This window comes from Staurois parvus, unplaced genomic scaffold (genome assembly GCF_062004578.1).
Source record: "Staurois parvus isolate SC_StPar_1 unplaced genomic scaffold, SC_StPar_1.0 ptg001144l, whole genome shotgun sequence".
In the NCBI taxonomy this organism is placed as follows: Eukaryota; Metazoa; Chordata; class Amphibia; order Anura; family Ranidae; genus Staurois; species Staurois parvus.
This window is the reverse complement of record NW_028318940.1, coordinates 680,809-752,897: the sequence shown is the minus strand read 5'-3', so window position 1 is coordinate 752,897 and position 72,089 is coordinate 680,809.

Here is a 72,089-nt window from a genome sequence, read left to right as displayed (position 1 = left end):
TATTAGCCAAGTGATGAGCCCTTGGGATCTGCACCTGATTAGCCGAGGGATGAGCCTCAGCTTGTGATCTACATCCAGTTAGCTGAGGGATGAGCGTAAGCTTGGGATCTACACCCAAATAGTTGAAAGACAAGCCCCAGCCTGGGATCTGTACCTGATTAGCTGCAGGATGAGCCCTAGCTTGGATCTGCACTCAATAAGCCGAGGGAAGAGACTCAGCTTGGGACTTGCACCTGATTAGTTGAAGGACACGTTCTTTGGATCTCCACCTGATTAGCCAAAATACGAGCCCCAGCTTGGGATCTGAACCCGATTTTCCAAAATACCAGCCCCAGCTTGGGATCTGAACCCGATTAGCCAAAATACCAGCCCCAGCTTGGGATCTGCACCTGATTAGCTGAGAGACAAGCTCTAGCTTGGGATATGCACCTGATTAGCCAAGAGACGAGCCCTAGGTTGTGATCTGCATTAGACTGGCCTAGAGACGAGCCCTAGGTTGTGATCTGCATTAGAATGGCTTAGAGACGAGCCCTAGCTTTGTATCTGAACCCAATTAGCCGAGGGATGAGCCGTAGCTTGGGATCTGCAGCCGATTAGCTGAGAGACAAACCCCAACTTGTGATCTCTATCCAATTAGGCAAGAGATAAGCCCCAGCCTAGTATCTGCACCCCATTAGCCAGGGGATGAGCCCCAGCTTGGGATCTGTACCTGATCAGCCAAGGGAGCCATCCACTGTATAGAACTTAAGAGTAACTTACAACCTTGCAAGTAAAGGTTTCCCGATAGTGTAGCACCCTCCCAGATAGGTGCTAGAAATAGATAGATTTAGTTCTCTGGCTCAGAGAAGAATACACAAAATTTGATTTTTAAAATTTTTTTATTGGACATGTTTAATGGCAAAAAGTAAAAAATATTGTTTTTTTTTTTTTCAAAATTGTCGGACTTTTTTTATTTATAGTGCAAAAAATTAAAACCACGGAGGTGAACAAATACCACCAAAAGAAAGTTATATTTGTGGGAAAAAAATTACATAAATTTAATTTATGTACAGAGCTGCATGACCGCACAACTGTCAATAGACAGTTAAAATAGCTCATTGCCTTATCGCAAAAAATAGGGGGTAAATCCTCTGGAGGGCAAGCGGTTAAGGCATGTTGATGCATGTTGTGAGGCGTGTTGACATTTAATACAAACATTAAAATTGCAAGCCAATGCACGTTAAGTTAGACACGTTGACATGCGTTTTGATGTTTTTCCACATATCAGGGGCAGAAATGCATAGTTTTGTATGTAGCACCCTGCTAGCTTGCTAGAAGGAGCTAGATGATTATTTTTTAGTTAGAAGGCTACGTAGCAGCCAGGGAGAAATAATCTGAAGGCCAAATCTGGGTCAGGGCTGAGAGGCTCTACAGATCAGCTCACTGATACCTCCCCTTGATCTAGAGTCTTAGAGAAGTCTCTAGAACTCAATGGGTTTGGGCGAGGAAGAGCTGGTCTGCGCTCTTAATGGATTCTGACCAATCTCTGAGCAGGAGGCTTGGCAATGGTGTTAGGACAGCTCTTAAGTGTGACTGAGCCTGCTGAGCAGCAGGCTCAGATCCCAATACGGGTGGAAGATGGAGTGAGAAGTTTAAAGTGTGGAGCCTGGGAGGGAGTCCAGAAGAGGGGCCTACCTACAGGTGGAGGAGCTGGAAGGGAGGATCTCTCAGCCTCATAGTCCCCTGAGAGAGGATAGCCTGGGAAGCAGGGAAGGAGCCAGCCCAGCATAAGGCCTGAAGGCAACCACCAATCCTTATGCTTACAGGAGAGGACGGAGTGAGTAATCCCACACCCCCTGGGCCAGATAAGGGGTCGGAAACCTGACTAGCCCCAATCTGGGACTGCTGATTTTAAAGTGGCAGATTTTGTGTACCTTTGCCTAGGGATTCCCTCAGGCAGCTGGGTGAAGAGGAGATATTATCTGGGGTCTGAAGAGGTACGCCAGGAGTGCCTGGATAGCTTTCCAAAGAAGAGAAACCCTTCTGGGCACTTGTACATAGTTACAGGAAGTTGTCCTCAGTTCCTTGGGCACCCCACACGTCATCCACATCCAAATTAAAATTTTCTAATAAAATCCTAAAAAACAATTTGAAGGACTGTTTACTATCGCTGGAGTGCAAGGCTGGAAGGAAATGTGTGCAAGTGGGTCGTGCTACATGTATTTGGTTGTTTCTTTGTACTTATATTTTTTGTGTATTTGATGGCAGTTTGTGTACTGTTGTATGTGTTTATTTATTAACTTTTTATAAATGGGTTAATGAGGGGATTTTTTTTCTGCCACAAGAACAGGTTCAGAATAATTGAAAGGAGCTTCCTTAAAGCCAGTTGTACACCGGTAGACTTTCTTATGCACATTTGAATGAAAACTCTCGTCAGTACATTCCATTATGCCATCAAATTCTTGACAAGTGTTCTTTGAGTGTACTTCAGAATTTCGTTTGCTTTTACCTTTCAATTTTGGAATGAATGGAATTTCCCGAACAAAAACCACATGCACTGTAAGAATTGCATTTGTTCAAGAAACACTTTCCATTTGCTTCTATCAGAAAGTGGACAGAATTTTTTTTTCAAGCTAAATTCTACCTGTGTGTTGCCAGCCTCATGCTCTGGAACCATTTAAAGTCCACTGCACCCATAAAAAACACCTTCATTTTGCCTTCCTAATTGATTCCATTCCATTACCCTCATTCAACTATCCTAGACCCGGTCTTCTGACAAAAAAAACAACCTTCAATATTTTAAGTTTTTATCGCAGAAAAAGAAAATATTAAAAAAAGTAAAGGGACAGTTTACAAATAACAGTCAAATACACCACAAAAAGGGGAAAATCACACATATACAAAGAACTCTCAATTAAAGTACCCAAAATACATCCCCCCCACACAAAATAATACAAATGGTAAAGCATAGAGTATGTCTACAGAAATGTTTTGCTTGTTCAGACAAAAGAGCATCTGTAAGGTCAAATATTGAAGTTGGACAAGACGACTTGGCTCTCCATGGTATTCCAAGTCATCCCAATGATGTTTAGTAGGGTTGAGGTCAGAGCTTTGTGCAGAACACTCAAGCTCTTCCACACCACATTCATCAAGCCTTGTCTTTATGGAACTGCCTTTGTCCACAGGGGCACAGTCATGCTGGAACAGAAAAGGGTCTTCTCTAAACTGTTAACACAAGGTCAAGTTCCTCCACACCAGACTGGTGAAATCATGTCTTTATGGAACTATCTTTGTACTTAGGGGCTCGGTCATGCTGATACAGAAAATGGTATTCTTCAAATTGTTACCACAAGGCCAAGTTCTTGCACACCAAACCAGGGGCGGACTGACAACTCATGGGGCCCCCGGGCAATAGGGGATCATGGGACCCCTGTGTCCTTGCCCAAACTCAAAAAAGCCTATGAAAAAGGTACCAGGGGCATCTCATGGGGCCCCCTACTGACCCAGGGCCCTCGGGCAGTGCCCGAGTTTCCAAATGGTCAGTCCGCCCCTGCACCAAACTGGTCTGAGTATGTGATTGAAAAAATGACAAGTGATTGATCAACGGCATATTTCACCACATCCCCAATACAATTGTACAAAAGAAAGTAGTTATGGGATGTTAGAGGTGCGTAACAATGTACCAACTAATTTTTTTTTAAGTTTTTTACCAATTTATTGCAATAGAGTTACATTAAATACAGGTAGGTACATCAAACTTGACAAACACAGCATTCTTGACTGTTTTCTGCGGTGCATAGATGGTGCTTCCCTACATGCTTCGCCCAACCTTGACTTCCTCAGGGGAAGAGACAGGCTATCCACAGTACAGTCTACAAATATATCAAATACACTAATCAATCCAGCATAAATTACCATATACATCAAATTGGAACATAAAATTACACATTTCAAAAGAGAAGAGAAACTTAATTGTCCAGAGAATTATGAGCCCCCGCTTACCCTTGGAACTGTATTGTCAATATCAAACATTAAAACAGGGGCAGACAAATCCTGAAACAAAGGCACACCAGACGTCCGCACCGGACTAAAGACGTCACACGTTGGCTGGGTGGAAAGTATATAAGGGCTGATTAGATTGGGGATGGTCTCTTGGCCACATAAAATCCGATAACTACGTTCTTTTGTATTTGTCTGACTATGTGTTTATGTAGCCGGCTTTTTCCACAGGGGCACAGTCATGCTGGAACAGAAAAGGGTCTTCTCTAAAATGTTACCACAAGGTAAGGTTCCTCCACACCAAACTTGTCAAACCATTTCTTTATGGAGCTGAGCTGGCTTTTTCCACGGGGCACAGGCTTGCTGGAACAGAAAATGGTCTTCCCCAAACTGCTGCAATAAGGTCAGGTTCCTTCATGCCAAACTGGTCAAACCCTATCTTCATGGAACTATCATGGTACACAAGGCTCAGTCATACTAGAACAGAAAAGGGTATTCTCTAATCTGTTACCACAAGGTCAAGTTCCTCCACAATTATCTGGTCAAACCATGTCTTTATTGAACTATGTTTGTACACAACACCAAATTGATCCTTATGGAGCTGGCTTTGTACACAGTCATACTGGAACAGAAAAGGGTCTTCTCCAAATTGTTATGACAAGGTAAATTTCCTCCACAATTATCTGGTCAAACCATGCCTTTATTGAACTATCTTTTTACACAAGGGCTCAGTCATGCCTGAAAGGAAGAGTCTTCTCCAAACTGTTAAGTTCCTCCATACATATCTGGTCAAACCATGTATTTATGGAACTATCTTCATACACAAGGGCGTAGCCATGCTGATACAGAAAAGTGTCTTCTCCAAACCGTTACTGCAAAGTCAAGTTCCTCCACACTTACTCATCAAACCATGTCTTTATGGAACTGTCTTTTTACACAGGGGATTGGTCATACTGGAACAGAAAAGGGTCTTCTCCAAACTGTTACCACAAGGTCAAGTTCCTTCGCATCAAACTGGTCTAACCATGTCTTTATGCAGCTGGCTATATCCACAGGGCACAGTGAAGCTGGAACAGAAAAGGGTCTTCTCCAAATTGTTAACACAAGATCAAGTTCCTCCACACTGAAATGGTCAAACCATGTTGTGACGGACCACTTGGGTGCTTCTGTCAGAGAACTGCTTCCTTGCTGCTGGGACACAGGACCAAGGTATTATAGCTGGGCATCGCACCCAAGAACTAGACAACACTAGCTTAGGTAAATACTAGAATTCCTTAATACAGGTTTTTATACACAAAAATGGGGCAGTCCCCACATGAACATTAAAACATCTATTACACATTGGGATAAATTCCACCCTGATTAAGTAACAAGGTAAAGTTGATACAAGACTAACCCCAGCATGTAGGAACCTTCGGGAGGACTAGCCAACAGACAGAAACAATAGGTGACTCAATAAACTCAATTAACAATGGGACAAATAAACAATGGTAAACACATCACATATTAATAAACAGATTACATCAAGTTGTTTTGAGCTGATCATATTAACATCTGCTTAAAGTCTCTGAGTCTAGGAGGGGGGGTCGAAGCAGTCAATGCTGGTTTGGGCACAGAGACCCCAAATCTGTTTCCAGAAAAGCCCAAAGCAAAAAAAAAAATTGGTGAAGGGAGTATATAACAAAGTGAACAGAGGAGGCTAGGAGATATAGGGATATAGGGTTAACATCTGGGGGATGGGTTCAAATTTAGCTAGGTTACTCTCCGTGATTGGTGTGATTGTATCCCAGGAGGGGCTGCAAAAGGGGGCGGGGTGTACAGGTTGGAGAGGAGTTTGCGCAGTTGGAAGACAAGGGATGAAGAAGAGACTTCTCTCCCTCCTCCCCAGCACTATTTGGCTTGGTACTCTTAACAGGCTGTAGTGGCCAGGCGGTTATGATATTTGGAGACGGTCTAAATGATCAGTGATGTCACATACTAGGAACCCATCCAAAGTATGGTGTCTTCTGGAGAAGTTACAGTTAATGGTTGGTTAAAATGGAAGTTGGGTCATGGAGGTATCTGTGGAGAGTTGGAATTGTCCCCAAGCTGGTGTCTTGCAGCTGTGGACCTTTAGGTGGTCCCGCAGATACAAAACGAAGATTAGTCTTTTGGTGCCTTCAAAGATCGGCAACTGTGGTTATTATCGCTATTGTCAGTATGTTTCTGTTTAAAGGAATGTTATATTGGTTATTTGGTAATAAATATCTGCTATGGACAGTTTTTACCACAATGTGATGTTTGTTTGATTTATTTTGGGTATATTAGTTTAGTGGGTATTTAACCTCTTCATGCTGGCCACACAGAAATGTGCGGCCTCCCGGCGTCTCGGCCTTGACGCCAAGTGGTCGCACATTTGCATGCAATTAACAAAAACATATGTGCTGAGAGTGTACCCTGCGAGCTCCCAGCACACGTCCGGTACTCACGGAAAGGTCCCGATCTCCTCTTTCGATCGGGACCTTTCCCGATCATAAGACCGCCGCGATTTGCCGTGATGACCTTAAAATCCCGCCCCACCTCCCGGCTTCTGAAACCCTTAAAGGGCTGGGAGGCGCCGGCGCCAAAGGGTTAAGGCAAAGAGGTTTTGAAGCTAAGTGAAGGGTGACATCTGTTTTACCCTAGTCATACTCCAGTTCTCAGAGTCTACACCAAAAGGTTCCCCAGGCACACATCTCCCAAAAGAATAAAGCCCCCTCAAATGCCAGGGCCCATAGTCAGTTGGCAAGAGGCTAGCCTGCAGTCTCCTCCAAAAGACCCTATCCCGGTTGGGTCTGTCACACATGCCTTTATGGAACTGGCTTTGTACACAGGACCTTCCCCAAATTGTTGCCACAAGGAGGAAAGAGTGCAATTGTCTAAAATGTCTTTGTCTAGGCATGAGAGTACCTTACAGTGGTAGAAGTTCCTACACAATTATCTGGTCAACCCATGTCCAGAGTCCATCCCCACCATCAGGGGCCCTGGTGAAGGGCAGCCTGGGACTTAGACTCCGCGCCCTGAGGGACTCCGGTCTGTGGGTGGTGGTTGTCGTCAGTCGGTGCGTGACCCTGCCATTAGGCCTGCCTGTCCGTTCCACAGCTCCTGCCCTGACACAAATTGATCCTTATGGAGCTGGCTTTGTACACAGGGGAACAGTCATACTGGAACAGAAAAAGGGCTTCTCCAAATTGTTATGACAAGGTAAATTTCCTCCACAATTATCTGGTCAAACCATGTCTTTATTGAACTATCTTTGTACACAAGGCCTCAGTCATGCCTGAACAGAAAAGAGTCTTCTCCAAACTATTAAGTTCCTCCACACTTATCTGGTCAAACCATGTATTTATGTAACTATCTTCGTACACAAGGCTTAGCCATGCTGATACAGAAAAAGAGTCTTCTCCAAACTATTAAGTTCCTCCACACTTATCTGATCAAACCATGTATTTATGGAACTATCTTCGTACACAAGGGCTTAGCCATGCTGATACAGAAAAGTGTCTTCTCCAAACTGTTACTGCAAGGTCAAGTTCCTCCACACTTACTCATCAAACCATGCCTTTATGGAACTGGCTTTGTACACAGGACCTTCCCCAAATTGTTGCCAGAAGGAGGGAAGAGTGCAATTGTCTAAAATGTCTTTGTGTGCCTAGGCATGAGAGTACCTTACACTGGGAGCAGTTCCTACACAATTATCTGGTCAAACCATGTCTTTATTGAACTATCTTTGTACACAAGGGCTCAGTCATGCCTGAACAAAAAAGAGTCTTCTCCAAACTATTAAGTTCCTCCACACTTATCTGATCAAACCATGTATTTATGGAACTATCTTCGTACACAAGGGCTTAGCCATGCTGCTACAGAAAAGTGTCTTCTCCAAACTGTTACTGCAAGGTCAAGTTCCTCCACACTTACTCATCAAACCATGCCTTTATGGAACTGGCTTTGTACACAGGACCTTCCCCAAATTGTTGCCAGAAGGAGGGAAGAGTGCAATTGTCTAAAATGTCTTTGTGTGCCTAGGCATGAGAGTACCTTACACTGGGAGCAGTTCCTACACAATTATCTGGTCAAACCATGTCTTTATTGAACTATCTTTGTACACAAGGGCTCAGTCATGCCTGAACAAAAAAGAGTCTTCTCCAAACTATTAAGTTCCTCCACACTTATCTGATCAAACCATGTATTTATGGAACTATCTTCGTACACAAGGGCTTAGCCATGCTGCTACAGAAAAGTGTCTTCTTCAAACTGTTACTGCAAGGTCAAGTTCCTCCACACTTACTCATCAAACCATGTCTTTATGGAACTGGCTTTGTATACAGGACCTTCCCCAAATTGTTGCCACAAGGAGGGAAGAGTGCAATTGTCTAAAATGTCTTTGTATGCCTAGGCATGAGAGTACCTTACACTGGGAGCACCACAAATCGATCATTTGGAGTGATGTTCGTTAGTGTATTAGAATGACTAAGCAAGAGAAAACTGGTGAGGGGACTTTTCCATTGGAGTTTCCTAGTTATTCAAGAACCTCAGCAGTGACTTGCCCTATTAGCCTCCTTTTACAATATAAACATTTCAAATAGACCGACCTTCCAAATCACCAAAACCCACCGTATCAATTTAGTCGTTTTTTTTGTCTAGCTGTAAATAACTTAATCCGGCATCTTTCCAGTTTGATACTGCTAACTAAACTTTAATGTGCGCTTTTGTGTAGAAATCCGTTCCTCTGATTTATACATCATATCTGAAGGAAATGTCCACTTTATAGAGTTTTTATTTTTATTGTGCCGTAAATCATTCTTTCATTTCGAGGCGGATAACTCAGCTTATTTTGGGCTTCTCCTTTCTCATCATCGTAACCGTATATCTGCCCACATTACACAAGTGATGGATTTATGGAGGAGAGTATTAAAGGAAAATCGCAGCAGTCTTTCGCTAGGTATAAAATGTGAGGAATTTGGGGATCATTTTTGTAGTTTTGTGTGATGTGTTCCATGGGTCCTATGCAGCCTGCTTTTATTTTATGCGGTTTTATCATCGCTGGTTATTATGCCGGGACAGAAGTAGAAGGATTTATGTATGATGTCAAAGGTTCCCGCTAAGCATTGCTTGTATCTCAACCGTCCCTCTGACCCAAATCCTTTGTAATAAACCCTCTCCATTAAAGTGTAGATCCAGACAATTATCTTTTTATAGCTTTGGGTCTTGTTCACACTAAGTGTCGGGACAAGGTCACCTTGTGCCCAGGGCGAAGATGCCAACCGGCGCCCCCCCCCCCTACAATATGTATAGGCGTTATGTGCCAGCAAAAATTCCTTCCCTCCCCATTGTCGGGTCAAGGTCACCTTGTGCCCCGGGGCGAAGATGCCAACCGGCGCCCCCCCTACAATATGTATAGGCGTTATGTGCCAGCAAAAATTCCTTCCCTCCCCATTGTCGGGTCAAGGTCACCTTGTGCCCCGGGGCGAAGATGCCAATATGCGCCCCCCCCTACAATATGTATAGGTGTTATGTGCCAGCAAAAATTCCTTCCCTTCCCATTGTCGGGACAAGGTCACCTTGTGCCCTGGGGCAAACATGCCAATCGGAGCCCCCCTCCAAAATGTAGAAGCGTTATGTGCCAGCAAAAATTCCTTCCCTCCCCATTGTCGGGACAAGGTCACCTTGTGCCCAAGGGCGAAGATGCCAATCGGCGCCCCCCCCGGGGTGAAGATGCCAATCGGCGCCCCCCCCCCTACAAAATGTATAAGCGTTATGTGCCAGCAAAAATTCCTTCCCTCCCCAGTGTCGGGACAAGGTCACCTTGTGCCCAGGGTGGAGATTCCAATCGGCGCACCCCCCCTCCAAAATGTGTAAGTGTTATGTGCCAGCAAAAATTCCTTCCCTCCCCATTGTCGGGACAAAGTCACCTTGTGCCCCGGGCGAAGATGCCAATCGGCGCCCGCCCCCCCACCCCCTACAAAATGTATAAGCATTATGTGCCAGCAAAAATTCCTTCCCTCCCCAGTGTCGGGACAAGGTCACCTTGTGCCCAGGTTGGAAGATGCCAATCGGCGCCCCCCCCCCCCCTTTAAAATGTATAAGCGTTATGTGCCGGCAAAAATTCCTTCCCTCCCCATTGTTGGGACAAGGTCACCTTGTGCCCCGGGGCGAAGATGCCAATTGGCGCCCCCCCCCTCCAAAATGTATAAGTGTTATGTGCCAGCAAACACCCCTTCCCTCCCGTCCAAAAAAATCGAGCACTCATCTTCACACTTACCCCTAAGCATACATGCCAATTGCAAGCCAAAAACAATTCTCCCCAAAAACAAATTCACCCTCTTCCAGTATAAGTCCCCCCCAGCTAAAATCCTTTCCCTCCACAAATTGCCGCTCCTAGCACAAATCATCTACCTTTTAAGTTTTCCCTCTGAAGTCCTCTCTCTGAAATCCTCTACTTCCTTCCAAATTCCCTTCTCTCAGCACAACGTCCCCCTCCCCCCAGTGGTGTATTTAGGTTTTGTGCTGCCCTAGGTAACACAAAAATTGGAAGCCCCCATCACCGGTGTAGAGAGCCTGCCACCGACCAACTCCAGACCCCCCCCCCTTCCCTTTGAGAGAGCCTTCACAGCTCTGGCCATCCCCAGGAATGACAGTTGGGCTCTGCATACACCATCAAGCAGCCCACAGCCTCTCTCGGAACCCAACTGGTCCCAATGTCCTTTCTTACGAGGGCCAGTGCTGCCCTTCTAATAAAATGCCGTCCTAGGCAAATGCCTTGTTTGCCTTGAGGTAAATACGTCTCTGCCCCTCCCCCCCCCCCAAATCCCTTCTCCTAGCACTAATATCCCCCCCTAATTTTCCACTCCTAGCAAACATCCTCCAATCATCCCTACTAGCACAAATCCCCCCAAAATTCCCCTTCCTAACAAAATCCATCTCCCTAGTACCAACTCCCCCCCCTCCAAATTACCCCTTCTAGAATAATCCCCCAAATTCCCACTGCGCCCAGGGCAGCTGCCCCTCCTGCCCACCCCTTGTACCAGCCCTGAGTGCGGGAACGTGTGTCAAATTGTGCATTTACCAGCACCGCACAAAAACATGCTTCCTTTTACAGGATGCCAATCATTCTTAAAGCCACCAGCACGTGTCTGCAATGGAATCCGCAGCCATCTGCAAAAGGCAGTGCATTTAAATCAAAGTTACCGGTCACACCGCTGCCATTTAAAATTGCGCAATTTTGTACAATTTCAGCGCGATTTCACGTGCAATTTCTTTATTGCTTCTTTTGAAGATTGTCAACAATTTCTTCAAATTTGCAGTGCGATTTCCATGATATTCTATGTATGTGAAATCGCAACTGCAGAAAAAGTAACGTAACAACTACTTCACTTTTATGTCCTTTTCCATCTTTATAAAGTTCCATTACCTTGTTACGCAGGACTTTTGACAGTTCTTTTCTGATCCCCATGGCTCAGTATCTAGCCTAGTCAGTGCTTCCACGAAAGAGCTAACAGACTCATTGACTATTTATACACTAATTGCAATTTAAAAAGCCACAGATGTGGGACATTAACCTCTAATTGGCATTTTAACCCGTGTGTGTCACCTTGTGTGTCTGTAACATTCCAGGGGGCGGAGACTTCTGATCCGGGGGCGGAGACTTCTGATCCGGGGCGGAGACTTCTGATCTGGGGCGGAGACTTCTGATCCGGGCCATTTGGGTGATTTCTGTTATCATTATGATTTAAAAAGGAGACAAACAACTATTTGATAATAAATGGCTTCATATGATCATCATCCTTCAATAAAAGAGCGTTTTTTGGCAGATCAGTCATATTTTCAATATCAATGCCAACATTTCACAATTTCTGCCAGGGGGTGCAAACTTTTGAGCACAGCTGTATGTAAGTGATTTTGCATTTCCGGGTAGGGTGCGCATGCGCTGCCCTACCTGCATGGCCTTTGGTGGCTATAGCTGTCGATCGCTGGGTCCGGCCAGAGATTCCCCTGTTGGCACCTGGTAATCACCGAGGAACAGTGACAGGGGGGAGGTCTGTATGTAAACAATACAGATCTCTCCCCTGTCAGCTCCAGCATGCTGTTTTGTTTTGTTCTGCATAGCTGAGAAATACAAAGCAGCATGCTTACATATTAAAACACAGCACACAGTTAACCCTTTGATCGCCCCAGATGTTAACCCCTTCCTGCCCAGTGCCAGTAGTACAGTTTCAGTGCTTTTTATTAGCACTGATCACTCTATTGGTGTCACTGGTGATGTCAGTGGCAGTTAGTCACTTCCCACCCAGTGTCAGAATGCCCACCACAGTCCCGCTGATCGCTGCCATTACTAGTACAAAAAAAAATTAAAATTCCAGTATATATACCGCCATTTGTAAACGCTATAACTTTCATGCAAACCAATTAATTTACATGTATTGGGGATTTTTTTTAGCGAAGACACGGAGCAAAATACATTTTGGCCTAAATTTATGATGAAATTTGATTTTTAAAATTTACTGGACATGTTTAATAGCAAAAAGTCAAAAAAATTTTTTTTTCAAAATTGTTGGTCTTTTTTTGTTTATAATGCAAAAAATAAAAAACACACAGGCAATCAAACACAGCAAGATAGCTCAATTTGTGTGGAAGAAAAGGACGTAAATTTAATTTGGGTTCAGCATTTCACGACCGCACAATTGTCAGTCAAAATAACGCAGCGCCGTAACGCAAAAAAATGGCCTGGTCAGGAACGCGGGAGAAATCCTCTGGTGGGTAAAATAACTACTAAGAGGTATCTAGTACATGTCTATTATTATTATTATTATTATTATTATTATTATTATTATTATACAGGATTTATATAGCGCCAATGGTTTGCTCAGCACTTTACATTGTAGTGGGAGACAGTACAGCAACAATACAGTTCAATACAAGAGGGATTTCAGGGCCCTGATCCTTGGAGCTTACAATCTAGGAGGAAGGGGTAAGTGGTACAGTAGGTAGTCACTGTGGGGGATTTATATAGCGCCAATGGTTTGCTCAGCACTTTACATTGTAGTGGGAGACAGTACAGCAACAATACAGTTCAATACAAGAGGGAGTTGAGGGCCCTGATCCTTGGAGCTTACAATCTAGGAGGAAGGGGCTAGTGGTACAGTAGGTAGCCTCTGTGGGGGATGGAGTGGTTGGAAGCGTAGAGGATTCCAGTATTAGCAGAGGGCGGGATAGGCTTCCCTGAAGAGATAGGTTTTCAATGATCGCCTAAAGGTAAGTAGAGTAGGTGATAGTCTGATAGATTGGGGTATTTAGTTCCAGAGGATTTGTGACACCCTGGAGAAGTCTTGGAGATGAGCATGGGAGGAGGAGATAAGGGAGCTAGAGAGTAGGAGGTCTTGCGAGGAGCGGAGAGTATGGTTTGGGTGATATTTAGAGATAAGATTGGATATGTAAATTGGGGCAGAGTTGTGGATGGCTTTATATGTCATTGTTAGTGTTTTGAATGTCTACATAGATGAGCTGAAAAAAAAAAAAGAAATACAATTCAGAAGGCTTTAAAATATACACAATTTTTATTTTAGCTTTATAGCTCTAGTTTTCAAATCTCAATGGGGTCAGCTGAAAACAACTGTCACTTATCCTGGTGTGTTAGCTTCAAGAACCGACCTTCTTGCATCCTCAGAGCCTTAAATCCACTGCTGATTTAAAGGAGGTTAAATCAAACCCTTATACAGTGTAGACCAATTTTGCTTCAATAGCTAAAAAAACAGTCCTTCCTGATCCCCAAAGACAGTCGGATACTAATCTGTGACAAGGGTTGGGTCAATGGTTAAGGTCTTCTAAGTGCTACCTAGTTGGCTCCTACAAGGGTATGAGTTATCAACATTCGAGAAGCTTTCTTTGGACTTCTCCTACCAAAGACAGTCGGATACTAATCTGTCACAAGGGTTGGGTCAATGGTTAAGGTCTTCTAAGTGCTCCCTAGTTGGCTCCTACAAGGGTATGAGTTATCAACATTCGAGAAGCTTTCTTTGGACTTCTCCTACCAAAGACAGTCGGATACTAATCTGTCACAAGGGTTGGGTCAATGGTTAAGGTCTTCTAAGTGCTCCCTAGTTGGCTCCTACAAGGGTATGAGTTATCAACATTCGAGAAGCTTTCTTTGGACTTCTCCTACCAAAGACAGTCGGATACTAATCTGTCACAAGGGTTGGGTCAATGGTTAAGGTCTTCTAAGTGCTCCCTAGTTGGCTCCTACAAGGGTATGAGTTATCAACATTCGAGAAGCTTTCTTTGGACTTCTCCTACCAAAGACAGTCGGATACTAATCTGTGACAAGGGTTGGGTCAATGGTTAAGGTCTTCTAAGTGCTCCCTAGTTGGCTCCTACAAGGGTATGAGTTTTCCACATTCGAGAAGCTTTCTTTGGACTTCTCCTACCAAAGACAGTCGGATACTAATCTGTGACAAGGGTTGGGTCAATAGTTAAGGTCTTCTAAGTGCTCCCTAGTTGGCTCCTACAAGGGTATGAGTTTTCAACATTCGAGAAGCTTTCTTTGGACTTCTCCTACCAAAGACAGTCGGATACTAATCTGTGACAAGGGTTGGGTCAATGGTTAAGGTCTTCTAAGTGCTCCCTAGTTGACTCCTACAAGGGTATGAGTTTTCCACATTCGAGAAGCTTTCTTTGGACTTCTCCTACCAAAGACAGTCGGATACTAATCTGTGACAAGGGTTGGGTCAATGGTTAAGGTCTTCTAAGTGCTCCCTAGTTGGCTCCTACAAGGGTATGAGTTTTCAACATTCGAGAAGCTTTCTTTGGACTTCTCCTACCAAAGACAGTCGGATACTAATCTGTGACAAGGGTTGGGTCAATGGTTAAGGTCTTCTAAGTGCTCCCTAGTTGGTTCCTACAAGGGTATGAGTTTTCAACATTCGAGAAGCTTTCTTTGGACTTCTCCTACCAAAGACAGTCGGATACTAATCTGTGACAAGGGTTGGGTCAATGGTTAAGGTCTTCTAAGTGCTCCCTAGTTGGCTCCTACAAGGGTATGAGTTTTCAACATTCGAGAAGCTTTCTTTGGACTTCTCCTACCAAAGACAGTCGGATACTAATCTGTGACAAGGGTTGGGTCAATGGTTAAGGTCTTCTAAGTGCTCCCTAGTTGGCTCCTACAAGGGTATGAGTTTTCAACATTTGAGAAGCTTTCTTTGGACTTCTCCTACCAAAGACAGTCGGATACTAATCTGTGACAAGGGTTGGGTCAATGGTTAAGGTCTTCTAAGTGCTCCCTAGTTGGTTCCTACAAGGGTATGAGTTTTCAACATTCGAGAAGCTTTCTTTGGACTTCTCCTACCAAAGACAGTCGGATACTAATCTGTGACAAGGGTTGGGTCAATGGTTAAGGTCTTCTAAGTGCTCCCTAGTTGGCTCCTACAAGGGTATGAGTTTTCAACATTCGAGAAGCTTTCTTTGGACTTCTCCTACCGGATTGCTGTGAACGGCTCCTAAAGAAGATCTGGAAACACGGCAACTTCTCATATTAAAATTCCATTCAGCCTTTTAATCAGATGAGAATTGTTCGTTAAGGATGTTTCTATGGCTGGGTGAGAGTGAAGCAGACTCCATTATTGCTTCTAGTCTTTCCTATACAGTGCAAAATTTCTGTAATAGTAATTAGACCTCTGTGTATAATTTTGCCGTGAATACGGCATTAAGTTCCTCGCGAGCATATGTTTCCCTGTGAAATGGTTTTGGCATGTGGCACTTTGCGGAAAATCTGTGCCATCTTGGTTTATGAGTTTTTGCAAGTTACATTAGGGTAATTCATTTTCTCCAAATGAGGATCAATGCGGCTCATTATAGGAACCGGCTTCTTCCGAGACGAGAAAATTTGCATCAGCCGCGATAATCTATTTCATAAGTGGCTGGAGCCAGAAGCTTGAACTGTACAGTCCTGATTATTTTTTTTGGATTAGTAGCCGGATATGTCATTGTAACAAGTTGGATGAATTAACGGCACTTGCTTTAGAAGCCTTTCACATTTTAGTTTTTTGGTTGGCCAAGAAAAGCGGAGGTCTGCTACTTTTGTAACCCAAAGGAAAAAGAAAACATATAGGGAGATGACTCAAGACCCAAAGAATAGTGACAAGTTTTGGTCCCAATGGTGTCTAACACAAAATCAAAACCTAAAACGAACAATCTGATTTATGGACCCAACCACCTAATCAGTCAAATCTGAAATGTATATAGACAAAATATGAACCTCGATCTTCAAATATTTATAATTTATTTATTTCAGGTACTTATATAGCGCCATCAATTTACGCAGCGCTTTACATATATATTGTACATTCCCATCAGTCCCTAATTCTTAATCTAAGGTCCCTAACTAACATTCATACATACACATACTAGGATGGAGCCTATTAACCTACTAGCATGTTTTTGGAGTGTGGGAGGAAACAGGAGTACCCGGAGGAAACCCATGCAGCCACAGGGAGAACATGCAAACTCCAGGCAGGTGGTGCTGTGGGTAGGTTGCTAGTAAGGTTGAGGCTAATTTATTTTTTAGCTCCTCTGTAGTCAGTGGAGCAGCGTGTGAATAATTTTGGCTCTTCTAGGTCTTGCTGGTTGCAGGCTGAACTACTTTTCCCTGCCTTCTAGTGGTTTCTAGACTGTAGAGGCCTTGAAGAGGCAGATCCTGAACTTGAATATTAATAGAGCATCAGCCAAACTCTGGGGGGGGGGGAATGACCAGTAGTGGGCTGAGGGGTGTATAAATAGTCCAGGGCCTGGAACAGCAGGATCCTTATCCTGGAGGACAAGACCCAGCCTGAAGGGCTACTGCTCTTCTGGGCAGATTAGTTGAACTCTGCAGGAATTCATAGAGGGCGAGCTGGGGGGCCTACTTTCTGAAAGGTGCATCGAGGTCCCAGCTCAGAAAGAGCTGGGGGGCCTGCTTTGAGAGTTGCCAAGTCAGAGGGAGTTCACCGAAGAACTGCTCTGGAGTCTCACTGGTGAAGTATCTGTTTGGAAATAGGCATCCAAGTACACAGGGACCTTGTGAGTAAAGGGCTGAGGGAGAAATCCTGGTGTCTGTTGCTGCTTAACCCTTTAAATTCTTGCTCCAGAGTTAGATAGCAATAGGCAATGACAGGTACTCTTCTCTGAGAAATCTTGGGTCTATTAGACTCTAGATCTCTCCTATGCCCTTAATGCATCTGATCACACCAAGATTAGTGTGATCAGATACTTTCCCAAATTAAAAATGGCGCTGTTTATATCCAGCGAAACATAAATGATGAAATGCTCTTAGCTTTCCGGTTTCTTAGACCATAGAGATGATTGGATCTATTCTAGTCTCTGATCAGCTCTATGGTCAACTAGAGGAACTGTCGGCTGCATTCTCAGATTCCCCTGCGGGACAGGAGAGCCTGAAAAAGCCATGGAAGTAACGGGGTGGGGGGAACATTCCTTCCCACTGCTTTAAAAAAATGATCCAGCAGCTAATTAGCCACTAGGATTGCTGTAACATAAAGCCGACCGCCAGCTGAAAAAAACAATACTAGAATGATGCCTATAGCTGCAGGCATCATCCCAGTATAACCACTCAAAGTCCAGTGACGTACCAGTACATTGCTGGTCTATGATGGGCATATATGTAACAGCAGAGAACACGGGCATATGATGAACTGATATGGCTGCAATTCATTCCTTTTTGGACATGGACACAGCTGATCACGTGATGAGGTAAAAGGCCAATCACGGCGGCCTTTTACCAGCTGTCACAGAGCAGATCAGCACTGATGATCAGTGCCCTGATGATCAGTGCCCTGCAGTGCCGCCCACCAGTATCCAACAATGCCACCCACCAGTGCCCAGCAGTGCTGCCCATCAATGCCCAGCAGTGCCGCCCAGCAGCTGTGCCCATCAGTGCTGCCAGTCAGTGCCATCAGTCAGTGCTGCCAGTTAGTGCTGTCAGTCAGTGCCTTCAGTCAGTGTCACTCATCAGTGTCGCCCATCAGTGCCACCTATCAGTGCCCATCAGTGCTGCCTATCAGTGCCCATCAGTGCTGCCTATCAGTGACCATCGTTTCTGCATATCAGTGCAGCATCACCAGTGCCTCCTCATCAGTGCCCACCAGTGCCGTCAGTCAGTGTCGCCCATCAGTGCCACTTATCAGTGCCCATCAGTGCTGCCTATCAGTGACCATCAGTGCCACCTATCAGTGACCATCATTGCTGTCTATCAGTGCAGCCTCATCAACACACATCGGTGAAGGAGAAAAATTACCTGTTTGCTAAATTTTATAATAGAAACAAAGAAAAACTTTTTTTTCCCAAATTTTTTGCTCTTTTTTTGTTTATAGTGCAAAAAAATAAAACCCTGCCAGTGGTGATTAAATACCACCAAAAGAAATCTGTGTGTGTGTGAAAAAAATGATAAACATTTCATATGGGTACAGTGTTGCATGACCGCGCAATTGTCATTCAAAGTGTGACAGCGCTGAAAGCTGAAAATTGGCCTGGACTGGAAGGGGGTATAAGTGCCCAGTAGGCAAGGGGTTAATACAAATATTCCATGAAAAACAGCGGAGGGGCTAAAGGCTAGTGGTGGCAGCGAACGGGTCTGATCCTGCTAACAGTTGCAAATCTCATCTCTTGCCAAAAATTTGTCAACATTTTCAAATCTCTATGAAAGACAAACACCCATACCCCAATATGTAAGGGGGATTGTGAATGGCTGGGTGTTGGCACCAAAGGGTATAAGTCCCTTTTTGGTAGAACAACCCTCCTGCTTGAGGCTGTAACCCTCCGCCAACTTCTGTCCATCTCTATTCCGGAGGCCTTCTCATGGCCATTAACCTTTATATCGCTAGGAAGGAATGTCCATGCAAAAAACATATATTTGCTGCCCTTTATTGAAGTTACTTTAAGAAGGCATTTCCATTTCCATCATGCAGACTACCCAAGGGCCACTTGACACCATTTTGTCAATCACATATGGTGGATGATCCGCAGCAGTAAGACATGAAAGCAGCGCACAGCACATTTTAGTAAGCTATCTTCCCTGACTCAGTCTCTCTATTTTCTGAGGTCATTAGTACTCACCCTGACTTTTCTTAGGCTGTTGGCATCCATCTCAATGCTCCTTGCGGATACTTTCCTAGGAAAGGATCACTGTAATCAGGCCTTGAAATTTCCACTTGCCTGCTCGCCAATGGCAAGTGGAAATTATGGTGGGGGCGAGTGTGTACCCCAGGGCCGTCTTGCTGAGCAGGCTCGGAGCTCAGGCCGGATCTGTCATTGGCACTGGGAGCCGTCAGACTGCTCAATAGCTGAGCGCAGTGAAAGCAAAGGAAGGAGTGTGTGCTGTGCTCTCTGCCTCCCCCTAGAGTGCAGTACCTGGCTCTGTGAGTGAACAACAAAGTACTGCAGCTTTTTATAGGGCTGTGTGTGTGTGTGTCTACCTAATTTCAGCTCACTCTGGTCACATGATCCTCTATGTCAGCTAGTGGTGGCTTCAGGGGAGAGGAGAGAACACGGGATCTCTAGTGGTCCACAGAATGGGATTCCCCAGGACGCGGAGTCTAAGTCCCAGTCTGCCTTTTCACCAGAGCCCCTGATGGTGGGGATGGACTTGGTGCAAGACTGGAACCAGGTCGCGACCCCTGGGTGCACCCAACTATGGTAGAGGGGTCCCGCTGAGGGTATGTGCCCGGGATAAGCCTGCTGTGAAGGGGCTGACAGGTCCAGGTCCGAGCGGGATGGATGGATGACCGCCAGGAGCTAGCATGGTCAGACTAGCCGGGTCGGTAACAGTGGGGACAGGTGCGTACCAAGCAGCAGATGAAAAGTAGTCAGGTCACACGCCGGGTTCAGTAACAGAGGGTCCAAATAATAGTAACGACAGGCAGAGGAATGGTCAGGGACGAGCCGGGGGTCAGAGCAGGAGAAGGTCAGCATAGATCAGAACAGGCAAGGTCGGTAACAAGGAACGCACTTACAGGAACACAGGAACAGGAACAAGACCTTGACAATGAGGACATTGCCTGGCCAGTTTAAATAGCGCACCCTGCACCGTCATTGGTGCCAGGCGCGCGCCCGCGTGCGCGAGTGCGCATGTGCGGCCGCAATTGCCGCCGCGGGCGCCCAGGTCCTAATGCCCGCATGTTGATGTGCCTGGGCGATCCGCGCATGCGCAGATTCGCACGCCGCGGCGAAGACCGGGATCCCTGACAGCACTTAACAGCGTGCGTGCGTGTACATGTGTGTGTCTGTGTATGCATGCACATGTGTCTGTCTGTATGTGCATGTGTGTATCTGTACATGTGTCTGCGTGTATGTACATGTATGTGTGTGTGCATGTACGTTTGTGTGTATGCACGTACATGTGTCTGTGTGTACATGCGTCTGTGTATGTATGTACATGTGTCTGTGTGTATGTACATGTGTCTGTATGTATGTACATGTGTCTGTGTGTATGTACATGTGTCTGTATGTATGTACATGTGTCTGTGTGTATGTACATGTGTCTGTGCATGTGTATTTCTGTGTATGTACATGTATCAGTGTGTATGCGTGTCTATACGTGCCTGTGTTTGTATACATGTGTTTGTGTGTGTACATGTGTCTCTTTGCGTGTGTGTACATGTTTCTGTGTGTGTGTATGTACATGTCTGTGTATGTGTACAGGTGTCTGTGTTTGTGCCCCGACTACACTAAGGCTCCTACCAACCTGGCCTTTATGTGGGCAAGGACGCACCAATGACATCACTGCAGGAGGACTCCAGCTAAAAGGGACCTAGCACCTGATTACACCATTCCCTGTTACCAGGTTCTATTCTGGAACAGTGCCATCTAGTGGCAAATTAGCTAACTGCACCTGCTTACTAATTTGCAGTTATTTTGAAGAAAAACCATAGACAGGAGAACACATTCAAGTGCCAATTTATATATTTAGCCATCAGGAAGTGGTATGTAACACAACAGCCAGTAACTTTTTTTGCAGTGGACTTTAGTTTTTTTTTTTTTTTGTTAACCTAATAAATGGGTCATGTTACCATTTTACATAACCGTACATCCCGGCATCCTTTGAAGATCTTCGGACACCGCACTGCATGATGCTTTTCAGTGATTTTTTTTTTTTTCTTTTTTTTTTTACTTCATTTTGTACATTAACAATAAAATAATTGTAAGTTCTGAAAACTCTTTTCCCTTTCAAACTGGTGGAAAAAAAAAAGAGCTGGCATGGAGCAAGTTTAATTGCCTGGCATACTGTACGGCTAAGTTTCCTTCTTCTCCACAAGTTAGATCGACTTTAAAGCAGCAAAGCAGTAATCAAAAGAAAAAATCAGGATCAAAATGACCCACGGGTTATTCACCTTGGTAGCAGCGAATTTAATATCCTAATCAAAAGCGATCTGGTGTGGAAAATATTCGGGAGACGGCTACAGACGTGTGCAACCCCCGTGACCTTACGGAGTGTGGCTTATCTCCCACCACGAGCAGAACACACTCATCAGGACAGAAGAAGGAGAAAAAAAAAATCATCTGAATGCCAACCAGCCAAGACTATCAATATTTCAAATAAATAGTGCTCACACCACACCGGATAGAAGACCAATAATCTGACATTTGGTTGTTTCTTGACATCTCTGTGAAGTAATAAAACAATAATCAAAAGACAGAGAGGCATCGAGGCGACCTCAAAGTCAGCGGCAGCTCCAGCCGCTGGAAGAAAAGCATTTGTAAAGCAACAGGAGGCCCCGGATACTCTCTGTTCCTATAAAATTGGATCTGTGAAGCCCAGAATCCCACTTAAAGGGAAAACTAATCTTTTTTTAAATTTTTAAGACCTTGAATTTAAAAGGATGAGCTTAACGGGAATGCGAAGACGATAATGTATTAAAACTTTTTTTTTTAAAGAGAAATAAGGACCAGGTTGATGTAGGCTGTACATAATATGGATAAGTTATATATACAAGGGTTGGACAACATCATGGAAATACCAGGTACAGTTGTGTTCAAAATAATAGCAGTCAGACATCACTAACCGGATCATTCACTGATTTTGGTAGAAATGATATTTCTACATGGCAAATAATTTCCTAGCAGGTGTAGTAGAGTCATAGAAATCCAACAGACCCAACAGTCATGACATGCATGCTGCCGATTCTGTGTCATTGAATCACTCATTGAAAGGGGCGTGTTCAAAATACTAGCAGTCAGACATCACTAACCGGATCAATCACTGTTTTTGGTAGAATTGATATTTCTACACGGCAAATAATTTCCTAGCAGGTGTAGTAGAGTCATAGAAATCCAACAGACCCAACAGTCATGACATGCATGCTGCTGATTCCGTGTCATTGAATCACTCATTGAAAGGGGCGTGTTCACAATATTAGCAGTCAGACATCACTAACCGGATCAATCACTGTTTTTGGTAGAAATGATATTTCTACATGGCAAATAATTTCCTAGCAGGTGTAGTAGAGTAATAGAAATCCAACAGACCCAACAGTCATGACATGCATGCTGCTGATTCTGTGTCATTGAATCACTCATTGAAAGGGGCGTGTTCAAAATAATAGCCGTGTGGAGTTCTATTAGTGAGGTCATTCATTCTTTGAAAAACAGGTGGCAATTATTGCCCTTATTTAAGGAAGGAAGGCAGCAAATGTTGGACATGCTGGTTACAGTGCATTTCTCTCTGAAATTCTGAGGAAAATGGGTCGTTCCAGACATTGTTCAGAAGAACAGCGTACCTTGATTAAAAAGTTGATTGGAGAGGGGAAAACATATAAAGAAGTGCAGAAAATGATCGGCTGCTCAGCTAAAATGATCGCAAATGCTTTAAATTGGCAACCAAAACCTGAAAGACGTGGAAGAAAGCGAAAAACTACCATTGGAATGGATAGAAGAATAGCCAAAATGGGGCGGACTCAGCCAACAATCAGCTCCAGGAAGATGAAAGAAGGTGTGACGTTCCCTGTGAGGACTGTTACAATTAGAAGACTCCTATGTGAAGCCAAGCTATCTGCAAGAAGTCCCCGCAAAGTCCCACTGTTGGAAAAAAGACGTGTGCTGAAGAGGTTACAATCTGCCAAAGAGCACATTGACCGGCCTAAAGAGAAATGGCGCAACATTTTGTGGACTGATGAAAGTAAGATTGTTCTTTTTGGGTCTAGTGGGCGGAGACAGTTTGTCAGACGACCCCCAAACACTGAATTCAAGCCACAGTACACTGTGAAGACCGTGAAGCATGGTGGTGCAAGCATCATGATATGGGGATGTTTCTCATACTACGGTGTTGGGCCTATTTATCGCATACCAGGGATCATGGATCAGTTTGAAGACATCAGAATACTTGAAGAGGTCATGCTGCCTTATGCTGAAGAGGAAATGCCCTTGAAATGGGTGTTCCAACAAGACAATGACCCCAAACACACCAGTAAACGTGCAACATCTTGGTTCCAGACCAACAAGATGGACGTTATGGAGTGGCCAGCCCAATCCCCGGATCTTCATCCAATAGAAAACTTGTGGGGTGACATCAAAAATGCCGTTTCTGAGGCAAAACCAAGAAATAGAGAAGAACTGTGGAATGTGGCCCAATCATCCTGGGCTGGAATACCTGATCACAGGGGCCAGAAGTTGGGGGACTCCATGCAACACAGATGTACAGCAGTTCTCAGAAACAGTGCGACTACAACCAAATATTCATGAAGTCATTCAAAGGAAAGCAAAATCTTCAAACATTTTTCAGTTTATATAGTGAATGTTTGAGTTTGTAAAGAAGAATACAAACACTGATATTTTTTTGAACCGTCTAATATTCACTTTTCTTCCATTTTTTTAGAGGAACAACACAAATTTGATGTATTTTTCTTCATGTTGTGATTTGGAATAGAATGTGTCGTGTTCCCAATGCATTTGTGTGGATGGAAATAAAAGCTATTAGAAGGATTTTCAGCTTTATTCACTTTTTTCAACACAATGCTATTATTTTGAACACAACTGTATAAGAACGAGATCGTTACCCAATATGGTGTTGGCAGGGGCGGACTGACAACTCATGGGGCCCCCGGGCAATAGGGGATCATGGGGCCCCTGTGTCCTCACCCACACTCAAATCACACCCAAAAAAGCCTATGAAAGGTACCAGGGACATCTCACGGGGCCCCTTGCTGACGCCGGGCCCTCGGGCAGTGCCCGAGTTCCCCAATGGTCAGTCCGCCCCTGAGTGTTGGACCGCCTTTGGCAGCCAAGACGGCTTGTATTCTCCTGGGAATTGACACATATAAGTCTTGGAGGGTGGATAATGGAATCTGATACCACTCTTCGTGCAAAAATCATTCCAGTACTTGCAGAGATGCCAGAGGCCGAAAACCATCCCAAGCCCTGTTCTCCAAAATTGACCATAGTGGCTCTATGATAATGAGTGTAACGGAACTGGACCCCGACTGCACTTGGGTATTTCCCTGTCCGAACACCATCCATGAACCCCACCTCTGGCCATCCGAGACTAGACGCGACCAGTCTTGAAATAAATCAAGAAATAGACTGCTTTATTTTACCACAGTGTTATGATCCGCCAGGTGGTACCTCTGGCAGCCCACCTGACGGGATTTCCCAGAGCGTGGAGTCTAAGTCCCGGTCTGCGTATTCACCAGGGCCCCTGATGGTGGGGATGGACTTGAAGCAGACCAGGACCAGGTCACGACCTCTGAGCACTCCCACCCGTGGCAGAGGGGACCACAGGGGATGGATACAGGAGGAGAGCCTGATGTGAAGAGACTGGCAGGCCCAGGCAGGATGGATGGATGGATGGATCGTAGTCAGACAGGCCAGTCGTTACCGTGGGAGCAGCGAGGTACAGAATCGGCAGGCAAAGGATAGTCGGGTCACACGCAGGGTCAATACCAGGATATTAAGTCCGCAGAGAGGTCAGATAAGCCAGGGGTCAGGATAGGAGAAGGCAGCGTAGTCAGGGCAATCCGGGTCAGTATCAGCAACAGAATTCAGAGTACAGGAAGGCAGGAACACAGGAAAGACCTTACGGCAATTTGTGACAGCGCAGGGCATCTTTAAATACCGCGCCCTGCGCTGTCATTGGTTGCCCAGTGTGTACTCGCGGCGCCTAATGCGCATGCGCGAGTCTCCTTCAGCCGCGGCCGGCCGGGACCTAGTGCCTGTATCCCGGCGTGAGTCGCCGAGACTGCGCATGCGCCGGGACACACGTCGCGGCGGACCCTGACACACAGACACGAGATATATACATTCAAGGGAACAATTCTCCCCTCCCTGCATAATGGCACAGGGCGGGGCAAACCACATTTAGCAACAAGAAACACTTCAGCAGACGCCCCCCACCAAGCCAATACACATAAACACATACATCCCATAATAGTTTGCTCCCAAGCAAGACACACAATAGAACAATGGGATGCAATCACATAACACCAAACAATCCACAACCCCCCACCTATCTCTTATATATGTCTACACAATATTAGGACATTTCGCCCTGCACCCCTAACAGGCACAGGGTGACTTACACATAAGAGGGATATGGGGAGCTGAGACAGGGGTCTCCCCACCCCTCCAAAGTGAGCTGTGTTCCATGGGCCCCCCCACCCAAAGTTACTCCTGTCACAATGAGGTCGGCACCCAGGGAAGGTGTGAGTCTGCATGCTCGTCAAACCACGATTTGACAACACCAGCTGTGTGTGTGGGAGCATTATCATCTGGGTAAATGGAGCTGTCTTCGGAAAACAATGTCTGCACCATGGGGGGGCACATGGTTGGCTCAAATTTGTACATAGTCACTGGCAGTGACTCTACGTTTCAAGGTGATGATGGGGCCTTACTTCCTAAGATACGTTTAAGAAAAGTATTTTTTAATTATGTATCTTATATTATTCTATTTTTTTTATTATTTATATACTTTTTTAATATTGTTTTATTTTTGTATAGAGGGGGACCCCTTTTGTCAGGGTGCCCAGGGCAGTTGCTCCATTTGCCCCGTTATAAATCTGGTCCTGGAATGACTACAGCCGGCCCTTCTGGGTGCAGGTCTACCTCTCCCTGTCCTCCGACCCAGTCTAGGGCCTCCACTTAGCTGACTACATCTGCACACTACTAGGGTCTCTGGCTCCTATGCCCCGACTGCACTAAGGCTCCTCCCAACCTGGCCTTTATATGGACAGGGACACACCGATGACATCACTACAGGAGGGATCTAGCAGGAGTCGCTGGCAGTGACTCTACCTCTCAAGGTGATGATGGGGCCAGCAGAAAACCAAGATATGGCTTCCCAAGCCAGACTGCACAGTGCAGTCAGGAAAGTACCGTTCTCCTGGAAACCACCAAACCCAGACAAGTCTATTAGATTGCCAGACAGAGAAGCGTGATTGGTCACTCCAGAGAACACGTCTCCACTGCTCTAGAGTCCAGTGGCGGCGTGCTTTACACCACGGAATCCGGCTCTTTACATTGCAGTTGGTGATGGAAGGCTTGGATGCAGCTGCTCAGCCATGGAAACCCATTCCATGAAGCTCTCTACGCACTGTTGTTGGGCTCATCTGAAGGCTACACCAAGTTTGGAGGTCTTTATCTATTGACTCTGCAGACAGTTGGTGACTTCTGCGCACTGTGCGCTTCAGCATGCGCTGACCCCGCTCTGTCATGTGACGTGGCCTACCACTTGGTGGCTGAGTGGCTGTTGTTCCCAGTTGCTTCCACTTTGTTATAATCCCACTAACAGTTGAGCGTGGAATATTTAGTAGCCAGGAAATGTCACGGATGGACTTATTGCCCAGGAGGCCACCTATCACGGGACCACGCTTGGAGTCACTGAGCTCCTGAGAGCGACCCATTCTTTCACCAATGTTTGTAGAAGCCGTCTGCATGCCTAGGTGATGATTTTATACACCTGTGGCCATGGAGGGGATTGGAACAGCCAAGTCCAATGATTTGGATTGTGATGCTATCCACTTTGGCTTTCCTTCCTCTGTTTTACACCAGAGTCTGCAACAATCCCTGTTACTTCACTGTCTGCAGAGTTCCCCTTTACATCAGGGTCTGTAGAGTTCCCCTTTACATCAGGGTCTGTAGCGTTCCGCTTTACATCAGTGTCCATAGAGTTCCCCTTTACATCAGGTTCTATAGAGTTTCCCTTTACATCACTGTTTGTAGAGTTCCATTTTACATCAGGGTCTGTAGAGTTCCGTTTTACATCAGTGTCCATAGAGTTCCCCTTTACATCAGGGTCTGTAGCATTTCCCTTTACATCACTGTCCGTAGAGTTCCATTTTACATCAGGAACTGCAGAGTTCCATTTTACATTAGTATCCTTAGAGTTCCCCTTTACATCAGTGTCCATAGAGTTCCCCTTTACATCAGAGTCTGTAGAGTTCCCCTTTACATCAGGTTCTATAGAGTTTCCCTTTACATCAGTGTCTGTAGAGTTTCCCTTTACATCAGGGTCTGTAGAGTTCCCCTTTACATCAGGAACTGGAGCATTTCCCTTTACATCACTGTCCATGGAGTTCCATTTTACATTAGGGTCCGTAGAATTCCATTTTACATCAGTGTCCATGGAGTTCCCCTTTACATCAGTGTCTGTGGACTTTCCCTTTACATCAGGTTTCATAGAGTTCCGCTATACATCAGTGTCCGTAGAGTTCCCCTTTACATCAGAGTCTTCAGAGTTCCCCTTTACATCAGAGTCTTCAGAGTTCCCCTTTACATCAGGTTCTATAGAGTTCCCATTTACATCAGTGTCTGTAGAGTTTCCCTTACATCAGGGTCCATAGAGTTCCTCTTTACATCAGTATCTGTAGAGTTTCCCTTACATCAGGGTCCATAGAGTTCCCTTTTACATCAGTGTCTGTAGAGTTCACTTTTACAGTTGTGTCCAAAATTATTCAACCCCCACTGAAATTGAGTGTTTTGGCCAGTTTGACATTGCTTTTGATCATTCAGTCATCTTGCTTACATTTACATTAAAGAGGCACTTGTAGGTCAGACAAATATAACATAACAGTTATAATGAAATAACCACAAATGTCTTTTCTGTGCTCACAGCATTATCAGTTTTATTCAACCCCCAAGTGACATTCAATCTTAGTACTTAGTACAGCATCCTTTTACAGTTATAACAGCTTTTAAACGTGAAGCATAGCTTGACACAAGTGTCTTGCAGCGATCTACGGGTATCTTCGCCCATTCTTCATGGGCAAAGGCCTCCAGTTCAGTCACATTCTTAGGCTTGCGCACTGCAACTGCTTTCTTTAAGTCCCACCAGAGGTTCTCAATCGGATTTAAGTCTGGTGACTGCGATGGCCACTCCAAAATGTTCCAGCCTTTCCTCTGCAACCATGCTCTAGTGGACTTGGAGGTATGCTTGGGATCATTGTCCTGTTGAAAGGTCCAACGTCTCCCAAGCCTCAGGTGTGTGACGGACTGCATCACGTTTCCATCCAATATCTCCTGGTACTGAAGAGAATTCATGGTACCTTGCACACGCTGAAGCTTCCCTGTACCTGCAGAAGCAAAACAGCCCCAAAGCATGATTGACCCTCCACCATGCTTCACAGTAGGCAAGGTGTTCTTTTCATCATAGGCCTTGTTCTTCCTCCTCCAAACATAGCGTTGATCCATGGGCCCAAACAGTTCTAATTTTGTTTCATCAGTCCACAGAACACTATCCCACAACTTTTGTGGTTTGTCCACATGGCTTTTGGCATACTGCAGTCGACTCTTCTTATTCTTTGGAGACAGCAAGGGGGTACGCCTGGGAGTTCTGGCACGGAGGCCTTCATTACGCAGTGTGCGTCTTATTGTCTGGGCTGAAACTTCTGTACCCACATCTGACAAATCTTTTCTCAGTTCCTCAGCAGTCACACGGGGACTTCTCTCCACTCTACGCTTCAGGTAGCGCACAGCAGTCGAAGTCAGCATCTTCTTTCTGCCACGACCAGGTAGCGTTTCAACAGTGCCCTTTGCCTTGAATTTGCGAATGATGCTTCCTAAGGTGTCTCTTGGTATGTTTAACATCTTTGCAATCTTCTTATAGCCATTGCCCTTCCTGTGAAGAGAAATCACCTCTTCTCTTGTCTTCCTGGACCATTCTCTTGCCTTCACCATGTTTGTAACCACACCAGTAAATGTCTAGAAGGAGCTGAGTATCACAGTCATTTTAAAGCTGCCTAATTGGTGCTTATTATGCTTGATTGCTGCTCGGTGACATCCACAGGTGTTTTCAATACCTGATGGAAAGCACCTGTATGAACCTCTGTTCTTCAGAGTGGTAGTCTTTAAGGGGTTGAATAATTGTGGCAATGAAGAAACCACATAAGAACCATTTACTACTGTATTACATAAACAATTGATGTCATTTTAGTTGCATTTGGGTAGTTACAACGTCCTTGTAGGATTTGATTCTGAATACAATTCCAAATGTACACTATAGTCCCTAAACCCCTTTACAGCATTGGGGGTTGAATAATTTTGGACACAACTGTACATCTGGGACCGTAGAGTCCCCCTTTTTTCATCTGGGTCCACAGAGTTTCCCTTTACATCAGGGTCCATAGAGTTCCCTTTTACATCAAGGTCCGTAGCATTCCCTTTTACATCAGGGTCTGCAGAGTTCCCCTTTACATCAGGGTCCGTAGAGTCCCCCTTTTCATCAGGGTCCATAGAGTTTCCCTTTACATCAGGGTCCGTAGAGTACCCTTTTACATCAGGGTCCACAGAGTTCCCTTTTACATCAAGGTCCGTAAAGTTCCCTTTTACATCAGGATCTGCAGAGTTCCCCTTTACATCTGGGTCCGCAGAGTTCCCTTTTACATTAGGGTCCATAGAGTTTCCCTTTACATCAGTGTTCATAGAGTTTCCCTTTACATCAGGGTCCATAGAGTTTCCCTTTACATCAGAGTCTGTAGAGTTCCCTTTTAGATCAGGGTCTGTAGAGTTCCCCTTTACATCAGTGTCCATAGAGTTCCCTTTACATCAGTGCCCATAGAGTTCCCCTTTACATTAGGGTCCTCAGAGTCCCCACTTGCACTGAAAGACAACCCCTGCAGACTCTGATGTACTATAAAGGGGAACCCTGATATAAAGGGGGCTCTGGGAAGGGGACCTGCTGCAGAACATGTGAAAGGATCCCGCTGCAGGACCGTAATAAAGATCCCCTGCGATGGGGGTACAGGACTCCGGGCTTGGAGGGAAGGGCAGGGGGGCTTTTCATGGTTTTTTTTCCACTGGGGCCCTGAACATTTTAGTTATGCCTCTGCACATGTGTAAACGTGCCCTGAGAGATAAACTAAGAATGAACAGGATGCATGCAACCTGATCCAATACTGACACTTCCAACAGACTGCATTGTCTTCCTGCAGCCTCTGTCTCTGGGGTCTCCAAACTCTTGAAACAAAAGACCAGTTTATTGTCGTTTAGACTTTAGGAGGGCCAGACTTTGGCCAGTGGGAGTACAAAAAATGACATAGTGCCTGTGATCACTAGGAAAAGGAATAGTCATTGGTGTCAGTGGGAGGAATAGTGCCCCATCATTGGTATCAGTGGGAGGAATAGTGCCCCATCATTGGTATCAGTGGGAGGAATAGTGCCCCATCATTGGTATCAGTGGGAGGAATAGTGCCCCATCATTGGTGTCAGTGGGAGGAATAGTGCCCCATCATTGGTATCAGTGGGAGGAATAGTGCCCCATCATTGGTATCAGTGGGAGGAATAGTGCCCCATCATTGGTGTCAGTGGGAGGAATAGTGCGCCATTATTGGTGTTAGTGGGAGGAATTGTACCCCATCATTGGTATCAGTGGGAGGAATAGTGCCCCATCATTGGTGTCAGTGGGAGGAATAGTGCCCCATCATTGGTATCAGTGGGAGGAATAGTGCCCCATCCTTGGTGTCAGTGGGAGGAATAGTGCCCCATCATTGGTATCAGTGGGAGGAATAGTGCCCCATCCTTGGTGTCAGTGGGAGGAATAGTGTCCCATCATTGGTATCAGTGGGAGGAATAGTGCTCCATCATTGGTATCAGGGGGAGGAATAGTGCCCCATCATTGGTATCAGGGGGAGGAATAGTGCCCCATCATTGGTGTCAGTGGGAGGAATAGTGCCCCATCATTAGTGTCAGTGGGAGGAATAGTGTCCCATCATTGGTATCAGGGGGAGGAATAGTGCCCCATCATTGGTGTCAGTGGGAGGAATAGTGCCCCATCATTGGTATCAGTGGGAGGAATAGTGCCCCATCATTGGTGTCAGTAAGAGGAATAGTGCCCCATCATTGGTGTCAGTGGGAGGAATAGTGTCCCATCATTGGTATCAGGGGGAGGAATAGTGCCCCATCATTGGTGTCAGTAAGAGGAATAGTGCCCCATCATTGGTATCAGTGGGAGGAATAATGCCTCATCATTGGTGTCAGTGGGAGGAATAGTGCCCCATCATTGGTATCAGTGGGAGGAATAGTGCCCCATCATTGGTGTCAGTGGGAGGAATAGTGTCCCATCATTGGTATCAGTGGGAGGAATAGTATCCCATCATTGGTGTCAGTGGAGGAATAGTGCCCCATCATTGGTATCAGTGGGAGGAATAGTGTCCCATCATTGGTGTCAGTAAGAGGAATAGTGTCCCATCATTGGTGTCAGTAAGAGGAATAGTGCCCCATCATTGGTGTCAATGGGAGGAATAGTGTCCCATCATTGGTGTCAGTAAGAGGAATAGTGTCCCATCATTGGTATCAGTGGGAGGAATAGTGCCCCATCATTGGTATCAGTGGGAGGAATAGTGCCCCATCATTGGTATCAGTGGGAGGAATAGTGCCCCATCATTGGTGTCAGTGGAGGAATAGTGCCCCATCATTGGTATCAGTGGAGGAATAGTGCCCCATCATTGGTATCAGTGGGAGGAATAGTGTCCCATCATTGGTGTCAGTGGGAAGAGTAGTTCCACATCATTGGTATCAGTGGGAGGAATGGTGCCCCATCATTGGTGTCAGTGGGAGGAATAGTGCCCCATCATTGGTGTCAGTGGGAGGAATAGTGCCCCAATGTTGGTATTAGAGGGAGAAATTATTGGTGTTAGTGGGAGGAATAGGGCCCCATTGTTGGTATTAGTAGGAGGAATAGTTCCCCATCACTGGTGTCAGTGGAACTAATTATTGGAATCAGTGGAAAGAATAGTGCCCCATTGTTGATAATAGTGGGAGGAATAGTGTCTCATCGTTGTCAATGGAAGGAACTTTTGGTGTCAGTGAAAAAAGTAGTGTCTCATCATTGATGTTAGAAGAAGGAATTATTGTCATCAGTGGAAGGAATAGTGCCCCTTCATCGGTGTCAGTGGAAGGAATTACTGGTGTCAGTAGAAGAAAGAGTGGGAGAAGGAGGGATACTGCCTCACTGTTGTTAATAGTGGGAGGAATAGTGCCTCATCATCAGTGGCAGTAGAAGGAACTTTTGGTGTCAGTGAAAAAAATAGTGCCCTATCATTTGTGTTAGAAGAAGGACTTATTGGCATCAGTGGCAGAAATAGTGCCCCATCATTGGTGTCAGTGGAAGGAAATATTAGTGTCAGTGAAAGGAATAGTGCCCCATCATTGGTGTCAGTGGAAGGAATAGTGCCACATCATTGGTGTCAGTGGAAGAAATAGAGCCCTATCATTGGTGTCAGTGGAAGGAATAATTGGTGTCAGTGGAAGAAATAGTGCCTCATCATTGGTGTCAGTGAAAGGAACTATTGGTGTCAATGTAAGAAACAGTGTCAATGGAAGGATTAGTGCCCTATCATTGGTGTCAGTGAAAGGAATTTTTAGTGTCAGTGGAAGGAATTATTGGCATCAGTGGAAGGAATAGTGTCCCATCATTGGTGTCAGTGGAAGGAATTATTGGTGTCAGTGGAAGAAATAGTGCCTCATCATTGGTGTCAGTGAAAGAAACAGTGTCAGTGGGAGGAATAGTGCCCCAAGGGCCAGATAAAGGCAAGTAAAGGGAATCATCCAGCCCTCGGCCGCAATTTGCAGACCACTGCGTTACAGCAGCAAGGCTTCTAGCAGAAGATCTCTTTGGCGGTTGCGGAGAGCCATATGAGCTGCTCAAAAATGAACCATTCATTCTGTTCATACTTTTTGTTACATTGTATCCGTCTAGTATGAGTCTTAAAATATCATCACATAAAGATTCTCTGTCTCAAGGCTGTCAGAGATTGAAGAGAGAATGTCTTACAACCGTCTCAAGGCTCTGGAAGAATTTCGCAGGTCTCCATTTTTTAAAAAGTTGATTTCTGTATTTTTTTTTTCAAAGTTTCATCAATGCAGAAGAAAAAGAATTGTGTGTGAATTGCGGACGTCTCTCCCGCGTTCCCATTGTTTAATTGTCTCTAGGTTTGTGTTGGGTCGGAGGTATTTTTCACGGTTTGGTACGTCTGCGCCTGCGGTGGTTTTCAGTCCCAGCTAATAATGGCCTCGCTCTTTTCATTAATTCCAACAGCAACGAGTGCAAAGCGGAAGATCTGTCTCAAGGAAAGCGAATGTCGCCGATAAGCTGGGCAGAGCGCGAGACGTGACACCGCGGAGAACGTCTGCTGAAGGGAAACTGCTGAATTCTGGGTGGTCATTATTAAAAGATTGCAATGTATTAAGGCGGGCTTCCACCTAAAAAAAAAAGAAGAAATCTTTGATATCCAGAAGTTTGATGTTATGGCAACATTGCCAACATAGGAGTCAGCATCCAGATTACCTGAAGTTTTTTAACCACTTCCTGTCCGGACACTTTCCCCCCCTTCCAGTCCGGACACTTTCACCCCCTTCCAGACTGGACACTTTCACCCCCTTCCAGTCCGGACACTTTCCCCCCCTTCCAGTCCGGACACTTTCACCCCCTTCCAGTCCGGACACTTTCACCCCCTTCCAGTCCGGACACTTTCACCCCCTTCCAGTCCGGACACTTTCCCCCCCTTCCAGTCCGGACACTTTCACCCCCTTCCAGTCCGGACACTTTCACCCCCTTCCAGTCCGGACACTTTCACCCCCTTCCAGTCTGGACACTTTCACCCCCTTCCAGTCCGGACACTTTCCCCCCTTCCAGTCCAGACACTTTCACCCCCTTCCAGTCCGGACACTTTTATCCCCTTCCTGTCCAGGGCAATTTTCAGCTTTCAGCGCTATCACACTTTGAATGACAATTGCGCGGTCATGCAACACTGTACCCATATGAATTTTTTACCATTTTTTTGAGACAGATAAAGCTTTATTTTGGTGGTATTTATTTACCGCTGGGATTTTTATTTTTTTTACTATGTAAATGAAAAAGTCCAAAAATTTTGAAAAAAAGTGTTTTTTTTAAATAAAATTTTGCAAATAATAATATTTCATCATAAATCTTGGCCAAAATTTATTCCGTTATTTTTTTAGTAAAAAAAAAAAAATCCAGATTAGTTTATAACCAAAAATTATAATTTTTAAACATTTGTTTTTACATTTTTATTTTATTTTTTTTATATTATTATTTTTTATTTTTTTTTACATACTGTCACCCTAGCAGTACAGTGTCACCATGGTGACACTGTACTACTTGTAGGGGGGGTGATGAAGATTTTTTTTTTTTTTTTTACACTGATTGCTTTTACACTCATATAGGATGTAAAATCAATCATTTCTCTTTCTCTCTGTCTGCATTCTTGCAGTCATTGAGAAATACTGAGTGAGCTGTGACTGGTCACAGCTTGTCACATGGTACAAGGCTGTTGTGAATAGCCCTGTACCATGTGACCTCTGTGATCATTCACAGATTTCACACGTAGAAAGCAATGATGTCACAAGTGACATCTTGCTTATTACTTTGCATGTGATCACTGATCGGCCAATCAGTGATCACATGATCGGGACCTCGTACAGAGGTCCCGTCCGACGATCGGTGTTTCACTGTGTCCTGGGGACACAGCGGGCACCAGATCGCGGTGGTGCGCGCTCCCAGGGAGCGCGCACAGCTAGAAAAGGCGGGTGCCGTTTAGGAACGGCAACCCGCCCCTGGACTGCCACCGCCCTGCCGTTTATAAACAGCAGGCGGACGGCAGGAGGTTAAGTCAATACATTTTTAACCCTTTTGTGACCAGAAGTCATTGACACCTGGATGCCCAGGCCAAATTTAGCAATGTCAGCATACTTCTCTCAGCTTGACAATTACAAATAATTTGATATTATATATATACATACTGCTCAAAAAATGAAAGGAAGACTTTGAAAACCCATCAGATCTCAATGGGGAAAAATCTTTGTGCTGGATCTCTATACTGACATGGACGGGGTAATGTGTTAGGAACATAAGGATGCCCCATTGTTTGGTGGAAATTAAAATGATCGACCTACAGGCTTAAATAAGTTCCACTCCTTCCACATCTCATACCAGAGACCTCACAGCCTGGTTTTAAGAAGGGATGACAGGATACAGCTCCAAAGATGGCCTGTCAGGAATGGACTCAGCACTGGTGGTAGGACTCACCTGCCGTGTGGGCTGTAGTACCAGGTCTGACCAGCGGGTGCTCTCAGCAGCCAGAAGCTCCCTCCTGTAGTCAGCCAACACCTGGGGCTGATTGCAGGAGGTGTATTTAAGGAATGACCAGGCCTGTGATCAGGGCCTTGGTGTATGTTTCCCATGAGCCCCTGTACCTGGTATCCTGTGTTCCTGCCTCGTTGCTGACCCTGCTTGATCCCAACCTCTGCTGATCGTCTCCTGTTGAACCCCTGGCTTGCCTGACCATTCTCTGCTTGCTCCTCCTGTACCACGCTGCCCGCACGATACCGACCCGGCCTGTCTGACTACGCTTACTTCCAACGATCCATCCATCCCGCATGGATCACCTCTAGTAAGTCTGTCTGCCTCTTCCCATCAGACTCCGTTCCTGCACTCCCCTGCCAATACTCTCTACCACAGCCGGACGCACTCAGGGGTCGCGACCTGGTTCCAGTCTGCACCAAGTCCATCCCCACCATCAGGGGCCCTGGTGAATAGCAGGCTGGGACTTAGACCCCCCGCCATGAGAAAATCCGTGCTGTGGGCTCGGCCTGCCTGACCGCTCCACCTCTCCAGCCCTGACTGCACTGGTACCTATTTGTTTAAGGTTTATTGCACCTGGTTGTACATATTTATGTAAGTGTTGAGTTTGATTGTTTGCACTGCGTTTATGTTTGTGTTGTCTTTAATAAATTATATTGTGTTACACGCTATACCTGAAGTCTGTGTTTCCCTGTGTCGGTCCACACACCTCTGGTCATACCTGGAGCCCTGACATGGCCGCTTGGAATGCATCGCTCGGCGTGCATTCCACTCACTGGAAGTGACGCAGGACGTCAGGACGGCAGACTGGAAGTGCGACGACGCGTTTCACCCCACCCGCAGGGCGTTCTCAAGACACACACCTCCAGTCTCAGGCCGCTTAAATAGCAATAAAAGGTCCCTCCCCTTCTCTCCCACAGGTCAATAGAGGCAAATAGGTAAACTACTAGCTGTCATCCCTTGCTCATACCCCGTGAGATTCCTTCACATAGATGACAAATTGGTCCAGGGGCGGACTGACCATTTTGAAACTCGGGCACTGCCCGAGGGCCTGGGGTCAGTAGGGGGCCCCATGAGATGCCCCTGGTACCTATTTCATAGGCTTTTTTGAGTTTGGGCAACGACACAGGGGCCCCATGATCCCCTATTGCCCGGGGGCCCCATGAGTTGTCAGTCCGCCCCTGCTCAGGTCTCTATTTAATCGTTGGTCCACCCCCATAACTTTATTAAAATTTGAACCAACCATGCCCAAACTCATACATACTCCTTGCGCATACTCATACTCGTACATTCCGAGTCACAGCTGTCACCATAGAAATTGGCTAAAGTCTATTCCTAAAAGCCAGTTTATTAGACTAAAACGCAATTGTGATGATGAAAATATATTCCTAGGTCAGTCGGATATGTTATCACAAAGATTTAGAGAAAAGGGATATGGAGAGGAAGTTCTAGCCCCCTCATTAGAACAGGTTAAAAACATCAAAAGAGATGACTTGCTGAAGAAAAAGGAGAGAAACAGAAAGATGGGGGATTTGGCCTTTATTGCAGGTTATTTGAGCCAATATAAATTGATTGCGAGAATTATTAAGAAATACTGGCCAATCTTGAAAAGGGGTGAAGTCCTTAGTAAATTGTTACCCGGAAAACCCTTGTTCATTTACAGGAAACCACCAACATTAAGAACTAGGTTAGTGAAAAATGTCCCTGATACACCAAGGAAGGTGGTGACTAGAGATGAGCGAAGTATTCAAAAATTCGATTCGACTGATTCGGCGAATTCGTGGACAATATTCGATTCGAGTCGAATATATTCGCTGTGAATTTAACTTAAAAAAGGGTGTTTCTAGGCTTCAGAGAGACTTAATATTAGTGCAGAACACTGTACCTTTAATTTAAATGCCCTTGGAGTCTGCTGGGGAAGAGAAATAATACTGTCAGTCAGTATGACATGCAGATGAGTGCCGTCGATCTTAGAATCACCGCACACTTCACTCATTTGGCCAGTCACGGGGCCAAAACCAGTGTTTGGAGCCACAGTGTGGCGGTGGAGGCAGCAGCAATGGGAGGCCATACAGCACCCTATGACAAAATGGAAACCAGCAGGAGTGTGAGGAGACCTCAAAGTGGCACATGGCAGAGTGGGAGCAATGGGAGGCGGTACAGGGACCCATGTCACACTGTGGACCCAGCAGCAGCATGACGAGGCGGTACGGGGGCCCATGGCAGATTTGGGGCCTGGCAGCACCTATGGGAGGCCTGTAATCTGCCAGCAACCTATGACAAAAAATGGAACACACCAGCAGTGTGTGAGGAGACCTGAAAGTGGCACATGGCAGAGTGTGGCGATGGAGACAGCAGCAATGGGAGGCCGTACAGGGACCCATGAGAGACTCTGGACTTGGCAGCAGCATGAGGAGGCGGTATATAGGGGCCCATGGCAGATTAGGGGCCTGGCAGCAGCTATGGGAGGCCCGTAATCTGCCAGCACCCTATGTCAAAAAATTCAACACACCAGCAGTGTGTGAGGAGACCTGAAAGTGGCACATGGCAGAGTGTGGCGATGGAGACAGCAGCAATGGGAGGCCGTACAGGGACCCATGACAGACTCTGGACTTGGCAGCAGCATGAGGAGGCGGTATATAGGGGCCCATGGCAGATTAGGGGCCTGGCAGCAGCTATGGGAGGCCCGTAATCTGCCAGCACCCTATGTCAAAAAATTCAACACACCAGCAGTGTGTGAGGAGACCTGAAAGTGGCACATGGCAGAGTGTGGCGATGGAGACAGCAGCAATGGGAGGCCGTACAGGGACCCATGAGAGACTCTGGACTTGGCAGCAGCATGAGGAGGCGGTATATAGGGGCCCATGGCAGATTAGGGGCCTGGCAACAGCTATAGGAGGCCCGTAATCTGCCAGCACCCTATGTCAAAAAATTCAACACACCAGCAGTGTGAGGAGACCTGAAAGTGGCACATGGCAGAGTGTGGCGATGGAGACAGCAGCAATGGGAGGCCGTACAGGGACCCATGAGAGACTCTGGACTTGGCAGCAGCATGAGGAGGCGGTATATAGGGGCCCATGGCAGATTAGGGGCCTGGCAACAGCTATAGGAGGCCCGTAATCTGCCAGCACCCTATGTCAAAAAATTCAACACACCAGCAGTGTGAGGAGACCTGAAAGTGGCACATGTTTGGGGCATGATTCATGGCGGATTTAGTCAGTTGTGTCAGGAACTGGTGGTTTGAAATCCAGACTAATCCACGCCTGATTCATTTTCACAAACGTGAGTCTCTCCACACTTTGGGTGGACAGTCGTGTCCTCCGCGGAGTTACAATACCTCCTGCCACACTAAACACGCGCTCCGATGCCACGCTACTGGCCGGGCATGACAGCCTTTCAAGGGCAAATTCAGCTAGTTGGGGCCAAAGGTCAAGTTTCGTTGCCCAGTAGTCAAGGGGATTGTCTACCTCGGTTGGCAGGGTGCTGTCCAAGTAGGCCTAAGCCTGTTGTTTGAGGTCCTGCTCCAGGTCCACCTGATGCTGCTGCTGCTGCGGCTGGTTAGTAGTTTCCTCACTGCGCTGGTGAAGAAAGCTACTCATCATCGACTGCAGACTGAGGCAGCCGCTGCTGGTGGAGCTGCCACTGCTCCTACCACCCCACCCCTCCCCTGCTGCCATGGCAGCGGAACGCGAGCGCACAGGGCCCACAGTGTCTGAGGATGGACGTTGACGCACAAAGGTAGAGACCAACTGACTACATAGGTGGTTTTTATAGTACGTTATTTTGGCCTCCCTCTCAGCAGGTGTGAAAAAGGCCACCATTTTTGAAAGGTAGCGATGGTCCAACAAGGTGGACAGCCAAAAGTCATCCCTCTGTCTGATGGTTATTATTCGGCTGTTGCTACGCAAGCAACCGAGCATGCTATGGGCCATTTGTGCCAAGGAATGCGAGGGACTCCCTGCCTCCATCTCCACAGCATACTGCCACGGTGCGTCTGGGTCCTCTGTCTCCTCCTCCTCTTCCTCTACCACATGCTCCTGCTCCTCCACTCCTGTCCGCTGAGTGGAAAAACCACCCATTTCACTCAATAATTCCTGAGCACAAATGTCCTCCTCTACCTCCTCCTCTTCTTCCTGTCCTGCCCCCACAGGGGTCATGTGGCGTTGAGATCTGTGCGCCACGTCTACCGCACCCTGACCAGTCATTGTTAACAGCATTTGTTCCAGGACGTGCAACAGAGGAATGACGTCGTTCATCCCATAGTCCTGCCGACTCACGAATAGCGTGGCCTCCTCAAAGGGCCTGAGCAAGCGGCAGGTGTCACGCATGAGCTGCCAATGGCTGACATCAAAGTTACACAGGGGAGTACCTTTATCCGCTTGTAACATCAGGAAATCGGTGATGGCCTTTCGCTGTTCGTAAAGGCGGTCTAACATGTGTAGGGTTGAATTCCACCTTGTTGCAACATCGCAGATCAGGCGATGCTGTGCAATTCCGTTCTGCCGCTGCAGCTCAAGGAGGGTGTGCTTTGCGGTGTAGGAATGGCTGAAATGCATGCAAAGTTTACGTGACATTTTAAGGATGTCTTGCAGTGGGATGGTGGATTTTAGGAACCGCTTGACAACCAGATTGAACACGTGAGCCATGCATGGCGCATGGCACATGGCACAACCTTCCTTGACGCAGAGCAGACAACATGTTCTTTCCGTTGTCGGTCAACATGGTTCCGATTTTGAGTTTGCGCGGAGACAGCCATCTGTCGATTTCTCTGTTCATTACACTGAGAAGTTCCTCCCCTGTGTGACTACGTTCGCCAAGGCATACCAGGTGCAGCACAGCGTGACACCGTTGCGCCCTGCACATGTGATATGCCGGTCGGGTAATGGGACTTGGCACGGGGGTGGCGGCTGAGGACACGGCGGAAGAAGAGGTGGTAGAGGCGGACATCTTTTGTGGACCAAGGACGTGCAAACGTGGAGGCAAAAGCGGCGTGACCTGTCCAAGTTGCTGGTACGGCTGTGACGGCACCACGTTCACCCAGTGGGCCGTAAATGACATGTACTGTCCCTGACCGTAGTTACAGCTCCACACGTCGGCGCTGCCGTGCACTTTGGCAGAGACCGACATGCTCAAAGACTGGCCCACCATCTCTTCTACATGTGAATGCAGGGCTGGCACTGCCTTTTTGGCGAAGAAATGACGGCTTGGCACTCTCCACCGCGGCGCGGCACAAGCCATCATTTCTCGGAAAGGTGCTGAGTCCACCACTTGGAAAGGGAGGGACTGCAGCACCAGCAACTTGGACAGGAGGACGTTCAGCTTTTGCACCGTCGGGTGCGTGCTCGCAAACTGTTGTCTCTTGGAAACGGATTCCAAGAAAGACTGCTGACGGAATCCGTGAAGAGGAGTAGCAGGAGAAGGAGCATCTGAACGAGCGGAAGATGCCAACGAGCGACAACTCCCCTCAGCAGAGGTGTTGGAGCCTTGACTGGCTGATGGAGGGCGATTGACGTCGGGTGACGGAGCAAGTAACGGAGCGGGTGATGGAGCGGGGGCTGGGGCGGGCAGAACTGCCGTATCTTTATCACGGTTTTCCCAGGCCACCAAATGGCGACGCTGCATATGCTGCCGCAACGCTGTAGTCCCAACATGGGCTCCCTGGCCACGCTTGACTTTCTGGCCACATAGTCGACATACGGCTACGTTTACTTCCTCGGGCGGCTTGACGAAAAATTGCCACACCGCCGAGTAGGAAACTTTGCCACCGATACTCCTCACTGGCTGACTGCTGCTTCCTCCGTGCACACCGGCACCACTACTGGCCGTGGTGGTAGGCTGCAGTGGAGCTGGTGCTCTACTCCGTGGCCGTTTGGCTCCACTGACACTGCTGCGACCCTGCTGCCTCCTGGGCAACCCACCGACTGTTTCGCTCGCTGCCAAGCTGCCACCCTCTTCTCCTGATGATGCGGAAGAAATTGCCTGATGACGACGAGGCTGCCAAGTGCGATCAACCTCCTCATCATCAAGTAGGGTCTCCGCCTCACTACTAGCCCCCTCGGCTGCGTGTGGGTCAGGAGACAGACCTGTCTCTAGACCGGCTACCGAGCCACTCTCCTCGCCAGTACTTCTTCGCCTGGCTGCTGAAAAGGCGGATGTCTCCCCCCGTTCCTGACCGCCCTCTGTTAGCTCTTCCTCACTGTACAGTGGGGCTGAGCCCACAGCATGCGATACTTCGCTTGGTGAGGGAACACCAAAGGACAGGGGCAGGTAGAGGACACGTGATTTCAGTGGGCTTGGTCCCGGGCCATGCCAACTAACGGTTGTGTCTGACGTACCCACCGACCGTTGGCTGTAGGTGTCAGAGGTGACCTGGGAAGAGGAAGACGACCGAGTCAACCAATCGATGACGGCAGGGTTGTCGGTGGAGACACGACCGCTGGATGACACCGGGAGCACTGGCCTCTGGCTGCGACTAGTGCTGCCTCGACCCCTTCCTCTGCTGCCACGTCTGCTCGCTCCTGAAACATTGCCTCCTCTGCCACTCCTCTGCGTGTTGTCTGACATACTCTTTAATTCAACGATTCTGTGTCCCTGAGTAACAATTCTGTGTCTGTCCCTGAGTAACAATTCTGTGGCCCTAAGTAACGGTTCTGTGGCCCTCAGTAACAATTCTGTGTCCCTGAGTAACGTTTCTGTGACCCTAAGTAACAATTCTGTGGCCCTCAGTAACAATTCTGTGTCTGTCCCTGAGTAACAATTCTGTGGCCCTAAGTAACGGTTCTGTGGCCCTCAGTAACAATTCTGTGTCCCTGAGTAACGTTTCTGTGGCCCTAAGTAACAATTCTGTGGCCCTCAGTAACAATTCTGTGTCTGTCCCTGAGTAACAATTCTGTGGCCCTAAGTAACGGTTCTGTGGCCCTCAGTAACAATTCTGTGTCCCTGAGTAACGTTTCTGTGGCCCTAAGTAACGGTTCTGTGGCCCTCAGTAACAATTCTGTGTCCTGAGTAACGTTTCTGTGGCCCTAAGTAACAATTCTGTGGCCCTCAGTAACAATTCTGTGTCTGTCCCTGAGTAACAATTCTGTGGCCCTAACTAACGTTTCTGTGGCCCTAAGTAACAGTTCTGTGGCCCTCAGTAACAATTCTGTGGCCCTGAGTAACGTTTCTGTGGCCCTAAGTAACAATTCTGTGGCCCTCAGTAACAATTCTGTCTGTCCCTGAGTAACAATTCTGTGGCCCTAACTAGCGTTTCTGTGGCCCTAAGTAACGATTCTGTGGCCCTCACTAACAATTCTGTGTCCCTGAGTAATGTTTCTCTGTCCCTAAGTAATGTTTCTCTGTCCCTAAGTAACGTTTCTCTGTCCCCAAGTAACGTTTCTGTGGCCCTAACTCTGTCCCTAATACAGAGCGGTCTGCCTCTCTTGAATGACTGGAGGCAAATGAAGAATTCTAAAATGGCCGCCATTTATAGCTCGACCATTACACAGTGCTGGCTGGCTGGCTGCTGATTGGCTAATGCGATCACATGTCATTAAGGAATGCATTATGGGTCAGCGCGCCTTGTCTGCTCACCTTCCCAGACATCCCCGCTCCGTCGCCGCACATGTCCGCCGCCATTTTAGGAAAAATTTCGATTCGCGCGTCCGAAGTAGGCTATTTTTCGGATTCCAATATTCGAAACGAATTCCACTTCGCCTACTTCGATTCGCTCATCTCTAGTGGTGACCTTCCTTGATAGGGTTGGTTTCTTCAAATGTACTACCTGGGGGTACATGTTGGGGTTGTTCCTGTGCGCTGAGGATTGCTGTTTACCCATATATTTTGATGTCTGAAAAATCTCTACTTCCTGTGAGTTACTTATATTTGTGTGCAATAAACTGTTACTGTCACGGCTCCGGGTATGACCAGAGGTGTGTGGACTGACACAGGGAAACGCAGGCTTCAGGTATAGAGTAAACAAGACAATTTATTAAAGACTAAACAACACAAACGCAGTGCAAGGTAAACATAACACAGTGCAAACAACCCAACCTCCAACAGATAACCATATATACGATCAAACGTAGTCGGGCAGGCCGGGTCGGTAGCAAACGGGCAAACAGGGTACCAGGAGCGAGCAGAAGAGTGGTCAGGAATAGCCGAGGTCAGGACAGGCGGAGTTCGTTCAGAGTCAGTATCAAAGCAGAATCAGGATCAGGCAGGAAGCAGACAGGATGCAGGTACAGGGGCTCACGGGAAACATACACCAAGGCACTGACTGCAGGCCTGGCCACTCCTTAAATACACCTCCTGCAATCAGCCTCAGGTGATGACTTGATTGCAGGAGTGAGCTTCTGGCTGCTGAGAGCACCCGCTAGCCAGCCCTGGTACTGCAGCCCAGTGGTGAGTCCATTCCTGACAGTTACTTTTATACTACACTTAGTCTCTCTCTCCTCTAATTTCTCCCTACAGAGTTCCACTTTACTCTAGAGGGTGCTGCCTCGCGACGGTGCCATACCTTGCAGCGTTTTAAAGAACCCCCCCTCCCCTCTCACCCAGAACTACCCAAGCTGCATTATCTCCTATCTCCACCAAACGTCCCATACCCCCTCTACTACAAAACTACAACCCCCCTTGTTTTTTGGAGAAGTCCCTATACATCTCTGTAGTTGACCTTCCTCCATCTCCCTATTGACTCTTGTGACTATTATATCCACAACCACCTCTCCTGCGCCAATACTCATTTCTTTTTTTTTTTCATTAAAATAATACCTGCTGATCCTGCCATAAAGGTCCCTGTTCAAGCACTTCCTGTTATAAGGTGACAACGCTCTGTTCCTGTCTCCCAACTGTCCTCCTGCGTTGTCACCAGGGGCGGACTGACCATTTGGAAACTCGGGCACTGCCCGAGGGCCCGGGGTCAGTAGGTGGCCCCATGAGATGCCCCTGGTACCTTTTTCATAGGCTTTTTTGAGTTTGGGCAAGGACACAGGGGCCCCATGATCCCCTATTGCCCGGGGGCCCCATGATTTGTCAGTCTGCCCCTGCCTGTCACATGGGCTTTTAATGGAGACTTCAACACACAACACACAGGCATGGCTCACAGTTTTCACCATTAAGAGGCCCCACCCATGCAGCCATCGCTGTAGAAAGGAAGTAGCTGCTAAGAAGTTACAGGAAATCTAGAGATTTAACAAAGGTGCAAAAGTGATTAACCACTTCCCGACCGGCCGTTGCATGTAAACGGCCGGACGGTGGCAGTGCAGGGTCAGGTGGTCGTTTATAAACGGCCTCCCCGCACCTTGCTTGTGCGCGCTCCCTGGGAGCGTGCAGCACCGCAATTTGGTGCCCGCTGTGTCCTCCGGACACAGTGAAACACCGATCGTCAGATGGGACCTCTGTACGAGGTCCCGATCATGTGATCACTGATTGGCCAATCAGTGATCACATGCAAAGTAGTAAGCAAGATGTCACTTGTGACATCATTGCTTACTACGTGTGAAATCTGTGAATGATCACAGAGGTCACATGGTACAAGGCTATTCACAAAAGCCTTGTACCATGTGACAAGCTGTGACCAATCACAGCTCACTCAGTACTTCTCAATGAGTGCAAGAATGCAGCCAGAGAGAAAGAGAAATGATTGCTTGGGTGTAAAAGCAATCAGTGTAAAAAAAAAAAATCTTCATCACCCCCCACAAGTAGTACAGTGTCACTGTACTGCTAGGGTGACAGTATGTAAACAAAAATAAAAAAATAAAAAATAATAATATAAAAAAAAATAAAATAAAAATGTAAACAAAATGTTTAAAAATTATAGTTTTTGGTTATAAACTAATTTGGAATTTTTTTTTTTACTAAAAAGATAACGGAATAAATTTTGGCTAAGATTTATGATGAAATATTATTTATTTGCAAAATTTTATAAAAAAAACACTTTTTTTCAAAATTTTTGGACATTTCATTTACATAGCAAAAAAAATACAAATCCCAGTGGTGAATAAATACCACCAAAATAAAGCTTTATCTGTCTCAAAAAAATGGTAAAAAATTCATTTGGGTACAGTGTTGCATGACCGCGCAATTGTCATTCAAAATGTGATAGCGCTAAAAGCTGAAAATTGCCCTGGACAGGAAGGGGGTGAAAGTGTCTGGACTGGAAGGGGGTGAAAGTGTCTGGACTGGAAGGGGGTGAAAGTGTCCGGACTGGAAGGGGGGGAAAGTGTCCGGACTGGAAGGGGGGGAAAGTGTCCGGACTGGAAGGGGGTGAAAGTGTCCGGACTGGAAGGGGGGGAAAGTGTCCGGACTGGAAGGGGGGGAAAGTGTCCGGACTGGAAGGGGGGTAAAGTGTCCGGACTGGAAGGGGGGGAAAGTGTCCGGACTGGAAGGGGGGTAAAGTGTCCGGACTGGAAGGGGGGGAAAGTGTTCGGACAGGAAGGGGGGGAAAGTGTCCGGACTGGAAGGGGGGGAAAGTGTCCGGACAGGAAGGGGGGGGAAAGTGTCTGGAAAGGAAGGGGGAAAGTGTCCGGACTGGAAGGGGGGGGAAGTGTCCGGACTGGAAGGGGGAGAAAGTGTCTGGACTGGAACGGGGGGAAAGTGTTCGGACTGGAAGGGGGGAAAGTGTCCGGACTGGAAGGGGGAGAAAGTGTCTGGACTGGAACGGGGGGAAAGTGTTCGGACTGGAAGGGGGGGAAAGTGTCCGGACTGGAAGGGGGTGAAAGTGTCTGGACTGGAAGGGGGGGGGTAAAGTGTCCGGACTGGAAGGGGGGGAAAGTGTTCGGACTGGAAGGGGGGGAAAGTGTCTGGACTGAAAGGGGGGGAAAGTGTTTGGACTGGAAGGGGGGGAAAGTGTCTGGACTGGAAGGGGGGGAAAGTGTCCTGACTGGAAGGGGGGGAAAGTGTCCGGACTGGAAGGGGTTAAAAAACAAGCATTTTATTATAAAAAAATTTCATTTTTTTATAATGCATAGTACTTTAGCAAACTAATTGTCATCCAGTTAGGGTTAAATAGTTAAACATTTTTTTTCATGTAAAAGGAGTAAAGATTGCACACTTCCATATATCAATTAAACATTGTAAAAAGTTATTATTAGATAAAATTGCAAACACAGAAAAAATAACTGATGGAGCTGCCTATTTATAATATTTCTGACGGAGGTTTAATCACTCTGTGTTATAGCTGAATAATAATTGAATTTGCTCCGTACTTTACATCAAACGCTGTAGGTATTCAAAAGAGAAGTGTAATTTTCCATAGCTAGGCAATCAATAATAATGTCAGCAAACATTTCATTAATTAGTACATGTCAAGTGCGCGTTCATTTCAAATGTTTATGGTAAATGCAGCATTTCCGTGGCATTGGATTCTGACTAATATGACCACCAAGCTGAAGGCTAATAAGATATTAATGAAAGAAAATGGATTTGAAAGCAGAATCCTTGTGGACCTGGACAGAGGGATCAATAAAAACTTTTTCTTTAATTAAAAAGTTACAAAACTATTAAAAGAACGGAAGCACTTATTATGTATGGAGGATTTAATGTGGATGTTTTCCAGCATCCAGGACAATGCTCAGTAGTCAGTTGAACTGTGTTAGCTGTTTAGTTGGAAACAAAGGATGGAAACAAAGGAAACAAAGGATGGATTGTAAGCAGGGGCGGACTGACCATTTGGAAACTCGGGCACTGCCCGAGGCCCCGGGGTCAGTAGGGGGCCCCAGGAGATGCCCCTGGTACCTTTTTCATAGGCGTTTTTTGAGTTTGGGCAAGGACACAGGGGCCCCATGATCCCCTATTGCCCGGGGGCCCCATGAGTTTTCAGTCCGCCCCTGATTGTAAGTAAGGATGATCTTAGTGTTTGGTTTGAGTGTTAGTTTAGGGCACGGTTGTCAAACTGACGACCCTCCAGCTATTGCCAAACTACAAGTCCCATGAGGCATTGCAAGACTGACAGGTACAAGCATGACTCCCAAAGGCAGAGGAATGATGGGACTTGTAGTTTTGCAACAGCTGGAGGGCCGCCAGTTTGACACCCTTGGTTTAGGGCATTCAGCATAGACAATCATGGGAGCTTCTGGCTGTCAATGGTTGCCAATGAATCAGCAACTGCTGTGTCCTAACCAAGCACTGATGTCACCTGGCCCATTCAATTACATGGCTGGGAATCCCTGGCCATAGAAGCATATGGATGGAGAATGGAGAAGCTACATCATTGCCTAAATATGGTCACATATTTAGGCAATGATGTCACTGTCCAGCTTCTGTGGTAGTGAGCCCTTGTAGATTGCCATCTCAATGTTCCCCAGGGTGAAGAATATAGGCCCCAGCCTGCTTCTTCACCAGGGCACTTAATGGTGGGGATGGACTTGAAACAAGCTGCAACCAGGTCATGATCCCCAGTTACACCCAGCTGAGGGTGAGGAGACCACTCGCATGTGCAGAGTGCAAACAGCAGGAGACAACAGGACACTACCCCCCCCCCCCCTTACGAGGTCTCCCCACTAGTTTGGAGACAGGCTTGGGAGGAAATTTCTGATGGAAAAGTTTCACCAAACTTAGGGCAGAAGGAATCCAGCACCTCTCCTCGGGACCATATCTTTTCCAGTCAATTAGATACAAAAGCCTCCCCCTGGGGAATTTGAAATCCAAGATTTGCTTGATTTCATACTGATCCGTGGTACCGATTGTTGGAGAAGAACGGTGAGGAGGACAGGAAAACCTATTTTCCAGTCTTAGGAAAGAAACACAGAAAACATTGACGATACTTGGATGCGAAGGGAGTTGAAGCCTGAAAACAAGAGGAATAACCCGGTGGAGGATAGTAAAGGGACCAATGAAACGAAGAGCAAATTTCGTAGAGGTTACTCGGCGATGGATATTCTTGGTAGAGAGCCAAACCTTATCACCAGGGAAAAATTTGGCACTCACACGATAATGGAAATCTGCAGCCACTTTGTACTTGGAAGCTGCCAGGTGTACATTTTGAAAACATCTGCCCAGAGCGAATTGGAAGAATGTTGTATTTCTGTAGCCGCAGGCGCCGCAGAAGAGATGGGAACAGGAAATGGTGCAGAAGAGTGATGACCATACACTTTAAAAAAGGGAGGCTTAGTGGTGCTGGAATTAGCGTGGTTATTGAAGGCAAACTACTCAGGGCAGAAGGTCTACCCAATCATCCTGATGGTCAGAAATGAAGGCACATAGATACTGTTCAAAATTCTGGTTGACCCTTTCAGTTTGCCCATTAGACTGTGGATAAAAGGCTAAGGAGAAGTCCAACTTGATTCCAAAGGATGTGGCCAGAGCCCTCCAGAAGTGAGCTGTACATTGAACTCCTCTGGTTGTCGCAGCAACCAGTCTGCCCATTCTCCTCTGACATCAATGAGGCATTTTCGTCCACACAACTGCCGCTCACTGGATATTTGCTCTTTTTCGGACCATTCTCTGTAAACCCTAGAGATGGTTGTACGTGAAAATCCCAGTAGATCAGCAGTTTTTGGAATAATCGGACCAGCCCGTCTGGCACCAACAACCACGCCAGGTTCAAAGTCACTTAAATCCCCTTTCTTCCCCATTCTGATGCTCGGTTAGAACTTCAGCAAGTTGTCTTCACCACATCTAGATGCCTAAATGCATTGAGTTGCTGCTATGTGATTGGCTGATTAGCAATTTCTGTTACCAAGCAATTGAACAGGTTTACCTAATAAAGTGGCCGGTGATTGTAGATCACCTACCTCTGAGCGACCTAGATCCGAGAGCTTCCCGGAAGGCCAGGACTTTATTATATGACCATCAGCATCGCAGTAAAGGCATAGGCCAAGTCTCAGACGACACGATCACTCTTTTAGCATAAGGTGTGTCTGGCCTAATTGCATAGATTTTTCAGATGCTGGCATAGTTGCAGAGATGGGTTGTTCAGGAGCTTTCTGGAAAACAGGAACTAAACACCCCATTGGGGGGGCAACATGGACCAGCCTTTTCCAGATCTTGCTCCTGGAAGCGGACATTGATTTGGATGCTAAGGGCTTTCAAGTCATCCAGGGTGGTGGGTATGGTTCTGACCAGGGGCAGACTGACAACTCATGGGGCCTCCAGGCAATAGGGGATCATAGGGCCCCTGTGTCCTTGCCCAAACTCAAAAAAGCCTATGAAAAAGGTACCAGGGTCATCTCATGGGGCCCCCTACTGACCCCGGGCCCTCGGGCAGTGCCCGAGTTTCCAAATGGTCAGTCCGCCCCTGGTTCTGACAGCTAATTCGTTCTTAATATGATCTGCTAGACCATGCCAAAAGGTTGCAGTAAGGGCATTATTATTCTATGCAAGTTCCGAAGCCAAGGTGCAAAACTGAACTGTGTATAGACCAACAGTCATTCTACCTTGACAAAGCCAAAGAAGAGCTCGTGCAGCAGATGAGGCCCTGCCAGGCACATCGAAGATCTTACGGAAAGCATGCTGGAAGGCAGAGAGAATGAAATAGTAAGATCTTGAAGCTCCCACGGTGGTGAGACCCTGGTCAGAGCATCTCCAGAAAGGAGTGATATCATGTATAGCACCTTGGAATGATCAGTAGGGAAATGATGGCCCGCTAACTCAAAGTAAATTGAGCACTGATTGATGAAATACGAGAAAAAATGGCAACCGTCCCAACCTATAACCAGTGTTAGCAATAAGGTGCACATGGAAGGGCAATGTACATCGCAAACAAACAAAGGATATCCCAGCAACACTTACCAGCCAGCCTGCGAAACAACCAATTTGGCCCTGTCACACCTTCAGCCTGTGGAAGTCTGCATAGGTGGTAAATATTTGACGCAGACACTATAACAAGTCATGGTACACAGCACATTTGATACACATAGGGGTCTATTGATGAGATAAAATCCTGACATTCTCACAGCCATCGTGAATTGACAATTCACACCGTCAGCCTGTGGAAGTCTGCATAGGTGGTAATTATTTGACTCAGACACTAAAGCTGGCCATAGATGGATCTCAATTTGGCCGGTTCAACAGATCAGCCAAATTGTGATCTGTCCTTGTCTGTTCCTGTTCAACAGAAGCTGATCTAACCAATTCTGGAACAACTTCGGTGTTTGGTGCAGAAAGTCAATGTCCAGCAGGCCTATCAAGAGCGGATTATGCAGTGTCTGCAGGAAATTTCCTCTCCTTTGGATCATCTGCAGGTTGTGTCAACTTCCTCACCTTCCTTTCCGGCTCGTGTTCTGGTCCCTGCTTCTCTGACTTCCGTGATCCTCCAGAGGTGGACAATCCATCGAGCCTCCAGCTGCATTCGCCACCTCGCTTTTTTAGTGATCCTAATGCTTGTCAGGGCTTCATCAATCACTCCGCAAACAAACAAAGTGTCAGGAATGGACTTGCCAATGGTGGTGGGACTCACCTGCCTTGTGGGCTGCCGTACCAAGGCTGGACAGCGGGTGCTCTCAGCAAACCGGAAGCTCACTCCTGCAGTCAGCCATCACCTGAGGCTGATTGCAGGAGGTGTATTTAAGGAATGGCCAGACCTGCAGTCAGTGCCTTGGTGTATGTTTCCCATGAGCCCCTCTACCTGCATCCTGTCTGCTTCCTGCCTGATCCTGACTGCTTTGATCCTGACTCTGAATGTACTCCGCCTGTCCTGACCTCGGCTCTTTACCTGACTACTCTCTGCCTGCTCCTCCTGTACCTACCTGCCCGATAGTTACCGACCCGTCCTGCCTGGCTACGCTTGTTTTCCCGCACATATTGAGACTAGCTTAAGGTTTGGTTTGGTTTTGCACTGTGTGCTCTGTGTATTGTGTACCTTAAATAAATTATATTACTTTTACACCATACTTGAAGCCTGCGTTTCCCTGTGTCAGTCCACACATCTCTGGTCATACCTGGAGCCCTGACACAAAGGATATCCCAGCAATACTTACCAGCCAGCCTGAGAAACAACCAATTTGGCCCTGTCTAACAGCTTGAGTTAAAAAAAGAGGGCTTTGTTCACACACATTTGCAAATACATGAGTAAGCCACAGTCCCATGTGAAGGGTCCTCTGCATACTGTGGGCCTAACTAAAATTTCCAAAGCCTCCATAGTAGGAGCACATGTATCAATGGATTTGTTAAAGGCAGGCGTGCCTGGAGGAGCCCATCCCTCCTTAAAGGTACAGGGACGCACGTGATGCGCAGCTATACCAGCAAAGGCATCCATTGCATCCAAATTTGCCAACTACACAAAAAAATGGCAGCCGTCCCAACCTATCCATTGATACATGTGCTCCTACTATGGAGGGTTTGGACATTTTAGTTAGGTCCACAGTATGCAGAGGACCCTTGATGTGGAACTGTGGCTTACGCATGTACTGTATTTGCAAATGTGTGCAGACAAAACCCTCTGTTTTCTATGCAGACCGTTAGACAGGCCAAATTGGTTGTTTCACAGGCTGGCTGGTAAGTTACATAGTTAGTTTGGCTGAAAAAAGACAAAAATCCATCCATTTCAACCATTAAAAAAAAAAGTTATAATCCTATACCCACAGTTGATCCAGAGGAAGGCAAAAAAACCCAGCAAAGCATGATCCAATTTGCTCCTGTAGGGAAAAAATTCCTTCCTGAACCCCCCGAGAGGCAATTGGATATTCCCTGGATCAACTTTACCTATAAATGTTATATCCAGTTATATTCTGTGTATCTAAGAAAGAATCCAGGACTTTCCTACAGCAATCCACTTAGCTGGCCACAACCAACTCTTGAGGGAGTCTATTCCACATTTTCACAGCTCTTACTGTGAAGAAACCTTTCCGTGTTTGGAGATGACATTTCTTTTCCTCCAGATGTAAAGAGCGCCCCCTTGTCGTCTGTGATGACCTCAGGGGGAATAACTGCACCAAGTTCACTATATGAACCAAGTATTGCTGAGATATCCTTTGTTTGTTTGCGGTGTGCATTGCCCTTCCATGTGCACCTTACTGGTAAAGCTGGTTATAGGTTGGTATGGTTACTGTTTTTTTGTGTAGTTGAGCGACATATCAGACTGGATGTCGCTCCACTTCCTTAAAGTGAACCTCTCCAAAACCGAGCTCCTAGTCTTCCCCCCCAGCCTGGACACCACCCCCCATTGACTTCTCCATCACATCCAACAACGCCACCATCAAACCCGCCCCGCAGGCCAGAGTACTTGGTGTCATTCTGGACTCCAACCTATCCTTCCAGCCCCAAGTCCCATCTTTAACAAACTCGTGCCGCCTCCACCTCCGCAACATTGCCAAAATCCGCACGTTCCTAACCCCAGAAACCACTAAACAGCTCATCCACTCCCTCATCATATCACGACTCGACTACTGCAACTCCCTCCTCACTGGCCTGCCTCGCCGCTGGCTATCCCCGCTTCAGTCCATCCTGAATACGGCTGCCAGACTCATTCACCTTTCCAACCGCTCTGTCTCCGCCACCCCCCTCTGCCAATCCCTCCACTGGCTTCCGATTGCGCAACGGATCAAATTCAAAATGCTAACACTGACGTACAAAGCTGTCCACCATACTGCCCCGAACTACATCACTGACCTAATATCCAAGTACCACCCAACACGCACACTCTGCTCCTCACAAGACCTCCTTCTCTCTAGTTCCCTGGTCTCCTCCTCCCATGCTCGCCTCCAGGACTTCTCCAGGGCATCACCCATCCTCTGGAACTCCCTGCCCCAACCCATCAGATTATCACCTACTCTCCTCTCCTTTAGGCACACCCTGAAAACCCATCTCTTCAGGGAAGCCTACCCCACCCCCTGCTAACTTGGCGACCTCCTCCACTCTTCCTATCACTCCATCCCCCACAGCTATCTCCTCCTGTACCACTATCCCCTCCCTCCTAGATTGTAAGCTCGAAAGAGCAGGGCCCTCGATCCCCTCATGTTTTGCATTATATTGGTATTGTTCTGTCACATGTTCTGTCCCCCTTTGTAATGTACAGCGCTGAGCTGTATAATAATGATAATAATAGTTGGCAAATTTGGATGCAGGGACGCACTGGATGCCTTTGCTGTCATTTTGATATAGCTGGGCGTCACGTGCGTCCCTGTACCTTTAAGGAGGGATGGGCTCCTCCAGGCACGCCTGCCCTTAACCTATCCATTGATACATGTGCTCCTACTTTGGAGGCTTTGGAAATTTTAGTTAGGTCCACAGTATGCAGAGGACCCTTGAGGTGGGACTGTGGCTTACTCATGTATTTGCAAATGTGTGCAAACAATGCCCTCTGCTTATAACGCAAACTGCTAGACAGGGCCAACTTGGTTGTTTCGCCGGCTGGCTTGGAAAGTGTTGCTGGGATATCCTTTGTTTGTTTGCAGAGTGATTGATGAAGCATTGAGAAGCATTAGGATCAATAGAACTGACGTGGTGAATGCAGATGGAGGTTCGATGGACTGTCCACCTCTGGAGGAACAGCGGAAGTAAGAGCATCAGGGACCAGAACATGAGCTGGAAAGAAGGGCGAGGAAGTGGACACAACCTGCAGCTGATCCAAACGAGAGGAAAGTTCCTGCAGACACTGCATAATCCGCTCTTGATAGGCCTGCTGGACATTGACTTTCTGCGCCAAACACTGAAGTTGTTCCAGAATTGGTTAGATCGACTTCTCTTGAACAGGAACAGACAAGGACAGATCACAATTTGGCTGATCTGCTGAACCGGCCAAAGTGAGATCCATCTATGGCCAGCTTTAGTGTCTGAGTCAAATAATTACCACCTATGCAGACTTCCACAGGTTGAAGGTGCGAATTGTCAATTCATGATGGCTGTGAGAATGTCAGGATTTTTTTTTATCAATAGACCCCTATGTGTATCAAATGTGCTGTGTACCATGACTTGTTATATCGCATTGGAAAGTAATGTGTCAGGATGAGATACCGTATTTTTCGCTCCATAAGACGCACCTAGGTTTTAGAGGAGGAAAACAAGAAAAAAAATATTCTGAACCAATGTACTGCAGACATAGTACAGGAGATGACCAGAGACTGCGGACACAGTACAGGAGATGACCAGAGACTGCGGACACAGTACAGGTGATGACCGGAGACTGCGGACATAGTACAGGAGATGACCAGAGACTGCGGACACAGTACAGGAGATGACCAGAGACTGCGGACACAGTACAGGAGATGACCGGAGACTGCGGACACAGTACAGGAGATGACCGGAGACTGCGGACACAGTACAGGAGATGACCAGAGACTGCGGACAGAGTACAGGAGATGACCAGAGACTGCGGACACAGTACAGGAGATTACCAGAGACTGCGGACACAGTACAGGAGGTGACCAGAGACTGCGGACACAGTACAGGAGGTGACCAGAGACTGCGGACACAGTACAGGGGATGACCAGAGACTGCGGACACAGTACAGGGGGTGACCAGAGACTGCGGACAGAGTACAGGAGATGACCAGAGACTGCAGACACAGCACAGGAGATGACCAGAGACTGCGGACACAGTACAGGAGATGACCAGAGACTGAGGACACGGTACAGGAGATGACCAGAGACTGCGGACACGGTACAGGAGATGGCCAGAGACTGCGGACAGTACAGGAGATGACCAGAGACTGCGGACACAGCACAGGAGATGACCAGAGACTGAGGACACAGTACAGGAGAAGACCAGAGACTGCGGACACGGTACAGGGGATGACCAGAGACTGCGGACACAGTACAGGAGATGACCAGATACTGCAGACAGTACAGGAGATGACCAGAGACTGCAGACAGTACAGGAGATGACCAGAGACTGCAGACAGTACAGGAGATGACCAGAGACTGCGGACACAGTACAGGAGATGACCAGAGACTGCAGACACAGTACAGGAGATGACCAGAGACTGCGGACATAGTACAGGAGATGACCAGAGACTGCGGACACAGTACAGGAGATGACCGGAGACTGCGGACACGGTACAGGAGATGACCGGAGACTGCGGACACGGTACAGGAGATGACCAGAGACTGCGGACACAGTACAGGAGATGACCAGAGACTGCAGACACGGTACAGGGGATGACCAGAGACTGCGGACACGGTACAGGAGATGACCAGAGACTGCGGACACGGTACAGGAGATGACCACAGACTGCGGACACAGTACAGGAGATGACCAGAGCCTGCGGACACGGTACAGGGGTTGACCAGAGACTGCGGACATAATACAGGGGGTGACCAGAGACTGCGGACACAGTACAGGGGATGACCAGAGATTGCAGACACAGTACAGGGGATGGCCAGAGACTGCGGACATAATACAAGAGATGACCAGAGACTGCAGACATAGTACAGGGGATGACCAGAGATTGCGGACACAGTACAGGAGATGACCAGAGACTGCGGACACAGTACAGGGGATGACCAGAGACTGCGGACACAGTACAGGGGATGACCAGAGACTGCGGACATAGTACAGGGGATGACCAGAGACTGCGGACATAACACAAGAGTTGACCAGAGACTGCAGACATAGTACAGGAGATGACCAGAGACTGCAGACACAGTACAGGGGATGACCAGAGACTGCGGACATAATACAAGAGATGACCAGAGACTGCAGACATAGTACAGGGGATGACCAGAGATTGCGGACACAGTACAGGAGATGACCGGAGACTATGGACACAGTACAGGAGATGACCAGAGACTGCGGACAGTACAGGAGATGACCAGAGACTGCGGACACAGTACAGGAGATGACCAGAGACTGCAGACACAGTACAGGAGATGACCAGAGACTGCGGACATAGTACAGGAGATGACCAGAGACTGCGGACACGGTACAGGAGATGACCGGAGACTGCGGACACGGTACAGGAGATGACCAGAGACTGCGGACACGGTACAGGAGATGACCGGAGACTGCGGACACGGTACAGGAGATGACCAGAGACTGCAGACACGGTACAGGAGATGACCAGAGACTGCGGACATGGTACAGGGGATGACCAGAGACTGCGGACACGGTACAGGAGATGACCAGAGACTGCGGACACGGTACAGGAGATGACCAGAGACTGCGGACACAGTACAGGAGATGACCAGAGACTGCGGACACGGTACAGGGGATGACCAGAGACTGCGGACATAATACAGGGGGTGACCAGAGACTGCGGACACAGTACAGGAGATGACCAGAGACTGCAGACATAGTACAGGGGATGACCAGAGATTGCAGACACAGTACAGGAGATGACCAGAGACTGCGGACACAGTACAGGGGATGACCAGAGACTGCGGACACAGTACAGGGGATGACCAGAGACTGCGGACACAGTACAGGGGATGACCAGAGACTGCGGACATAACACAAGAGATGACCAGAGACTGCAGACATAGTACAGGAGATGACCAGAGACTGCGGACACAGTACAGGGGATGACCAGAGACTGCGGACATAATACAGGAGATGACCAGAGACTGCGGACATAATACAGGAGGTGACAGTACACGGTATCTACAAATCCTCTGCTATACAATACAGCGAAAGATGCTGCGTATATAAACGATCGCCATCATGATCACATAAAACAATATTATGTATAAATAATCCAGGAGTCATAAACACCCAAAAGAAATATAAAAGTCCAAAAGAAAAAAGTCTAAAACAAACCATGAAGTATCTTCGACTTCGTGGTCCAGCAAAATGGTGACTTCACCGCTGTGAGGACCATCAACCACACATCTGTCAGCGCTGTCAGACCTCCTATCACATCGCACGTCACATTCTGTCTGGTGAGCGTGTTTGATCGATCGCACGGTGGCGAGGCAGGTGTTGATTGGGAGAGAAGCATTAAGGCCTCCATTTTTGTGGAACTGCGAAGTAGAAGACCTTTTATGGCTTGTTTTAGACTTTTTACTTTTGGACTTTTATATTTTTATGGCTTTTTTGAATTTCCATTTATTATATGATGCGAATATGTATAACCAGATTTTATTTTTTGCTCAGTAAAAAAAAAAAAGAAAAAGATGATTGGTGACAGACATGCATTACTTGGTACCACAATGTCATTACAGAGTGATTGTATAAGTAGGCACTGCATAGAATCGGTTTATTTGTATATTAACCCCATCATGCCTAATTGTAAAACAAATCCTAATGCCTAAGCACAATTTTGCAACATTGACCCGTGTTAGTAGAACCGTTCATATCATCACAACGACTTTGTACATCCAGGTGGATTATACCGCATTTTTTTTCAGGACGTATTGGGTTTTCATTTGGTGGTAAATGGTAATGGATATCTCCTGATTTTTTTTTATTACCAAAGGAAAACTGGCCCAAAATAGTAAAAAAAAAATATTTGTTTTTATTTAGCTGTGTGTTTCTTGTTACTACCATAACTGACCACCAAAGAACAACCCAAAATAAATTCTCCAGCTCTTGATGATCGCAGCGATACCATATACAGTTGCAAGAAAAGGTATGTGAGCCCCTTGGGATTACGTGGAGTTTTGCATGAATTGGGCATAAAATGTGCTCTGAACGTCATCTAAATCACAACAATAGAAGAACACAGTCTGCTGAACATAATACTACACAAACATTAGATGTTGCCATGGTTTATTGCACATAACATGTAAACATTCACAGTGCAGGGAGGAAAAAGTATGTGAGGCCCTAGCTTAATGACTTCTCCCAGAGCTAATTGGAGCCAGGAGTGAGCCAACCTTGACTCCAATCAGTGTGATGATATTGGATGTGTTGCTGACAGCTGTCCTGCCCTTAAAAAACACACACCTGTTTTGGGTTTATTGGTTTCAAGAAGCACTGTCTGATGTGAACCATGCCTCGCAGAAAAGAGCTCTCAGAAGACCTACGATCAAGAATTGTTGACTTGCATGAAGCTGGAAAGGGCTACAAAAGTATCTCCAAAAGCCTTGATGTTCATGTGTCCACGGTAAGAAAGACTGTCTACAAATGGAGAAAGTTTAGCACTGTTGCTACTCTCCCTAGGCGTGGTCGTCCTGTAAAAATGACTGCAAGAGCACAGCGCAGAATGCTGCATGAGGTAAAGAAGAATCCCAGAGTGTCAGCTAAAGACCTACAGAAATCTCTGGCACATGCTAACATTTTTGTTGACACATCTACAATAAGGAAAACATGAAACAAGAATGGAGTACATGGGAGGACACCACGGAGGAAGCCATTGCTGTCCAAAAAGAATATTGCAGCACGTTTGAAGTTTGCAAAAGAGCACCTGGATGTTCCACAGTACTACTGGCAAAATATACTGTGGACAGATGAAACCAAGATTGAGTTGTTTGGGAAGAACACACAACACTATGTGTGGAGAAAAAAAGGCACAGCACACCAACATCAAAACCTCACCCCCACTGTAAAACATGGCGGAGGGAGCATCATGGTTTGGGGCTGCTTTGCTGCCTCAGGGCCTGGATGGATTGTTGTCATTGATGGGAAAATGAATTCCAGAGTTTATCAAGACATTTTGCAGGAAAACGTACGACCATCTGTCCGCCAACTGAAGCTCCGCAGAGGATGGGTGATGCAACAGGACAATGACCCAAAGCATACAAGTCATTCAACAATATAATGGCTGCAACAGCACAGAATACGCCTTCTGGAGTGGCCCAGTCAGAGTCCTGACCTCAACCCCATTGAAATGCTGTGGCATGACCTTAAGAGAGCAATTCACACCAGACATCCCAAGAATATTGCTACACTGAAACAGTTTTGTGAAGAGGAGTGGTCCAAAATGACTTCAGATCGTTGTGCAGGTCTGATCTGCAACTACAGGAAACGTTTGGTTGAGGTTATTGCTGCCAAAGGAGGGTCAACCAGTTATTAAGTCCAAAGGTTCACATACTTTTTCCTCCCTGCACTGTGAATGTTTACATGTTATGTGCAATTAAACCATGGCAACATCTAATGTTTGTGTAGTATCATGTTCAGCAGACTGTGTTCTTCTATTGTTGTGACTTAGGTGACGTTCAGAGCACATTTTATGCCCAATTCATGCAAAACTCCACGTAATCCCAAGGGGTTCACATACTTCTTCTTGCAACTGTATGTGTATGTTATTTGTTGTTTGTACCCATAGTACAGCCCAGAAACAATAGTGCGCATTTTGGTTTTTGTTTTTTTTTACCTAAAACACACTGACACTAAGGCAGGCCATACATGGTTCAAATTCTGAGCGATTTTTTGTTCGAAAATTGGAAACGTCGTTCGCTCGGTAATCCAATGGCGCCATCATTGATTTCGAAAATCGGCCGACCAAGTCATAAAGTTCACCCCATATAACAGGCAAAACTTCTGTTCCTTCCAGGTCACGGCTCATGGCGCATATTCTTTTTGGAAAAACGATCGTACTATTTGACCATCGTTGAGTTGAAAATCAGTAATTTTTCACGAATTTGCCAAACATGTCTGATCACCGAAAAGGGGAGGAACCATGAAAATCGGCCGGTGTCATTGACCCACTAACAGAGCGAAAATCGACCGATTCTTCTTAGTTCCGATTTTCAGACAAAAAATCAGTTGATTTTCGATCCATGTATGGCCGTCCTTACTGACACAGATACCGTTTTTTTTTTATTTAAACCCTGACCTTTAGACCTTGACCTTTGACCCTGACCTTGCCCCAAACACTTACCCTGGCACTGAACTAGATCTAACCTTGATCTACAGTCAGGTCTATAAATATTGGAACATTGACACAATTCTAACATTTTTGGCTCTATACACCACCACAATGGATTGGAAATGAAACAAACAAGATGTGCTTTAACTGCAGACTGTCAGCTTTAATTTGAGGGTATTTACATCCAAATCAGGTGAACGGTGTAGGAATTACAACAGTTTGCATAGGTGCCTCCCACTTGTTAAGGGACCAAAAGTAATGGGACAGAATAATAATCATAAATCAAACTTTCACTTTTTAATACTTGGTTGCAAATCCTTTGCAGTCAATTACAGCCTGAAGTGTGGAACGCATAGACATCACCAGATGCTGGGTTTCATCTCTGGTGATGCTCTGCCAGGCCTCTACTGCAACTGTCTTCAGTTCCTGCTTGTTCTTGGGGCATTTTCCCTTCAGTTTTGTCTTCAGCAAGTGAAATGCTCAATCGGATTCAGGTCAGGTGATGGACTTGGCCATTGCAAAACATTCCACTTCTTTCCTTTAAAAAACTCTTTGGTTGCTTTTGCAGTCTGCTTTGGGTCATTGTCCATCTGCACTGTGAAGCGTCCAATGAGTTGTGAAGCATTTGGCTGAATATGAGCCGATAATATTCCCGAAACACTTCACAATTCATCCGGATGCTTTTGTCAGCAGTCACATCATCAATAAATACAAGAGAAGCAGTTCCATTGGCAGCCATACATGCCCACGCCATGACACTACCACCACCATGCTTCACTGATGAGGGGGTATGCTTAGGATCATGAGCAGTTCCTTCTCCATACTCTTCTCTTCCCATCACTCTGGTACAAGTTGATGTCGGTCTCATCTGTCCATAGGATGTTGTTCCAGAACTGTGAAGGCTTTTTTACATGTCATTTGGCAAACTCTAATCTGGCCTTCATGTTTTTGAGGCTCACCAATGGTTTCCATCTTGTGGTGAACCCTCTGTATTCACTCTGGTGAAGTCTTCTCTTGATTGGTGACTTTGACACACATACACCTACCTCCTGGAGAGTGTTCTTGATCTGGCCAACTGTTGTGAAGGGTGTTTTCTTCACCAGGGAAAGAATTCTTCGCTCACCCACCACAGTTGTTTTCCGTGGTCTTCCGGGTCTTTTGGTGTTGCTGAGCTCACCGGTGCGTTCCTTCTTTTTAAGAATGTTCCAAACAGTTGTTTTGGCCACGCCTAATGTTTTTGCTATCTCTCTGATGGGTTTGTTTTGTTTTTTCAGCCTAATGACGGCTTCACTGATAGTGACAGCTCTTTGGATCTCATCTTGAGAGTTGACAGCAACAGATTCCAAATGCAAATAGCACCTGAAATGAACTCTGGACCTTTATCTGCTCATTGTAATTGGGATAATGAGGGAATAACACACACCTGGCCATGGAACAGCTGAGAAGCCAATTGTCCCATTACTTTTGGTCCCTTAACAAGTGGGAGGCACATATGCAAACTGTTGTAATTCCTACACCGTTCACCTGATTTGGATGTAAATACCCTCAAATTAAAGCTGACAGTCTGCAGTTAAATCACATCTTATTTGTTTCATTTCCAATCCATTGTGGTGGTGTATAGAGCCAAAAATGTTAGAATTGTGTCAATGTCCCAATATTTATAGACCTGACTGTAGATCAAGGTTAGATCTAGTTCAGTGCCAGGGTAAGTGTTTGGGTCAAGGACAAGGTCTAAAGGCCAATATTTATGGACCTGACTGTAGGTAATGTTTCTTTTTTTTTTAAATATTTATTTATCTTTTTTTTTTTTTTACAAACATTTTTTTTTTTAAATATATTTTTAAAATATTTTTCCCAAATATTTTGACATATATTTGAAATGCTATATTTAAAAAAAACATATTTTTAAATATATATATTTTTTAAAATATATTCTTCAGATTTTTTTTAACATATAAAAAAGTCATTTTAACATGTAGTTTTACATATATTTGTAAATGCATTCCAAAAATGTAGATTTGTATTTTTAAAGAAATACAGTACGGACAAAATTGTAGCATTTCAAGTATATGGCAATATATTTGGAAAGAATATTTTTAAAATATATTTCAAATATATTTTTCTTCCACGTGCGTAGGATACCAGTTTAGAGATACACAGGAGGTCTGGTGCTAGAATTATTGCTGTCACCCTGACGTTCGCGGTGATACCTCACATGTGTGGTGTGATCACCGTGTACATATGTGTGAGGGACTTACGTATGAGTTACATGAGCACGGGGGATGGGGGTGTTTTTGAAATTTTTTAAAAATGTATTTTATGCAAAATTTCTTTTATGCTGTCCCTTTAATTTATTTTCGATCAGCTTTTTTTGCTGTCACAGGGGATGAACAACATACCTTGTGATAGCACGGGCACTGACAGGTCCTCTTTATAGATTGGCCTCCAAAGCAGCCAATCAGAAACAGATCTGTCAGATCAGCTTTACTGGTCAGCAAACACAGAATCGAAACCTGAAATGACTAAATCCTCGTTGCTTCTGGTTTCTGATCTTACAGAGAGGGAGGAGCCACATTAGTTCCTCTCTCTCTGTTCAGATCACAGGATGCCACCGATCGGAGTGGTCCTTGCCCCCCCCCCCTTTCCCCAATGGGACGGAAGAGCCCAGGAAAGGCGGTGGAAGGCGGCTGTAGAAGTGATCGGGTGGCTGTATAGCCCTCTGATTACTTCTACACAAAACAGCATCTCTGGCATGAAAAGTTTGATAAGGGGATGATGCATCATCCCGGTACAACTGCTTATACCTGGCAAAGTCATGTGACCTCCCCCGAGGGGAAAGTGATTAAATTCCAGTATGGTTTGTGTACAGGGGCGGACTGACCATTTGGAAACTCAGGCACTGCCCGAGGGCCCGGGGTCAGTTAGGGGGCCCATGAGATGCCCCTGGTACCTTTTTCATAGGCTTTTTTAAGTTTGGGCAAGTACACAGGGGCCCCATGATCCCGTATTGCCCGGGGACCCCATGAGTTGTCAGTCCGCCCCTGTTTGTGTAGCGATTGTATACCGACTTCAGCCCCAAACCATTTCTGGCACGTTTTGTTTAACCCCTCGCCTACCAGGCACTTATACCCCCTTCCTTACTACGCCAATTTTCAGCTGTCAGTGCGGTCGCACTTTGAATGACAATTGCGCGGTCATGCAACATTGTACTCATAGGACATTTTTATCATTTTTTTCTCACAAATAGAGATTTCTTTTGGTGGTATTTACTCCCCGCTGGGGGTTTTATTTTTTTGTGCTATAAACAAAAAAAGAGTAAAAATTTTGAAAAAAAAAGTTTCTTTGTTTCTATTATAACATTTTGCAAACAGGTAATTTTTCTCTTTCACTGATGTGCGTTGATGAGGCTGCACTGATAAACAGCACTGATGGGCACTGATAGGTGGCACTGATAGGCAGCACTAATGAGGTGGCAATGATAGGCGGCACTGATGATGGGTACTGATAGTCGGCACTGACTGGCGGCACTGCTGGGTCGCACTGCTGGGTGGCACTGACTAACGGCACTGCTGGGCGGCACTGACTGGCAGCACTGCTGGACTGCACTGATGGGCACTGGTGGGTGACACTGGTGGGCACTGCTGGGCACTTGTGGGCGGCACTGCTGGGCACTTGTGGGTGGAATTTGTGGGTGGCACTGCTGGCCACTGATCATCAGTCCTCCCAGAACGTGCTCTCCTGCAAGCCCGGGGGCGGCATATCAAAGGGAGAATGGAGAAGACCCTCACTTGTGTTCTTCAGGAAGCTAAACTAGCTGCAGTGGTAGATGGGAGATCTTTATTAACAAGACACTCTCCATTCTTGTTGAAAGGAATAATAATAAACAGGTGCAGTTGCAGTGAACACCCAATAGATGGCTCCCTACGTAGCACAGTGATGATGTACAGAACATACAGTATTTTTCATGTTCAATGCAGGCAAAATAATGTGTCATACAGTATACCTCCACCCCTCCCCCAACAATGCCGGCAGCAGGTTGGCTGGGTACCCTGCCAGCATTTCAAGGCTTCATTTTTATTTTTTAGCCTCGATTCCGGAAATATTTTACGATGAAAGCTTCATTTGTAAAGACGCTCCTGATTCTGTTTGACCCCGCACCGGACCCGGACACTTTCTTCTTCAAAAGAAATCATTTAAATCTCCGTCATTTGCAATATTATTTAGCAGTTTTTCGTCCGTCACTCAAGCGGTCTCTTTACCGCGGCGCGCGCCATTCATTTATTGACTTTCGTGTCTCTGTTGGCCAATCTAACCTGGAAGGTGTCAATAGTAATTACGGCTCGGATGTGAAGCTCATTTTAAGTCACAAACATCTGAAGTCTGTTTGCGTTTCCTGGCAAGATAATGTATTGAATCATCCCGGGCGCAAATTTCATCTCGCCGCCGAGACTTCCATCAATAATTATGCAAACCGCCTTCACACGCATCTTCCAACCTGCTACAGGGACATACCTGCGTATAGTATGGAGGGTGAGTGGTGAGGGTGTCCTGAAAAAAATTTTTTTTTTCATTGTACATTAAAGGGTAACTCCATTTTTGTGGGGAAAAAAATTATAAAAATATAGCTGAGACCACTTCCGGACCAGCGAGGTACCTGAGCACCGCCGCACTTTCCATGGTTGTACCAGAGTGATGCCTGCAGATGTCTTCAGTAACGGTTTTTAGAGCTGATCCCCACATGGAAGAAAAATATATTTGAAATATATAAATATAAATATTCTTCCCAAATATATTGACGTATATCTGAAATACTACAGTTTTGTCCGTATTCAATATATATATACACACGCATATATAAAATTGTAGTATTTCAAATATATGTCAATATATTTGGGAAGAATACTTTTAAAATGTATTTTTAAAAATATTTTTCATATATTTTGTAATAAAAACACATTTCAACATGCATAGTGTATATATATATTTATTTATTTATTATTTATTTCAGGTACTTATGTAGCGCCGTCAATTTACTCCGTGCTTTACATATATATTGTACATTCACATCAGTCCCTAACCCTCAAGGGGTGTACAATCTAAGGTCCCTAACCCTCAAGGGGTGTACAATCTAAGGTCCCTAACCCTCAAGGGGTGTACAATCTAAGGTCCCTAACCCTCAAGGGGTGTACAATCTAAGGTCCCTAACCCTCAAGGGGTGTACAATCTAAGGTCCCTAACCCTCAAGGGGTGTACGATCTAAGGTCCCTAACCCTCAAGGGGCGTACAATCTAAGGTCCCTCATCCTCAAGGGGCGTACGATCTAAGGTCCCTAACCCTCAAGGGGCGTACAATCTAAGGTCCCTAACCCTCAAGGGGCGTACGATCTAAGGTCCCTAACCCTCAAGGGGCATACAATCTAAGGTCCCTAACCCTCAAGGGGTGTACAATCTAAGGTCCCTAACCCTCAAGGGGCGTACAATCTAAGGTCCCTAACCCTCAAAGGGCGTACGATCTAAGGTCCCTAACCCTCAAGGGGCGTACAATCTGAGGTCCCTAACCCTCAAGGGGCGTACAATCTAAGGTCCCTAACCCTCAAGGGGCATACAATCTAAGGTCCCTAACCCTCAAGGGGCGTACAATCTAAGGTCCCTAACCCTCAAGGGGCGTACAATCTAAGGTCCCTAACCCTCAAGGGGCATACAATCTAAGGTCCCTAACCCTCAAGGGGCGTACAATCTAAGGTCCCTAACCCTCAAGGGGCGTACAATCTAAGGTCCCTAACCCTCAAGGGGCGTACAATCTAAGGTCCCTAACCCTCAAGGGGCGTACAATCTAAGGTCCCTAACCCTCAAGGGGCGTACAATCTAAGGTCCCTAACCCTCAAGGGGCGTACAATCTAAGGTCCTTAACCCTCAAGGGGCGTACAATCTAAGGTCCCTAACTCACATTCATACATACACATACTAGGGACAATTTAGACAGGATCCAATGCACCTACCAGCATGTCTTTGGAGTGTGGGAGGAAACCAGAGTACCCGGAGGAAACCCACACAGGCACAGGGAGAACATGCAAACTCCAGGCAGGTGGTGCCATGGCTGGGATTTGAACCAATGACCCGAGTGCTGCTAGACCGAAGTGCTAACATTTAGCCACTGTGCTGCCCATATACATATATATATACTGTATGTTGAAATGCGTCTTTATTACAAAATATATGAAAAATATTTTTAAAAATACATTTTTAAAAATATTCTTCCTAAATATCTTGACATATATCTGGAATACTACAATGTTGGCCATATTCAATATATTTACAAATATATATTTCAATAAATTATATATATATATATATATATATATATATAATATATATATATATATATACACACACACAAAATACATTTTGAAATATATTGTATGCCTTTAAAAATACAAATCTACATTTGTGGAATGCATTTACAAATATATGTAAAAATATGTTAAAATGTTTTTCTTATATGCTAAAAAAAATCTGAAGAATATATTTAAAAAATATATTTTTAAAAATATGTATATTTTTAAAAAATATTCTTCAGATTTTTTTAACATCTAAAAAAGTAATTTTAACATATATTTTACATATATATATACAGTATATATATATATATATATATATATATATACATACTGTATGTTGAAATGTGTTTTTATTACAAGATATATGAAAAATATTTTTAAAGATACATTTCAAATATACTGTATGTCTTTAAAAATACAAATCTACATTTTTGGAATGCATTTACAAATATATATTAAAAAGACGTTTTATATATTAAAAAAATATATAAATATATTCTTCAGATTTCTTTTTACATATAAAAAGTAATTTTAACATATTATAATGAAAAATATATGTTAAAATAACTTTTTTATATGTTAAAAAAAATCTGAAGAATATATATTTTTTAAATATATTCTTCAGATTTTTTTTTAACATATAAAAAAAGTCATTTTAATATATATTTGTAAATGCATTCCAAAAATGTAGATTTGTATTTTTAAAGACATACAGTATATTTGATATGTATCCTTAAAAATATTTTTCATATACAGTGAAGGAAATGCGTATTTAATTCCTTGCTGATTTTGAATGTTTGCCCACTCATACAGAAATGATCGGTCTAAAAATCGAATGTTCGGTGCAGGGGCGGACTGACAGCTCATGGGGCCCCCGGGCAATAGGGGATCATGGGGCCCCTGTGTCCTTGCCCAAATTCAAAAATGCCTATGAAAAAGGTACTAGGGGCATTTCATGGGGCCCCCTACTGACCCTGGGCCCTCGGGCAGTGCCCGAGTTTCCAAATGGTCAGTCTGCCCCTGGTTCGGTGTATTGTAACACTGAGAGACAGAATACAACAACAAATTCAGCAGAAATGCGACTAACAAATGATGACTGATCTGCATGTTCATGAGGGAAATAAGTATTTGATCCCCTTCACAAAACATGACTTAGTACTTGGTGGCAAATCCCTTGTTGGCAACCACAGAGGTCAGACGTTTCCTGGAGTTGGCCCCCAGGTTCGCACACATTTCAGGAGGGATTTTGGCCCACTCCTCTTGGCAGATCCTCTCCAAGTCTTTAAGGTTTGGTGGCTGATGTTTGGCAACTTGAACTTTCAGCTCCCTCCACAGATTTTCAATCGGATTAAGGTCTGGAGACTGGCTAGGCCACTCCAGGACCTTAATGTGCTTCTTCTTGAGCCACTCCTTTGTTGCCTTGGCCGTGTGTTTTGGGTCATTGTCATGATGGAACACCCATCCACAAACCATTTTCAATGCCCTGGCTGAGGGAAGAAGGTTCTCACCCAAGATTTGATGGTACATTGCCCCGTCCATCGTCCCTTTGATGCGGTGCAGTTGTCTTGTCCCCTTAGCAGAAAAACACCCCCAAAGCAGAATGTTTCCACCACCATGTTTCACAGTTGGGATGGTGTTCTTGGGGTCATAGGCAGCATTCCTCCTCCTCCAAACATGGCGAGTTGAGTTGATGCCAAAGAGCTTGATTTTGGTCTCATCTGACCACAACACTTCCCACCAGTCCTCCTCTGCATCATTCAGATGTTCAGTGGCAAACTTCAGACGGGCCTGGACATGTGCTTTCTTGAGCAGAGGGACCTTGCGGGCACTGCAGGATTTCAGTCCTTGTCGGCGTAGTGTGTTGCCAATTGTTTTCTTGGTGACTGTGGTCCCAGCTGCCTGGAGATCATTGACAAGATCCTCACGTGTAGTTCTGGGATGATTCCTCACTGTTCTCATGATCATTGACACTCCACGAGGTGAGATCTTGCATTGTGCACCAAACCTAGGGAGACTGACACTTGTTTTGTGTTTCTTCCATTTGTGAATGATTGCACCAACTGTTGTCACCTTCTCACCAAGCTGCTTGGCCATAGTTTGGTAGCCCAGTCCAGCCTTGTGTAGGTCTACAATCTTGTCCATGACATCCTTGGACAACTCTTTGGTCTTTGCCATGGTGGAGAGTTTGGAATCTGATGGTTTGATGGCTCCTGTGGACAGGTGTCTATTAATTTTTTTTTTAATATTTTGAATACGGCCAAAATTGTAGCATTTCAAATACATGTCGATATTTTTGGGAAGAATATTTCAAAAATATATTTCAAATATATTTTTCTTCCATATGGGGACGGTTGGCTCTCTTGTAAAAGCCACTACTAGTTGCTCTATTGCTTTTACAAGCAGCGAGAGCGGACACCCCCTCTCCTCACTCCACCTCCCTCCTCTCATTCGGGATCTCCTGTCCCACCAGGAGTCCCAAACGACCAGCCAGCACGTCCGATGGCTGGCCAAGCAGCTGGACAAAGCCAGAATCAGCTTTTATCGGCTCTCCTTTTGTTGTAAACTGGAAGCAATGACCTGATGTCACTTCCAGTTTACATTTTTAAAAATCTGAAAGCATTAAAAAACACCAATCTTGGTGTATTGAATGCTTTCAAGTGCAGAGGAGGGATTTGGGGTCTCATAGACACCAGATCCCTCCATAAAAGGAATCAAATTCCTTGCGACAGCAATAAAAGTGATAAAAAAAAAATTAAAGTGACAGTGTTAAAAAAAAAAAAAAAAAAAAAAAGAATAAAAAAAAAAAATTAACGGAAACTCACCCCCCCCATGCTTGTGCGCAAAAGTAAATGCACATGTCGGTCCAACGCCTGCAAACAACGGTCGTCCCACATGTGAGGTATCCCCACGACCGTCAGTTCATGGGCAGATCATCAGACCTCCTCTGTAAATCTAATATGGTCATCTGTAAAGGATTTTGTGACAACAATAAAAGTGATTTAAAATAAATAAATAGAGAGAGAGAGAGGGGGGGGGGGTTAGAGAGAGAGGGGGGAGAGAGGAGGAGGGAGAGAGAGGGGGGGAGAGAGAGGGGGGGGGGAGAAAGGGGGAAGAGGGAGGGAGAGAGAGGAGGAGGGCGAGAGAGGGAGAGAGATGGAGAGAGGAGAAAGGAGAGATAGAGATAGGAGAAAGGAGAGAGAGGGAGGTAGACAGAGAGGGGGGAGAGGGAGAGAGGGGAGAAGGGAGAGAAAGGGGGGAAGCAGAGAGAGAGAGGGGGGGAGAGGGAAGAGAGAGGGGGAGAGGGAGGGGAGAGAGAGGCAGAGAGAGGAGGAGGGGGGGGAGAGGGGGGGAGAGGGAGGGAGAGAGAGGGAGAGAGGGAAATGGAGGGAGAGAGAGTGGGAGCGAGGAGAAAGGAGAGAGAGAGGGAGAGATGAGAAAGGAGAGAGAGGGAGAGAGGGAGGGAGAGAGAAGGAGAGAGGGGAGAAAGGAGAGAGGGGGGAAGGAGAGAGAGGGGGGGAGAGGGAGGGAGAGAGGAGAAAGGAGAGAGAGAGAGAGGGAGAGGGAGAGGGAGGGGGAGAGAGGGAGGGAGAGAGGAGAAAGGAGAGAGGGAGGGAGAGAGAGGGAGGGAGGAGAAAAGAGAGAGGGAGAGGGAGGGAGAGAGGAGAGAGATAGAGATATGACAGTGTAAAAATAAAAAATAAAAAAATGAATAATTAAAAAAAAATTAACGTAAACTCGCCCCCCTTGCTCATGCGCACAAGCAAACACGCATGTCGGTCCCGCGCATCTGCAAACAGCGGTCGTCATCACCACGACCGTCAGATCATGGGCAGTGCATCAGACCTCCTGTAAATCTAATATGGTCACCTGTAAAGGGTTTTTATGTGTCGCCTATTAAAAAAAAAAATTTCCAATAAAATGAAAGAAATTTATTTTTTCCCAAAAATGACGTTTGAAAAAATGCTGCATAAATACCGTGTGACATAAAAAAAACTAAAGAAAAACTAATTTATTCTCCAGGGCCTCTGTTTTTAAAAAAAATACAATGTTTGACGATTCTAAGACATTTTCTAGCAAAAAATACTTCTTTTAAAACTTTTTGAACCAGTTGCCGGCCCCAGGTAGCCGAATGACAGCTGCACTGTGACCGGCCAGTTCTGGGAATGTTTTTACATTCCTGTGACAGCAATAAAAGTGATTTAAAAAAAAAAGTGTAAAAATAATAAATAAATAAATATATAATAAAATGTAAAAAAAAAATGAAATTGCCCTTGTCCCCCGTCACTGTCTGTTGGTGTCACAAGGAATGTTTACATTGCTCTCTCTGCCAATTCCCTTTCTGCAAATCCCTCCACTGGTCTCCACTCAGTTTCCTCCACCCCTCTCTGCCAATCCCTCCACTGGCCTCCACTCAGTGTCCTCCACCCCTCTCTGCCAATCCCTCCACTGGCCTCCATTCAGTGTCCTCCACCCCTCTCTGCAAATCCCTCCACTAACCTCCATTCAGTGTCCTCCACCCATCTCTGCTAATCCCTCCACTGGTCTCCATTCAGTGTCCTCCACCCCTCTCTGCCAATCCCTCCACTGACCTCCACTCAGTGTCCTCCATCCCTCTCTGACGATTCCTCCACTGACCTCCACTCAGTGTCCTCCACCCCTCTCTGCCAATCCCTCCACTGACCTCCACTCAGCATCCTCCACTCCTCTCTGCCAATCCCTCCACTGGTCTCCATTCAGAGTCCTCCACCCCTCTCTGCCAATCCCATCACTGACCTCCATTTAGTGTCCTCCATCCCTCTCTGCCAATCCCTCCACTGGTCTCCACTCAGTGTCCTCCACCCCTCTCTGCCAATCCCTCCACTGGCCTCCCATTGCCCAATGGATAAAATTCAAAACATTAACAATCACATATAAAGCCATTTATAACTCCGCCCCAAATTACATCACCAAGCTTGTCTCCAAATATCACCCAAACCATCCTCTCTGCTTCTCCCACGACCTCCTGCTCTCTAGCTCCCTTGTCTCCTCTTCACGTGGTTGGCTCCAGGACTTCTCCAGAGCTTCCCCCATCCTCTGGAACTCTCTACCCCAATTATCAGACTATCGCCTACTCTGCTCATTTTTCTTCGGGGAAGCCTATCCTGCCCTCAGCTAATAATGGAATCTTCTATTCCTCTTACCAGTCCATCCCCCACAGTTATTACCTTTTGTACCACTAGCCCCTCCCTCTTAGATTGTAAACTCCAAGGATCAGAGCCCTCCTAACCCTCTTGTATTGAGCTGTATTGTTGCTGTATTGTCTCCCTTTACATTGTAAAGCGCTGAGCAAACTGTTGGCGCTATATAAATTCTGTAGTAATAATAATAATAATAATAAATAATAATTAATAATAATACAAACATTTATTAAAGTGTATTTTTTTTCCAAAAAAAAAACCTGAGCTCGAAAAACCATAAATAATCATCATAAATAATAATAATATTTATGATGATTATTTATTATTATTTATGATGATTATTTATGGCTTTTCGAGCTCAGGGTTTTTTTTGGAAAAAAAATACACTTTAATTAATTTTAGTATTATTATTATTAT